General features: G+C 37.8%; 2 protein-coding genes and 2 long non-coding RNA genes across 6 annotated transcripts; 2 read left to right on the forward strand and 2 right to left on the reverse strand.

The window, feature by feature from the left end:
- Positions 1-7,418: 7,418 nt before the first annotated feature.
- LOC110864164 lies at positions 7,419-15,201 on the forward strand. The gene is made up of 3 exons (XR_004882111.1): positions 7,419-7,466; positions 14,159-14,225; positions 15,018-15,201. It is a non-coding gene; the product is annotated as an uncharacterized LOC110864164 (long non-coding RNA).
- A 10,344-nt stretch (positions 15,202-25,545) lies between these two features.
- Positions 25,546-28,675, reverse strand: LOC110865865. The gene is made up of 5 exons (XM_022115192.2): positions 28,515-28,675; positions 27,417-28,132; positions 26,974-27,342; positions 26,749-26,835; positions 25,546-26,332 (listed from the first exon to the last, which is right to left on the reverse strand). Exons 2-5 carry the CDS (start codon positions 28,098-28,100, stop codon positions 25,814-25,816), a joined length of 1,659 nt encoding a protein of 552 aa, XP_021970884.1. The 5' UTR covers positions 28,101-28,132; positions 28,515-28,675; the 3' UTR covers positions 25,546-25,813.
- Positions 28,676-30,763: 2,088 nt separating this feature from the next.
- On the reverse strand, positions 30,764-35,130 carry LOC110865864. 3 transcript variants are annotated; one of them, XR_002551034.2, is made up of 5 exons: positions 34,296-35,130; positions 33,162-33,331; positions 32,696-33,088; positions 31,914-32,032; positions 30,764-31,481 (listed from the first exon to the last, which is right to left on the reverse strand). It is a non-coding gene; the product is annotated as an uncharacterized LOC110865864 (long non-coding RNA). The 3 variants fall into 3 exon arrangements; XR_004882113.1 differs by having other exon boundaries at positions 32,696-32,808; positions 32,881-33,088; positions 33,162-35,130; XR_004882112.1 differs by having other exon boundaries at positions 33,162-35,130.
- Positions 35,131-60,308: 25,178 nt separating this feature from the next.
- LOC110945010 (glutathione transferase GST 23) lies at positions 60,309-61,292 on the forward strand. Its single transcript, XM_022186648.2, has 2 exons — positions 60,309-60,629; positions 60,728-61,292. The coding sequence occupies exons 1-2, from the start codon at positions 60,318-60,320 to the stop codon at positions 61,073-61,075; spliced, it is 660 nt and encodes a 219-aa protein (XP_022042340.1). The 5' UTR covers positions 60,309-60,317; the 3' UTR covers positions 61,076-61,292.
- Positions 61,293-72,089: the final 10,797 nt, after the last annotated feature.

Raw genomic sequence — 72,089 nt, forward strand, 5'->3', positions numbered from 1 at the left:
TATCTTTAATCAAACATTTTGATTAAAAGCATCTGAATACAATTATGTATTAAGACAAAGATACACTAACTTTATTATCTTTTCGTGTATTCTTAAAAATCACCCATCACAGCACATTGAATTTCTCATATCATAATTCAATATTTGACGAATCATTTCCATGTTTTCATTTCATTTTGAACCAGTCAATCTTAAGTCTTCCTTAGGTTCCAATCAAGGTAAGTTTTCCTCTGACAAAGAATTTTACTAATTCCAAAAAGTTCTTCACATTCATTTAAAGAAAAATCTATAGATCATATATCTTTTGGCTTAAACATGATTACCTTAGAAACTATATCATTTCATCGGAATATCTCATCTTTTGAAATAGCCAGATTCGCCTCCTTGGAACTCTCAAATTCGAAAAAGATGAATTTATTCGGCCATCATTGAATTCTTTCACTCCTTACAACCACTTTGTAGCATCCGAATAGATTTATTGCCTATGCTAAACCCTATTCATACGCCATTCGTTTGATTTGTCATATTCTTGGTACAATTATGTACTCAGATTACGATACACTAAATTCTATTGTCTAGTACCATTTAAGTAAACAATATTGATGTTCGGATAATCATTAACAAATCATTTTCCATACTTCCATTCACAAATAGATATTTATCAATTCAAAATCTCCCTCAATTGATCAAAGTAAGTTCATTTCGGATATTGAATCCAATTGTTTCTATAAATCATTTTTACCTTCAAAACGCATACCCCTCGAAATATCTTTTGATTCCATTCCACGATACATAACCCCAAGAAAATATCATAGTCCAAATCTCGAGGACGAGATTTTTATTAAGGTGGGGAGGATGTAACGACTTTCACTAAAATTAATAATTATTATGTTAATTTTATAAAAAGGAAACCCTAATTGAGACACCCAAGTAATTCTGCATAAACCCTAAAATTTTCAGAACAATCGAAATCAGGAACAGGGCCCCTAAAACTCAAGGGGGGCAAACCCTAGTTGGACGATTATCTAGATAAAACGTTGTTTAAATCTCATTGGTCAAATTAGTTGATTCAGCCAAGCTAGTCCCGAGCCTAGGCAGCCTATAATTAGACTGCTTAGCTTACGGACCGTAAGGGAAATGGCATACGGTCCGTAAGCGAGTCCCAAAAATTACTATAAATAGCCGACCTTGGGACTTGCCTGAGGAAGTTTAAACGACGCACAAACTCTCTGTGTACGTCGAGTTATATCAATAACAGTCCACACCACACACCAAATCTCGAAACGCTGCCGCAATCAGGGTATTAACTCGATCGTTGTTCAATTCTTTTCTTTCCGTCAGCTTTTATTTTTGTAAATAATAGCTCGGGATTTTACCCTCTAAATCCCTAAACTCTGCCCGTTATTAGGGTAATAACTCTAATCACTAGTACGATACTTTATCCGATCGATTATAACTATCCAACGATTGTCTGAGTGCGGCTCAAATTGAGTTATACTTTGTTATTCATCGTGATTCCGACTTGAATGTTTGAGTGCTGTCCGAACTCGGGCTATACTCTGTCATTCGTTGTGAATCCGTTGAATTGTTAAGTATTGCACTTGTAAATCGTTGTGAGGGTTTTATCTCGTGATTATCGTTAAAGTGGAATTGAGTTAATACACTAATACGAGTTCTTGTGTCTAGAAATTAGAACTCATAATCAGGAAGCTGTTAAACTAAGTATATTAAACTTAGCTATTAAGATAATTTAATGGGTTAGAAAACTTACTAGCTACGACAACTTAACAGGAAAGGAAACTTAAGTAAGCTAAGTAAGTTAATTAGTCAGCTAGTTATGTTATTTAATTAATCGGCTAAATAAATTACTTGATTAAACCATTAGGATTAATTAATCGGTCATGTAAGATTAATTAATCAGTTAATCAATATTAATTAAGCTAAGCAAGATTAATTAAGCTAAGTAAGTTATTTAGTTAAATAGTTAAGGAAACTTAATAGTTAAGGAAACTTAATAGTTAAGGGAACTTAATAGTTAAGGAAACTTAATACTTAAGGAAACTTAATGGTTAAGCAAACTTCCTAGCTAAGGAATAAATCTACCTATAAATAGGAAGCTTAGGATTCATTTTTCTTTGCTTATTTCTTTTCTTCTTCTCTCTATACGTTGGTGTTCTAACCAATAATCACCGATGCGATGTTCTGTCCGATCGATTCAGGAACCAACTAACGGATACCAAAGTGCTATACTTTGAGAGTTCGTTAAACGGATGCCAAAGTGCTATACTTTGAGAGTTCGTTAAACGGATGCCAAAGTACTATACTTTGTGATTTCGGTAAACGGAATCCAAAGTGTTACACTTTGTGAAATTCATTAAGGTTCGAATCTCGTGACTACCGTTAAGGTTTGATTTGGGTTTTACACAAATACGTATTCCATTCTGTTAAACTATATGTTTAACTACCAAAAATACTCCCAACTACACACTCACAATCAAACAAACTATTAAATCATCAGAAGATCCAGAATAATAAAGTGCATGCTTAATTATCGGAAGAAGTAAAATCAAGAAGCTTGTTAACTCAATCTTGCATGCTTATAAAGTGAGTCATCCTCTTTTTATCAACTGTTTTACAAAACTCCAAATTATTTTCAAAGTTATAATTACAGGGATTAAGTCTTTGTAATCACCAAGTTACAGCCGGTATGTGGGGTTTTGTATACATTACTTGATAATCTTCAACATTGGGGCAGCCAATGGGTGATATGACCATAATCACAGACACCACTGGACAGGTGGGCCAGTGGGTCGAGTGATAAAGTACCGTGGGTAGTTGGTTTGATATCAGAAACATTGTAATCGCTCTTAATAATGTGAATTATAACAAATCTGTTTTTGCATAAAACCTGAATGAACTCACTCAGTATTTCCCGCTGACAAAACCTTTTTAAAATGCGTTTCAGGTAATTACAGTAGATTGGAGTAAGGATTGGATCCAGCACTAAAGGACTTCAAGAAGTGGCTTATTTTATTAAATAAATCAACTTAAGAAATATTGTTTTGGGTTTATCCCGTATTAAAAGCTACCTTTGAAAAATATGGAATTTATTCCATCTATTTAAATAAAATCCGGTGTTTCTAAACTCTGATATTTTTCCTAACTCACGGTCCTGATGAAATTTCCGCTGCAATGTTTTTAAAAATAATCACCGGTACCACTGGACTGCTCGCGGCTTCCGATTCCGGCCAGGATGGTGTCGGGGGTCGTGACACAAGTAAACCCGAACCCTTAACCCCCATAGCTTGGTTGGGTCCCCACACTCCTATCCCTTTTTTAATATTTAAATGTGAATTTACATGCGAACCTACATCCACCACCGCCTCACTAATATTAGTATGTAGCCCACGTGTATGCATAACATCCATGCACCCACAAAATTTGAAATATGGCACATGTTCATGTGGTAACTCAATTTTTTATCATCTAGAACCTTTTCAATATATGAATACAAATCTTCACCAAATTGGTTACCAACAATATCTTCAGGAAATTCAACCTCTTCTTTGGCAATCAAATTATTAACTCTATTTGGAATTTTAGAAGAGATATTCAAAAGATTTGTAATATCCATCTTCTGCGGAACCACCGAACCAACTTCTTTAGCAATCAAGATTTTTGAATTACTCACCAAAGATGATGAATCTTTGGATCGGCCACCCTCTAACAAAATAGACTTTGAGTGATCATCCAGATTACTGATAGAAACCTGAGCGAAGTCCTACAATTTCATCAAACGCACACTTCCTGACGAGTCCTGAGCCGGACCACCACATGCAGCCACCCCATCACCACTATGGATGGTTTTTTTACCCATGTTTCTTACCACATCCACTCCAGTCTTCAACCCGTCATTCCTTTCTGCCTCTCCGTCACCACTTTCGTCATCTTCTGATCCGTTCAAGGCGTTTGTGACCCATAAATAATCTTCCCGGCTCACCTCTTCGTCCTCGTAATTATCAAAACAAGGAGGTGAGTGATAGATAAAGTCGCCATGGATAGGATGCTCCTCATCCCCAGTTAACTCGTCCCCGACGGGTTTTTTCGGTTCCGTTTCCTTCCACGACGATGAGTCCTCAAGATCTTGGATCCTTTGCTTGAGTTGTCGGATCTCGTGTTGTAACTCGAGGTCATGGACTCGTTGCCGGAGTCTCTTGATCTTAAGAATATCTCATGGATCACGGTTTCCATTCTCGTTGCCTCAGCCGGCGGATCTACGGTCACGGTTTAATCGATCTCCACGAACACGTGAATCACCAATGTTCTTGTCGATGCCTCGGTCGACGACTCTTCGAACAAGAAAACACTCGCCTTCACGTAGAGCCATTTGAAAACCAAAGCTCTGATACCAACTGATGCAATTTCGCGTGCGATCAAATGGCTCAAGAAACAATTGATAATCAAAGACGATAAATCGAACCAAAGGTTCCAAGAACAAAGTTCTTTATATTAATAATCAACTAAAAACTAACTAAACAATAACCCTAGACATCCTATTTATATGATAGGAATCATAATCCAAAAGGTAACTAAATAACAAAATATTAGGAAACTAAAATTTGAAATAAATATAAAATAATATTCGTATATATCCTGCATCATGGTTACTACCCATGAATTTTCCAGTAATAGGTCTTTCACAACGAGCTCTACCTATACAGTAACGATATTTAATTATGGGGGATTGGCTGGATAGCTGACCTTGTTAGTCTGTTCTTGCAAGAGAGATTTATTTTAGAGTAAATTACAAGTTTTGTCCTTTATGTTTGTATCAAATTGCAGGCAGTGTCATTTACCTTTAAAATTGATGGGTTTTGTGCTTTATGTTACAAAATCTTGCACGTTACGTCCTTTAGTCCTAACCTAGTTAAATTTTTCTGTTAAATCAGTTCATGTGTAAGGCACATGAGGGTATAATTGTCTTTGTACTCTATTATCTAAAAGATATATATCTTAAAAGAAAAAAATAATAGTACATATTAACTCTATCTCTCTCTAAAAACCCTCTTTCTCTATATGCACCAGTTTCACCACCACCTTCCACCAACCAACATCACCACCATAAATTCATAGGAAATACTGCGCAAAACACCAAATCCCCTATTTAGTCTCCCAAATAGGTAACAAGAGAATAAAGAAAAAGTTGGCAATGTACTGTAAAACTAAAAACAAAATGGAAACAAATTGTCTCCTCAACATGTGTTGCCCTAATTTCAGCATCGCCACCGCATCACTCAATCAGAAGACCTTCCCCTCTCTCTCCATCGACTTTCAGGTGGGTACTCCTCTAGTCTATCTCGAATTTTCGGTGACTACTTCTTTCATCTCCCCCCGATTTCCGGTGACTCCTCTCATTAACTACTAATAACTACTAAATCAATAAACTTAAAAACTTAATTATTCTCTCTCTCTAACTACACATCTGCTTGCTCAAATCTGATGGTGGTTATCATCAACAACAAGAATGTTTCAGAGGATAGAGATGGCGGCCCGGATTTATGGTTATCACGGCGGTGGTGGTTGTCACAGGCGACGACAGGCCAAATCTATAGTTATCCCGCTGTGGTGGTTGTCACAGTGGATGTTTGGATGGGGAAAAGTGGGTGTGTGATTAGGAATGTTTAAGAGGATAGATATGGCGACCCATATCTTCAGACTTTAGTTATCCCAGTGGTGCGGTGGTAGTGTTTGTCATAGGCGCCGACGACGGTCACAAGCGGTGGTGGTGGACAAGGTGTTGATTTTGGCTAATTACGGTTGAGGGTGTTGATTTTGGCTAAGTACGATTGATGGTGTTATTTTGTAACGATAATTGGTGTTGATTTAGTGATTGTGATAGTTGTTGAGGTGGTGGTTTGGGGTGACGGGTGGGGGCAGTGATGGTGACGAGGGGTTGTTAGTGGCGGTGGAGGACAGGTTGATGAGAGAGAGATAGGTGTAGAGAGAGGTTAAGAAAGAGAGAGAGAGGTGTGTATAATACATATATATTATTATTTTTTAAACTTTAATTTTGTTTTATTTATTAATTTTTTAAAAATAAATGAGTAAAAAGACGAAAATATCCTTATTCACTTGAATTAACAAGAAAATTTAACTAGATTAGGGCTAAAGGACGTAACGTGCAAGATTTTGTAACATAAAGTACATACCTATCAATTTTAAAGACAATGGATACCGTTTGCAATTTGGTACAAACACAAAGGACAAAACTTGTAATTTACTCTTTATTTTAACTAAGATGTCCTCCACTTAATGGATAACCATTTGCTACTAATGGAGAATTGCTTGTGAGAAATCAGGTGTTTTATCATTAACAAGTAACAATATTTACAACATTAGAAGTTACACTTAGGTTACTAGTTACGTGCTGGGATTGAATATTGAAGTCTTACAAATTAAATATGATGGTTATCTAACTTCTAATAATACCACATGTAACTTGGTTGTAACACCCCGAAAATGTAAAACTTTATATTAGAATTATAAAGTATAAATAAACAAGAATTCACTAACTAGGAATTTTTAACCTAGTTAACTACAAATGTAGAAGTAACTTATGATAGGGTTAAAAACAACCAAACATCAAATAGAAACGAAAGATGAGGGGCCTATGTTGCTAAACTTGAAAACTTAAATTCATAAAACAAAAATTAAAGCACACCAAACACACTTTGAGTGTGTCTGGTCGTACAAGAAGCAGGAGGGCGACAAGGGTTCTTCACCAAACCCTAACTCTCACAAAAATTGATCAATTGAAGGTTCAATTCAGCCCAAAAACAAAATCCGAACATAGATTAGTGATCCTCATCACAAGAGGGTTACAAGGTATGTAAAATTTGGTGTTAATTCCTTGTTTGAAATTTTCATGAAATTGGGAAAATCTGAAATTTGTGGTTGCATGTTTGTCTTATGATGAATTAAGAACAATATAGTGTCTAGGGACAAACCCTAGACAAATACAAGTTGTAATCATGTGAAATTTAGTGAAATCTATGAACACCATTGTAGGTGTGATTAGTGGGTTATGTATAAATTGATAAACACTAGGGAATTGAGTGTTGTTCTAGTGTAAATTGACAATTGTGAGGTGATTTCTGAATTTTAGAGGATAAAGTTCATGTAAAATGGTTGATTGATGTGAAACTAGAGCAAAGTGATAAGCTAGAGAATTGATATTTAATCATGTAAAAAGATCTGCCCATAAAGTGTTTGTGAAAATGCCTCAAAGAAGGCTTAAAACTGAAATTCAAAGCTAAAACGCATAATTATGATGTTTCGGTGTATTATGCGAATTATGATTTAAAGAGAGTTCTAAATATGTCATAAATGAACTCTATAGGAAAGGACGCAGGAGCGTAAAGCGGGCAAGCGAGTGGCGAACCACGTTTGAAGGGCCTACTTTGAAGGTATGTAACTTGATACGTTACATTGATGAATTGTTGTTAAACTATGCATTGTTGATAAAAATTGGGTTGGTTGTAGCGATTATGTACGTTACTTAAATCCGTAGGTTAAGAATTGGTTTGTAGTCGTTTGGTAGTCATCAAAATGGAGGATTTTCCGTAGATGGACCAAACGGGTCAAATAATGATACTTAGTAATATTAATATTGTAAGTAGAAAGAAGTGGCGGAAATGGTCACAAGAGCACGAAGCCATAGGTTTGGTAATGAAGTGCCAGTGATAATAAACCCCGGAGTTTGGGTAATAAGCGCCTTAGGTTTACTAGTTAAATGGTAGTAAAATGGCTAAGTTAGAATGGGTTGAATAAATGCATACGACATATAGTCATTCGGTCTGTAAATTAAAATTTCAGTATGATAATTGTAATAGGCACGTCAGTAATGAATTTACAGACGTATAGGAAAAAGAATCACTTAAAGCGGACTTACGAGTCAAAAGTTATGGTCAAATGAAGTTAAAAACTTGGATTTCCGGAGCTGGCAGCAAGTGCAGGATTCAGCACTGAACCTGCTAGAAAACCGTGTTCCCCGCTCCACGCAACAGGATCTTTTGATCCCTCCGCGACACGCGACGGCTGCCGCGGTACGCGACAGACTTATTAGAACCTGCTGCGACACGCGGCAGGTTAACTTTTGAAAAATTATTTTGTTTTCGAGTTGTGATGCTAGAACTTGATTGTATGATTAAATTCACTGTAGAAACTAATGTTTTTCAGTGGTTTTGACCCTAGGTGACAATGGGATATTACGGATGGCGGTCAAGCTAGATGATGAAGAACCGAACACTCACTTTTGAGCTTCCGCGTTATATTAACTTTGATAAACAATGTTTTGGAATGTAAACTCCTGTTAAACTACTTATGAACATCTGAATTAGTCGGAAATTGACAAATGTTTGGATGCTTTGAACTTGTTATGGAAATTATGTTTTAATTAGACACCTTTTTGTTTAAATCGATTCAATTTTTATTGAATTCAAATAGTAATTAGACGGGTGTTACAAGTTGGTAATCAGAGCTTAAGGTTGTCAACAAAGTGTTCGGTTCAAGCTTGATCGATCGTCCGGTAAGAATTAACTTATTATTTTAATAGATTATATTTATGTAAGAAATGAATGGATGTGCACAGGATGAGCGTGTTAATACACTCAAACCCGGAAAGTGCACCGAATGTGAACGGTTAAAGCAAGTTGAGAACTTGGCTAAACCGAAACAAATGAAGTAATGCCATAAATGAAATGTTTAACGTTTAAATGTAAACATTTCAGTTTCAAGATGTCTGATGGAAACGATGATAATCCGGTGCAAACAAGCACCGAACAAATGAAAGAAATAATTGCCGAAGAAGTAGGGAAGGCAATGGAAGGTAGTCTATCCGGGTTTATAGAGAAAATTCAAAACACGGTGTTGTCACTTGTTGAAGAGCGAGTTAAAAGGTTGGAGGATAGTGTCAACCTTATGAAGGAAAAAATGGGAGATCGTAAAGGGTGCTCATATAAAGAATTTATGGCGTGCAAACCGCCAATCTATAACGGGGAAGTTGACCTGATAATCTGCCAAAGATGGATAAGTGACGTCGAAGGAGTGTTTGAACGAACCCATTGTGACGTAGGTGACTTTGTTGCTTACGAAACGGGTCAATTGAGAAATCAAGCCAAGGATTGGTGGGATAATAAACAGAAGGAAATGGGAGCCGAGGCGGCAAGGGTTATGACTTGGGACGAGTTTAAGGTACCATTCCTTAAACACCACAGTCCCAAAGCGGTTATTAACAGGATCAAAGAAGAATTCATCCAGCTAAGACAAAAGGGTGAAACAATTGATAAGATCACGGGCATCTTCATGGATAAGCTGAGATTTTGTGACGAGTTAGTCACCACTGAAGAGCAAAAGATATACTACTATTACAACATGCTGAGTGCCGAGTACCGGGAGTTTATGACTCCGTCAAAATATGAAACCCTCACGGAGATTATCAACACCACCCGGGAGCGGGAAACCGAGTTAAAGAAACAAGTTGAAAGGGGTGAACGAAGGGCACAAGATGTGAATCCAAGCCCTACAAAGAAAGCTAGAACTGCTGAATCGGGGAAGAAGGTGGAGACTAAAGGCGGGTCGCCAAGCTGTAAAGTATGTGGAAAGGGGCACAAGGGTGAGTGCCGCTTCAAAGACAAGTCATGTCCGGTATGTGGGAAGACGGGGCACACTGCATCGCTATGTCCCGGAAAAGTTTTCGTTTGTTACAAGTGTTATCAACCCGGTCACAAGAAATCTGAATGCCCCGAGTTGGTGGGAAAGAGAGATACAAAAGAGTCTCCAACAGAAGCTCCCAAAGCGAAGGCTAGGTCCTTCCAACTTACCGCGGCTGAAGCGAAAACAGAACCCGATGTGGTTTCAGGTATATTCACAATTAACTCAATTCCAGCACGTGTATTGTTTGATACGGGTGCGAATAAATCCTTCATTTCGCATGGATTTATTCGACATCCTTCATTTGTATTGACGAAATTATCTATGCCCTTAGAAGTTGAAATAGGGGACAACAAAAGTTTTATAGTTTGTGATGTTTGTCGAGGCTGCAAATTAAGCATCGACGATGAAGAATACCTGATAGACCTAATCCCGATGTCAATGGGGGAATTTCAAGTAGTCGTTGGGATGGATTGGCTATCTCAGCACCACGCGAAGGTCGTGTGTTTTCGTAAGGAGATAAAGCTAATATCTCCGAGCGGGAAACACGTCACTATCTATGGCGAAAAAGGAGGCAACCCCATAGTATGCTCTATGTTGAAAGCTCACAAGATTATGAAGCGAGGATGCAAGGCATTCATGATATACGCAAATGAGCCCGAGAAAGAATCACTGAAAATTGAAGATGTACCGGTAGTACGAGACTATGAAGATGTATTTCCGGAGGATTTACCGGGGATACCGCCTGAACGGGAAGTAGAGTTCGGAATCGAATTGATTCCGGGTGCAAAACCTGTAGCAAGAGCACCGTACCGACTCGCACCGTCGGAATTACAAGAGTTGATGTCCCAGATTCAAGATCTGCTTGACAAAGGATTCATAAGGCCGAGTGTGTCTCCTTGGGGCGCACCGGTACTATTCGTGAAAAAGAAAGATGGAAGCATGCGCATGTGTATCGATTACCGGGAGTTAAACAAACTCACGGTGAAGAATCGATACCCGCTTCCGAGGATAGATGATTTATTTGACCAATTACAAGGTGCGAACTGGTTTTCAAAAATTGACCTTAGATCGGGGTATCACCAACTAAAGGTCAAGGAGGAAGATGTGCCAAAGACGGCTTTCCGCACGAGATACGGACATTACGAATTCCTCGTGATGTCATTTGGGATAACCAATGCACTCGCGGCTTTCATGGACCTCATGAACCGGGTTTGCAAGCCAATGTTGGATAAGTCAGTCATCGTGTTTATTGATGATATTTTGGTGTATTCAAAAAGTGAGGCTGAACATGCACACCACTTACAAGAGGTGTTAGAGACGCTTAGACGAGAGAAGTTGTATGCGAAATTCTCTAAGTGTGCCTTTTGGTTACGAGAGGTGCAATTTCTCGGCCACATCATAAGTGCCGATGGAGTGTTAGTAGACCCGTCAAAGATCGAGGCCGTGTCAAAATTGAATCCTCCGAAGAACCCTTCGGAAATTAGAAGCTTTTTGGGGCTTGCGGGATACTATAGGAGATTCATTCAAGATTTCTCCAAGATTGCGTCACCGCTCACAAAACTAACCCGAAAGGAAGAAAAGTTTATTTGGGGCATAGAACAAGAAAGAGCGTTTCAAACGCTAAAAGATAAGTTAATTCAAGCTCCGGTACTGACATTGTCGGACGGAGTCGAAGACAGGGTGGTTTATTCGGATGTTTCACTATCGGGGCTCGCGTGCGTTTTGATGCAACGGGGCAAAGTTATAGCTTATGCCTCGAGGCAATTGAAGATACACGAGAAGAAGTATCCCACGCACGATCTTGAGTTGGCTGCAGTGGTATTTGCATTAAAAATATGGAGGCACTACTTATACGGGGTAAAATGCATCATATTCACCGATCACAAGAGCTTGAAGTACTTCTTCGATCAGAAGGAGTTAAATATGCGACAAAGGCGATGGTTAGAAACGGTGAAAGATTTCGATTGCGAAATACACTATCACCCCGGAAGGGCAAACGTGGTGGCGGATGCCCTAAGCAGAAAGGCAGATTATGTCCCAATACGAGTAAGATCGATGCAGCTTGTGGTGACCTCGGGTATACTTGAACGTATCCGAGAGGCGCAATTAGAAGCAGTGAAGGAGGAGAATTGGAAGAAAGAAAGAATAATCGGCCAGTTGAAAGATTTGTCGGATGGAAATAATGGGTTGAAGACTCGATCCGGGAGGATATGGGTTCCAAATACTTGTGGGGTGAAGACGCTTCTATTTGATGAAGCTCATAAATCCCGATATTCAATTCATCCGGGTGCGACCAAGATGTATAATGATCTGAAACAAAACTATTGGTGGCCCGGGATGAAAAGACATATTGTGAAATATGTGGAGAAGTGTTTAACCTGCTTGCAAGTCAAAGCGGAGCACCAGAAGCCATATGGTAAATTGCAACCATTAGACATCCCAGTTTGGAAATGGGAACAAATCACCATGGATTTGCTGACCAAATTGCCCAAAACTAACCGCGGGTTTGATGCTATATGGGTAGTTGTGGATAGGTTGACGAAAAGTGCTCACTTCATTCCGATTCGTGAGACTTATACATCAGAGAAGATGTCGGAGGTGTACACCAATGAAATCATAGCACGTCATGGAGTACCGATATCCATTGTGTCGGACAGAGATACTCGGTTTACTTTGAATTTTTTGCACGAATTCCAAGAACAAATGGGAACTAAGCTGTTCATTAGCACTGCTTACCATCCACAAACGGATGGGCAGAGTGAAAGAACAATACAAACGTTGGAGGATATGCTGCGGGCTTGCATTATTGACTTTGGGGGTAGTTGGGATGTCTATCTACCCTTGGTCGAATTTTCATACAATAATAGCCATCACGCGAGCATTAAAATGGCACTGTATGAAATGTTATATGGTAGAAAGTGTCGAACTCCGGTATGTTGGGGAGAAGTGGGTCCACGAGGACTAGCGCCTACTGATATAATTCGAACCACTAATGAGAAAATTGAAGTGGTGCGAGCCCATTTGAAAGCGGCCCAAGATAGACAGAAGTCTTATGCCGATAAAAGACGAAGACCGATTGAGTTCCAGATAGGCGATATGGTTATGATAAAGGTTTCCCCATGGAAGGGCGTTATCAGATTTAGAAAAAAGGGGAAAACTAAGCCCGAGGTTCATTGGGCCATTTAAATTCATCGAACGGGTTGACAAGGTAGCTTACCGCCTTGAACTACCGGAAGAATTGAGTGGAATACACAGCAAGTTTCACGTGTCACAACTGCGAAAGTGTTTAGCAGACGAAACAGCTTATATCCATTACGATGATATCGAAGTGGAATATAGTCTGAATTATGCAGTGAGACCAGTGGAGATTTTAGATCGAAAGGTCAAGCGCTTGCGAAACAAACAAATCGATCAAGTCAAGGTCAAGTGGGAGCATCGGAAGGGTTCGAACACTACATGGGAGTCCGAAGAAGAAATGAGACGTCTCTACCCAACATTGTTCGGTACGTACTTCGGTTTCGGGGACGAAACCCTTTTAAGGGGGGTGGACTTGTAACACCCCGAAAAAGTAAAACTTTATATTAGAATTATAAAGTATAAATAAACAAGAATTCACTAACTAGGAATTTTTAACCTAGTTAACTACAAATCTAGAAGTAACTTATGATAGGGTTAAAAACAACCAAACATTAAATAGAAACGAAAGATGAGGGGCCTATGTTGCTAAACTTGAAAACTTAAATTCATAAAACAAAAATTAAAACACACCAAACACACTTTGAGTGTGTCTGGTCGTACAAGAAGCAGGAGGGCGACAAGGGTTCTTCACCAAACCCTAACTCTCACAAAAATTGATCAATTGAAGGTTCAATTCAGCCCAAAACCAAAATCCGAACATAGATTAGTGATCCTCATCACAAGAGGGTTACAAGGTATGTAAAATTTGGTGTTAATTCCTTGTTTGAAATTTTCATGAAATTGGGAAAATCTGAAATTTGTGGTTGCATGTTTGTCTTATGATGAATTAAGAACAATATAGTGTCTAGGGACAAACCCTAGACAAATACAAGTTGTAATCATGTGAAATTTAGTGAAATCTATGAACACCATTGTAGGTGTGATTAGTGGGTTATGTATAAATTGTTAAACACTAGGGAATTGAGCGTTGTTCTAGTGTAAATTGACAATTGTGAAGTGATTTCTGAATTTTAGAGGATAAAGTTCATGTAAAATGGTTGATTGATGTGAAACTAGGGCAAAGTGATAAGCTAGAGAATTGATATTTAATCATGTAAAAAAATCTGCCCATAAAGTGTTTGTGAAAATGCCTCAAAGAAGGCTTAAAACTGAAATTCAAAGCTAAAACGCATAATTATGATGTTTCGGTGTATTATGCGAATTATGATTTAAAGAGAGTTCTAAATGTCATAAATGAACTCTATAGGAAAGGACGCAGGAGCGTCAAGCGGGCAAGCGAGTGGCGAACCACGTTTGAAGGGCCTACTTTGAAGGTATGTAACTTGATACGTTACATTGATGAATTGTTGTTAAACTATGCATTGTTGATAAAAATTGGGTTGGTTGTAGCGATTATGTACGTTACGTAAATTCGTAGGTTAAGAATTGGTTTGTAGTCGTTTGGTAGTCATCAAAATGGAGGATTTTCCGTAGATGGACCAAACGGGTCGAATAATGATACTTAGTAATATTAATATTGTAAGTAGAAAGAAGTGGCGGAAATGGTCACAAGAGCACGAAGCCATAGGTTTGGTAATGAAGTGCCAGTTATAATAAACCCCGGAGTTTGGGTAATAAGCGCCTTAGGTTTACTAGTTAAATGGTAGTAAAATGGCTAAGTTAGAATGGGTTGAATAAATGCATACGACATATGGTCATTCGGTCCGTAAATTAAAATTTCGGTATGATAATTGTAATAGGCACGTCGGTAATGAATTTACAGACGTATAGGAAAAAGAATCACTTAAAACGGACTTACGAGTCAAAAGTTATGGTCAAATGAAGTTAAAAACTTGGATTTCCGGAGCTAGCAGCAAGTGCAGGATTCAGCACTGAACCTGCTGGAAAACCGTGTTCCCCGCGCCACGCGACAGGATCTTTTGATCCCTCCGCGACACGCGACGGCTACCGCGGTACACGACAGACTTATCAGAACCTGCCGCGACACGCGGCAGGTTAACTTTTGAAAAATTATTTTGTTTTCATGTTGTGATGCTAGAACTTGATTGTATGATTAAATTCACTGTAGAGTAGAAACTAATGTTTTTCAGTGGTTTTGACCCTAGGTGACAATGGGATATTACGGATGGCGGTCAAGCTAGATGATGAAGAACCGAACACTTACTTTTGAGCTTCCGCGTTATATTAACTTTGATAAACAATGTTTTGGAATGTAAACTCCTGTTAAACTACTTATGAACATCTGAATTAGTCGGAAATGGACAAATGTTTGGGTGCTTTGAACTTGTTATGGAAATTATGTTTTAATTAGACACCTTTTTGTTTAAATCGATTCAATTTTTATTGAATTCAAATAGTAATTAGACGGGTGTTACATTGGTAAGTTTTTTTAATGTCTATTTAAAAAAAATAAACCTATCTGTGTGGTAATTTCTCGTTTATTGTTTATTTATTTTTGTGATTTACTAAGCGGTCTCCATATTTGCTACCAATATTTAAATTTTAGTTTTAGATTATAATTACGTGTGCAACCGTCCTAACGATCACAACTTTTGCGACTGATTTGTGACCACTCTAAATTTTTTGTTTTTCCTTTTCTTTTTTATATATTTTTCACATGTTTGCTATCTATATCTATAGTTAAATTTTGATTAATTAGTTTTCATGATTTTTGTGACTGATTTGCGACCGCTTTTATTTTTTGTTATCCTCTTTATATATTTTCACATCTTTGCTACCGTTTTATGACCACAGTTTATAATTTATTGAGTAAAGTATAGTTTCAACCCCTGTGGTTTATACCTAATCACAGGTTCAGCCCTCGTTTAAAAAAATTCAACAATCTGGTACTACCTATGGTTGTTGATTGCTAGCAATCAAGCCCTTATTAGAAGTCACCGTTAGTTGACTGTTAAAGACTTTAACGTTGACAAGGGTAAAGTTATAAATTCACCTAAACTAATCCCAATGTGATCCATTTCACTCCTCTATCTTCTCTTATAAGCTACACTTCAATCCCTCTTTCCCCGAAACACCTCCGGCTCCCAATTACATGCTCCGATCACCCACAAGATACCTGCTTTCAAGTCCGATCAAGCACAACATGTTGTCGTACGCCGTGATTATGCGATTAAAGGAAGTAATAGGTACGACATTTCCTGAATTTCACTTAACAATCAAGTATCAAGTTGATACAGTTCAATGAAGATGTTAATCTTTGAACTTGTAGTTGGTTTAAGGGTCCAATGTTGGAACCGTCTGGTAAGGATCCAAGTTCGAGTGGTTGTCCAGGGTGTGGGAGTGCTAGTATCGAAGTGGTGGTGAACAAGGGCCGTGTCAGAATTAGGATCAAGCTTGTGTAGTATTGAAGTGTTGGTGTTCTTTAGGGAGACCAACACCCCTTATTTATGATGCATACTTAGAAACAATGTTTAAGTGTGATAATAGGTTTTTTAGTTTGATTGTTTTTTGGGTTTTAGGTGTTAACGATCATGCTCAACCAATTATGAAATCATGTGATTAATATGTAAGTTTTGAATGATTTGAAACTAGTAACCGCAGTTTTAACATTTAACTTTTGACTGCATTTAAACCAGTAAGTGAATGCAGGTTCTGTTAGTGATTCTTAATTAATATTGTAGTTATGCACAACAGGGATATTGTTGTACTGTGGGTGGTGTAGGTTTTGATTGTACAAGACATGTCACACCCTCAATTTTCACATGTGGAGTACTACCGCGAGGCGTGTGACTGACCAGGATCAAGCCACCAATCATATTGAACATTATAATAATAAAAAAGTTTTCATCACAACCTATATGATTAGTGACTACATTCCAAAGTTCGTAGTTTAAAAGTAATAATTAAAGTCATCAGCGGAAGTATAAGTTTGACAGTTTACAACAATAATTCAAATCCATAATTAATAATAAGAAACCCCATTAAGGGTTAATGCGACCACTACACTCCCCAGCTGCAAGCTCTTGAGCTATCACTGAGTACCTGCAAAGCATGCAGTAGGGTGTCAACATAAAGTTGGCGAATTCACAGTTTATCCAGTTTTAATTCCATAAAACTTGTGTTTGTTAAGTTACTCATTTATATCATGCCATGGGGAGCTACCCCATATGTAAGCTACTAAACTACGTATACCGAATACTGTTGCGACCTGTTACATCGTTGTTGCCCCGTTTGTCAATGTCTATCATCATTGACCGTTTTCCAAGGCCTCTTAGTTCACGACCGTTCCTCGCTAGGCACGGTGTGAGGTTGGTGAAACCTAAATAGCGCTATCAACTAATATCTCGTTTGCCAGGCACCAGCGACTAATCGGTATAGAAAGTGGAGGACTTCGTGATAGAGTTTCGTTTAGTACACTTGTTCATGAAATATAAATAGTAATTAACCGTATTCCAAACCAGGAATAGTAGGCAATCCCAAACCTGGGAAAGTGTTGTTCGTTCCGTTCCCAACCACCGGGAATACATGATTTTAGTAAAGTGTGTGAACTCACCTTTGTTTTGCTCGGCAGATTGTTTACTTGTTTTAATAGTCGGTCAACCACGTCCTATTATGGTTACCAATATTGGTCAGGTTTGTATGCAAGTATTTCACGTATTCGTACACACAACTAACAAGTACCATACCACGTATCACATATTTGTAACACAAGTCCAAACATATGACCAGTAACACATCAGTCCATTACACATATTGTAGTTGTGCGGCCCAAACAGGTTACCAGCCCATATGGAGTGTGCGGTCTGATTATCCGTGTGCGGCCTGATAACATTTGGTCCAGTAGGCGAGTATGTGGCCCAATGAGAGTGTGCTGCCCACTACCTAGTGTGCGGTCTCTAGGTAGTGTGCGGTCATGCAATTTGACGATTGTACAATGTGTTTTATATGTTTGTACAAGAGTTGTGCGGTCTACATTGCGACCCGCTTAACTCTCTTGTACCCTGTGAAATGACAACATGTACACCTGAGTGTATGGTCTCAGAGGTGTGCGGCCTAGCTTACTTGGGTGTACAAGGTGCATCATGAGTTGTACCTTACCAAGTGTGCGGTACACGTGGCGCATTCAGTGTGCGGATTTGTTGTGCCGTAGTGTACGGTATGCAGTTCAAGTTGTACCTCCCATGACTGTGTGGTTATCATTTTAACCAAACAGTAAACATCTCAAATAGATTAAACACATGTTTTAACATCAATCTTTTAACCTAACATCATATTTATCAACATTTCATCAATTGTGCACAGGTTTAAATAATAGATCTACACTCACCAATATTAATTGGAGGTCTAGATTTCTATTCTGACTATGAACATACATCACCCTTCATCAAACAATTGCTTCCTGGATTCATCATTTACTAACACCTCTTTATAACATATGCATTTCCAAAGATAGATCTATGGTTCTATTTCAACAACAACAAGCATCAAACATGAAATCAAATCCACGAATTTTATATCCATCTACCTTCATACTAACATTGAACAATCTAGCATTTTGTCTTAATCACATTATACAAACAGATTATCAAACCATTATTTTTTTTGGTAAAGGGTTACCCCGGTGATTCTATTAAAACAATCCCAAATAAGTACAAGTAGTGAGGATGTGTTCCACACTAGTTCATATACAGGACATGCCCCATATATGTAAGCCAGGTAAAAACAAAAACCACAATACCTATGACACCACATAACCTAGCCTACTACATATTATGGAAAAATATCTAGTAGACAAGACTAAACAAAACAAAACTAAAAGTCATCCTCCATCATCAAAAATGAAATTGCCACAGACCAGCAGCCCCTTGACACGAACCAACAACAATCTATCCATTGGAGAACTTCGTGGACGAGGTGCTTGCCCCTGCTTTCGATAAACCGGAGGTCATAAATTCATTAGTTTCATTATAGTTTCCAATAACCTCCTCATCATCCGAGTCCTACTGGTCATGTTGAACTTCACCAGTTTTAACCACATTCTTACCCTTATCCGTTAAGACATCAAATGGATTGTGCGTTTTGACACTAGATGGTGGACCCGAGGAAGTAGCCCCACCATGAGACCTGGATCCAATCGGCCGATATTCAAATTTCTGCTTCTGCTTATTAACAGGAAACCCTGCTTTCCTAGCCGCTTTCTTGCGATCCACATCCATAAAACCCTCTTTGTCTACAACCGGTTGTTTCACTTGATGCCGAGTATTGTTCCCTCTTGTTTTTTCTGAATCTTGGCCGGCCTAGTAGGAGTCCTCCTAACCTACCTCGGGCACGAATCATCTGAATGGCCATATACTTTACAATGAGCACACCTAAGAGGACTCCATTCATATTCCACCCTCATTTTTTCTTTGATGAAACCTTCACCCTCAAGCTATCAGACTCAGCTGAGATTTCTATAAGTGCTCTGGCATAACTGTTCCTACCCCACGTATCCATGCACGTTGACGTAGTATACGAGTCCAAGAGCTTCGGCTCACCAATAGCCGTAGCAATCATACTCAAACCATCCTCCGTATATGCAGCAATCGGAACATCATAGATTTTGACCCACACTTGCAACTTCTTTACCTCCTTCTTTTCTAGTTTTGAAGTTGGAGACCAAATGTTAAGAAATATAGGCTGAGCTCGGATAATCCAAGGACCGTCTTTAAGAACATTCATCATTCCAGCTTCATCAGCAAACTTAAAGAAGAAAAACCCATTAGCATTCATCATGGACTTTTGCAATCCAAACTTCTTCCAGTTATTCTTCACAAAATAATCCACAACTGGGTATGCCACTCGGTCCCCTAAGAAGTACCCAAACAGAGTATTTGCTAACTTATCCTGAACTACTCTTACAGAATCCCGAGGAAGCACCACATCACAACCTTCATGCATAACCGGACTTGCAAGAGTTCTGAAATTTACCTTGACTGACTTAGTTGCCAACACCGAATCTGCATAAGACAAAGGTTTTGAATTGTTTCCCGCATCACATCGATTACCCTGAGATCCCTCACAAGCATCCAATTTTTCCGAAACCCTGGAGTCTTGCCCCATCTTCTCTATAGGAACATTAACAGTATTCTTCAAGAGTTCATCCACTATGTTTATTTTCCTGGGTTCAGACTGAGATGTCTGAACTATTCCCCGACGCGGTAACAAGGTATTTCCTTCAACATCAATGACACGGTTAGCGAAAACGTCAAAAGAGAATGATGATTTGCCGCAATCATCTTGTGGAGAAACCCCAACTTTTGGACGATCATCCATTCTGAATACTACAACTCTCTCCAAAAACACACGAATCAACAGACCATGCAGCAAAAAACCAAAACAAACAAACGAACGCACAAAACATGTTATATGAGTATATCCTACACATTGTCATGTATTGAAAGAAGAGTATACTAACCGGTTACTAAAGATCAGGAGAATGTGAAAGAACAGAGAGAAATGGGGCTCTTAAAGTGGTGAACACCAGCTGTCGTTTAAGGATGATGATGTTGCCGTCAAGTCAAAAGAAGAAGAAAAGGATTTGGGGTGTTTTTAGGGTTTCTAGAAATAGAAGAATGTTGGTGGAAGAGAGAGAGAGAGAGAGAGAGAGAGATAGAGAGGGGGGAGAGAAGGTTTGCTGCAAAAGAAAGTTCAGCTATCACAATGATTGGAAAATCATTCTAGGGTTTGCAGCTTTGCACCCCTTTTATATTCTTGGAAGATCCCGCACACACTCAAAGGCGGTTTGAGTGTACGGCTTCTTAAGCTGGATCATGGGCTAGGGGTTTGGGCTTGATATAACTGGGTGTGCGGTCCACTAGTGAGAGCTGGAAGAGTGTACGAGATAAAGGGAGTGTGCGGCTGCACAAACCCGTCGCACACACCATTTTCAGGTGTGCGGTTGAATTTAACTACTTTATTCGCACTACATTCACAAATATTCATGCATATATATTTCTATAAATCAAACAATCATAATATAAGTCTCATTTCTTTAGTTCTCAAGATTACAACGTACGGTAGAATGTGAAGGGAACCCGAATTGTCACAGGACAACATGCATATTCAACCATGTTGTGATAATCAAAGCCTTAACTTGATTAGGGATTTGTAGGATTCAGGAGAGTTATGCATATTCAGACTTACTTATGAATAAAACAGGGATGGACATGTATTTGGTTTGTACAACAGGACTTATACTAAGGGCTGTGATAATCAAGGCCTTAGCTGATTAGGGATTTGCATGATTTAGGAGAGCTATGTATATTCTGACCTACTTATAAATAAAACAGGGATGAACATGTAGTGACACTAAGGGCTGTTTCTTTTGAATGAACATGTCAAAATAGAAGTTTTAGATTACCTGTGTTGAATGGTAATTGTATGTTTTGGTTTGAAAACTTGTTTGTTTAGTTTTAGATAACACATTTCTGTTGGATGAACATGTCAAAACAAATGTTACAAAGGTCAAAATAGCATTCTAGTTCTAGAAGTGAAACCCATTTGAATTTCAAAAAGCCAAACCCATTTGAAGTTCAAAAAGGCAATAGTATCACACTTTATGATTGTTTTGCGACCGAATCCAGCAATCTACCTAGTTAGTTGGTTGTAAGTGTTGGTGATTAATTTGACCAAAGATAAAACTCTGGATAACACACATATACGAATAAGATGAAACTTAAATGGGAAAAGCGACAAGAACACAAAGTTTACCTCGTTCAAACTAGGATTAATTTCATATATACCCTTACAAACTTGAAAAAAAAATCATATATACCCAACAAAAAGTATAAAGATCATATATGCCCTTACAAAATAGTTAAAACATCAAATATACCCAATTTATAAAGAATAATCTCATAAGTAATCATTTTTTTTTATTTTTTTAGCTTTGAGTTTTCATATATGCTCATTTTTTAACTTCTTATTTTTATATAACACATTTTAAGCTTAAATTTATTTTTACCTATTTTTATTATTTTTTCCCATGCTCGGTAGTATTCTTTATATATAATATTGAAGCTAAATAAATCAAACTAGAAATGAGTGAATATAATATTTGAAATTAAAGGTCATATATGAGGTTTCAAAGTTTTAGAAAAAAATAAGGTTAAAAGTGTCACTTATTATATTGTTTCTAATGAATTGGGTATATATGATATTTCAACTATTTAGTAAGGGTATATATGATATTTATAATTTTGCAAGAATATATGAAATTTTACAAGTTTGTTAGGGTATATATGAAATTGTCCCTTCAAACTATATAGTCTAATCAGTTACGTTCACAACCAAGTTAAATAGATTTTGAAACAAAACTAACAAGAATCAAAGAATATGTAACCAAATAATCGGTTACCATCGAAAAACCCTACCTTTCGTCTCAACGGAGAATGAAAGCGTGATGGGGCGATATTATGTTAGATTTTCGGGTCTTTTTATTTAAGGATAAATGTCATTTTAGTCCATGTCGTTTGGGCCATTTTACCAGTTTAATCCAAATGTTTCATTTTTCGCCTGTGAGTCCAAAAATGTTTCATCGTTGGCCATTTTAGTCCACTGGGTTAACTTCATCCATTAATTCTGTTAACGAGAATGGCAATTTGGTCACTTTATATGTAACTCTGTTAACTAGAATGGCAATTCGGCCATATAAAATGATCGAATTCTTCTCGTTAACAGAAAAAAAAATGGATGAAGTTAACCCAGTGGACTAAAATGGTAACGGTAAAACCTTTTTGGACCCACAGGCGAAAAAAGAAAACCTTTCGACTAAACTGACAAAATGGTCCAAAACACAAGGACTAAAATAGCATTTAACTCTTTATTTAATCTAGGGAACCCAACCCTAATCCGGAAGAATCCATAATCTAAAATAACCCGAAACCTGGCCCACCCAAATAAACCGAATGTGTGTGTGTGTATATATATATATATATATATATATATATATATATATATATATATATATTTGGAGAATTACATATTTCCCCTTTAATTATAGGAATAATGGAATTTAATAATCCCAACTTTCACCAGTTGGCCGGCAACGGACCCAACTTCAAAAATACCCACTGGCGGTCCCAACTTTTGACATTTTGTAAAACATTGGACCCTTGCTAACACCGTTATAACGGTGATGATGTGTCATAATTTTTAAATTGGGCTGGTTATGTGGCTTTGAACTTGAATATGTGGTTTTCTATTAAAAAATTGAAAAACAATCTAATTAATCATTTAAACATCTGCACCTGTTTAATAGAGCAATAGCGAGAGTAAGGAATCACCATTTATGTTCTTCAAACCTTCAATTACAATGATTAATAAGAAGATAAACAGCGATGAAGTGAAGAAGATTGAGAAACGAGTGAAGGTAGCTGCTATCGACGGTGCATCGGCGGTGACGCCGGAGAAACTGTCTGAACAGTGCTTCTAGCACAATCCAGAAACAGATGGTGGAGAACAAGTTAGGGGAGATAACAGATGGTGGAGAACAAGTTGGGGGAGAGAACAGATGGTAGGTAAGGTTGTGTTGTGGGTGGGTGGGGTTAATTGGGGGTGAGCTGGTGAAGGGGTGTCGACACAGAGGAGAGAGGAGAAGGTGGTTGGTGGAGGAGGGGAAAAAGAGGAGAGGGTGGTTTCGTGGTGGTTGGTGGCAGCTATAGAGGTTGGTGGCAGCGATGGAGATCCGTCCACCTCCTCATCGGATCTTATGCTGGTTTGTGGCAGCGCTGGGAGAGGAGGAGAGGGTGGTGCCGGGTGGTGGCGGGTGGAGTTGTGCTGGTGAAGAAGAAGATAAAATGTCTTTTGGGGTTTAAAAATTCAAGTTCAAAGCCACATAATCAGCCTAATTGCCACGTAACCAGCCCAGTTTAAAAATTATGACACGTCATCATGCCACGTCATCACCGTTAGAACGGTGTTAGCAAGGGTCCAATGTTTTACAAAATGTCAAAAGTTGGGACCGTCAGTAGCGATTTTTTAAGTTGGATCCGTTGCCGGCCAACTGATGAAAGTTAGGATTATTAAATTCCATTATTCCTTAATTATAAACATCCTTAATTGCATATTTACCCAATACAAAACTAGAATCGCATGTATCCCCTAAAGACAAAATAATATGTTTACCCAATCCAAAACTAGGTTGTTCAATTTAGCAGTCGACGATTCGATTATGTAGAAAAAAGTTGGTAATCTAAAAAATATATAGTATATGAAATTACCTTTCGTAATGGGTTTTTTGACATTGGCCAGTAAAATAATATGTGAACATGTTCGTAATGGGTTTTTTTCGTCTTCAGTGTAATAGTTGTTTGATTCTCACATTACTTATCGATTGATTGTAACCACATTATGGAAAATCAATTATTACACCACAAAAAATATTGTAAGAATGACAAAAAAAAAAAAAAATTAATATTGGGTAGATATAAAAATTTCGGAGACTTAAAGTTTTATAGGGGTAAAATAGTCATTCTATAATTTAGTTTTATTAAAAAAATCAAAATTGGTGAATTTGTAATCCTATTTAACAAGTAAGGGGATGTATGCAATTTTATCTTTGAGTGGGTAAATATGCAATAAATGAATTTTATAAGGGGATATATGCAATTTTATATTTGAGTTGGGTAGATGTAAAATTCATTTAGTAAAAGTTTCCAATTTAAACACTATATATTTAAGTTATAATAAATTAAAGTAGTTTATACGAGATACTAAATTAACATACAATTTGAAATATATAATAAAAATTTGTATTAGATTAGATTTTAGATTTGATTAAATATTATTAATAATAAGAATTTGTATTAATTTAGATTAAATATTATTATTATTATTAGTATTATTAATAATTTTAATCAATTAAATGAGAGAATGACAAGTGTCCCAAAACAAGTTTCTTTTATTATATAGTATAGAAGATATAGATTACAAAGCTTTTAGAAATTTCAAAGCGTTTATATATCAACATAAAAGAAAGTTGAGGGGTGAAATTCACAAAAAGAAAAAAAAATCAAATTAAAGTTGATGGGTGAAAAAAAATCAAATTACTATAGCTAAGAACTTGGTCTATTATATATATAATAATAATTAGGGAAAATCACGAGATTAGCCAAATAATGGTCAACTTTTCAAAAATAGCCATTGGAAACGTCTCAACCAGCCGTTTCAAGCAGCTGAAACGGCTTAAAAATCCTTTCAAGTCAACCAACCGATGATTGCCACGTGTCCGGTTGAGATATTTTTATTGTTCTCTTAGCCAAGCCTTTTCAACATGGCTTAAGCCTTTTCAGTGTAGCGGCTTGAGAACTTTCAACACGGTTTGAGAACTTTCAACACGGCTTGAAAACTTTCAATGTAGCGGCTTGAGATCTTTCAATGTATATATACATTTGTTTTTTCATAATTATTTACGATAGACGACTTTTTAAACTTTTGAGGATTTTTGGTTTCGGGTCTAAAACCAGTCCTTTAGGAGAAAAGTCATCCTTCGACGAACATGACAACATTGATCAGCATAAATTTCAATATTATCATGTTTCAGTCTCTCTGATGTTCAATTAATAATTTGTATCATTCTTATGACAAGTCATGTAATCAATATTGGCCAAAATTCCACAGTACAAATCAACATATTTAACTGTAGTGATTTAACTTTGTACTACAGTACTAGAAAGACCACTAAGGATGAGCCATAAATGCAACACATATTCATAATAAGGTTCGATACACATACCCTATGAACTACAAATATTCGCGCGCACTTGGGTTTAAACGTACAACCTCTTGGTTAATACTTAATGGCCCCTTTTTGACCAAATTTAACGGTTAGCCTAGACAACCTACTAATAATTAGTTAATTATACACCATAGAGAAGTCTAGTTAGCATAAACAACCGGATCATTTGCCCAGCTCAGATTCAGATTCATGGAGACGGTCAGTTAGATTCTTCTCAACAAGATGCATCGCTGCCACACGCCTTTCAGCCGCTTCAAGCCGTTCTTGTGCAGCCACAAGCTCTGCACGTCTGTCTCTCAGATCCTTCTGGGCAACTCTTTTAGCCATAACGATGCCTACTTTCATTTCCAAACACAAACCGTACCGTTTATTGGCCTCTTTTCTCTTGCGGACATCTTCAAATAGAGGTTCAAGCCATGACACATCAATATTGAGTGTCTTTGCATCTGAGACCCGCTTCTCTTCTTCTAACATTTCCACAATGCCATTGGTTTGAATCCGCCTGTAAATTTTACAAACAGACTCGAGGATGGATGATTTCAAATCCGAGGTCAAGACACATGCAGCTGCAATGTCCCCATGTTTCCTCATAATGTCTATGAGAGTTGGTGCAATATCTCGATTCACTTTGTATGTTTTTACATAAACCATCCCACTTTTACGAGCCGAGAGATTTTCCAGCTATACAATAAAAGAATACAAATTAGAGGTGACCAGAATGAGTGGGTCAGGTTGAGTAACGAGTCGAACGGGTTGGGTTGGGTTCACATGTTAGTTTTTCTATTTCTTCTGAATTACATGATAACTAATATTAGAAATTTCTACTTAATATTAGTAAACTGTAGCATCGGAGTACTACATTTGAATGCCATATTTAATATTCTAGTTATAAAAACTTTAAAAAACTAACAAAGGCTAACGCAACCAGACCCGAAGATTGTTAAGCACTTTCTTTATTCTAGCCTGTTCAGAAACATTATTTCACCCAAAAGACTATAACAAAAAAGCCAACTTTTGTCCATCTGAACCTAAATGGCCTTTTCTAATATAAATCATAGGAATATGTTAGTTATAACATAATTGAGGGAGATACATACAGAATCAGACGTACGAGACGCATCTTCATCCAACTCACATTCTTCCTGCTTGGGTTCTATCATTTGTATATCATCACCATCGAGTAACTACAAAGATAAACCAATACATGTTAAAAATAACTAACTGAGGATTTCAAGATTTCTTGGGTATGTGTTTAAGCATTTCAAACGTAGAAGATGTTAAAAAGAAATAGATGATAATATTAAATAGTGTGCATGGCTTACATTCTCGTCTCTAAGCGATTCAAGTTGGTTACAATGGGTGATGCGTCTTTCCGTGAAATTCCGAGTAGCATCACCGGCAGGTAACTTTAGATATGATAAAAGACCAGTTTGAACAGAAGTCACATCAGCATTGGTTGAATGAAACTGAATTTCATCTTCCTTGTCTCGAGACACATTAACATTTTGGTCAACAGCAGTTTGACCTTCATCCATTTGAACGTGAGCTTCAACGTTATCATTGGAAATCAGTCCTTTGCCATGTAAAGAACTTTCAAGATCAACTAAGTAATCATTTGTCACATATTTTATGGCCGGAGTTATTGCGTTTTCCGGATTACGTTTCAGTTGCAGTTCGTGTGCGTATAGTACCTGTTGTGTTATGAAAGTCATATTAATTATTTCATGATAAGAAACAACTTATCAAAACAGTAAACATTACGTACCGCAAGAAAAGTCAACGGGCCATAATACGGCTCTTTACCGTTCCATCCCTCTTTAGTTCTATTCAAGCAAGTGATCATATAACTACACCAATCCATTTTACAAATGTCGCCTTCATCCCTGATTGATGCAAGAAATTTTGGATTTACGTTTGCACGCTTCGTTGTCTCGCCCATGATAGAGTTAAAAAGAACAAGGAAGTTAAGCTTGAAAAGTTTTCCACCTTGCCTTTGTAATTTAAGCTTTTGAATTACATCGTTAATAGTTACACTCGTTTGAAAGAACTGGTTCTTCCATTCTTCTCTAAAAACGTCTGTCATTCTCTTCCTTTTATGTTCATATACAGGAATATCCCCCATAGGAACTCCGAAAACATCATGAACCTTTGACGTTGTTACTTTAATCACATGGCTGCCAACGTTTAATTCGTTCGTTTCATGAGAATAGTTGACCAACAACCAACGCCCCAATCCCACTGGTATCTTGTGTATGTTAAAAGCTGTTAGAGATGCAAATCCCATATCCTTTAAATCAGCCTTTTGAGCAGCACTCAACCCATTTAAGGCACAACACAAGTTGTTTGGCGTGCTTTTTGTTTCAAATTCCGTGTCTGTATGTAACATAAACGGTTGTGATGTTGGTAGGTCCTTTCTTGACCGGCTTCTAAACTGGCGTCCGGAACTCATTATCAATTGGGTGGCTGTGTTTGTGTGCAAAACTGCAAAAAGTTATACGCATGGTTATAAAAGTACACAACAAACATTTACTGATTTCTAATGGATTGTTGTTAAAGTTCATAGTACGGATCATTATAAAAACAAGAATGTAATGATTTAATAGTAAAGCAAGTGCCATGTGTCGCTTGTGTAGTCTAATTTTGAACTCACAGAATCATCAATTCATAAACACATGTTATTCCTAACTCCAAACTTTTTAGCAACACTTTTAAATAATAAACTTGAAGAATATTATAATGCAAGTGGCAACAATACGCCAAATTCCTCTATTTAAACAACTAATACAAACATTTTGTGAATTATATGCACGCAACATGCCTATTTGAAACAAAAAAACAGCAGATCTAGGATTAGGATCCGCACCAGATGTGTTGAGTGATGAAATTGGAGCTGCGGTGGTTAGGGTTTTAGTCGAACACAGCTACGTGAAACAGAGACGACGGTGGTGGTGCGGTGGTGGTGGTGGTGGTGGTGGTTTTAGGTGGCGTATTGCAACGGGAAGATGGAAGCCTTGTGTAGTAAAGTAAAAACAAGGGTTTCTGTAAATATTTCAAAAAGTTACCGTACACAGAAGTGATATTTACACTCTAGGCCCCTCAAGAAATACTGACTTTGACAAAAGATCAAATACAAATAACTTTAACGTACAAAACGTACGAACTGAAAAGAAAAGACAAAAACACGTGGTGGCATTTTCGTAATTATTAGTAACTATCAAAATTACACTCTAGGCCCCTCAAGAAGTACTGACTTTAATAGAGTACATTTCAAATAGTATGTTGTACTTTTGGTCGTTGATACTCACTAACGTTAAAAATTATATGAGTTTTTGGGAAATTATTATTAATGAGTAAATTTTCCCTGCGCATTGTTGCGGGACACAAATGAAATTCGTTTAGTTGGTCACAATACCGACATATGCTATAGCAAACGAAAAAAAACCAAAAAAATAAACTTGTAACATAACCAAAACGATATGTTGATGTGCATAGATATTCGTATACTTTTCTGATTCTCGATATTTACAACAAAAAAATGTTAAGTTATGAAATCCAAGTAATCGAAATCACTTTTTTTTATTTATGTTCCTTTACTTAAGGTTCATTTATTCATCATCTTCAAGGAGGTATATTTTATTATTGCAAAAGAACTAAAATTCATTAAGTACACGTGTTGTGTTATAACCCGCTAATCCTTAATAGCATTCAAATAAAAAGGATTATTATATATGTAGTATGTATCGGTTTGATGCAAATGACAACAAATGGAAAAGACAAACACCGATATAGAGTTTTTATAGTATGTATAATATACTAGTCTTTTTAAATTACAAAACAAAAGTAAAAGACACAATATCGTTTTCGGTGTCCCAACCCCACTTGAGCAACTTGAACGATCGATGAATGGGCATCTTTTTTCATTCTCGTTTATCCTCGCTGCATCATATCCCATTTAACAATCATCACTCATGTTAACTTTAAGCCACCATGGTTCAACCCGAAAAACTGCCTAGTGGTAAAAAGCACCAACTATTGAGTTATATAAGCTTTTAGAAACTTTTAGAACGTTACATTGCTTTTGATACTTTTGGTTTCCTGACGCTAGAGGTTGTGGACCTACTTACTGGAGTTCAAAGGGTCATGCATAGTAATGTTATGACCCCGGGATCTATGAACGTAGTTTTTAACAAACTTACTTTTGTTATTCAAAAAAAGGGTAGCGGCGCAGCTTGTTGCCCGTTTACAATCTATCTCGATTTAAATTCATAACACGTTTCAACTAATAAAGAAATGGACTTCATTCTTAAAAAAAATCTTCAAATAAGGCATTGGTGCAATCATATGAGGCGATTAGTAGGTTTGTCATTGACCACGGCTAACACTACACCTAGTCACCTTGTCCCAACCACTCTAGCTAATCATTACACACGCGCTACTTCTATCAACATCACTTCATGAATTTAAATATTCCACGTATTCTTAACATGCATCGTAAACTAATTAGGGTTGATTTATGTTTTAGTTCATTCAAACTGATACACTTAAGACACGATTGAAATAAAAATCAATAGAGAACAGTATACTACTATACTATATCTAGAAAACAAAAGTTACACAAATTAGTAATATGATGTGATTTGTAGGTCTATCGTGGACCATAGCTGACAATCTAGTCGATCACTAATCACTACTTCTATCCACATCACTTGATGGATTTAAACTTGTACATATTTACTAACCCTCACTTTAAAATCATGAACAAAAAGTTTAGTTCATAACATCTTTACTCAACATTCTCACTTCATCTTATGCAATTCATTGAAAATCAAAACCATTGAGGTATCCTGAGTAACAAAAATTAACATAGTTTAATATCATGTTTCACTGAGTGAAGAAGAAGAAGAAAGAGGCGTCATGTCGAGTTTACATGTTTAACCAATTTAATTAAAATCATCATGTTCGGGTTCACTTGTATGACAAATACATACATGATGAAGTGGTCATTACCGAAATCGAAATAGTTTTATGAATTCAGAAAGATGGATCTGCTGGTCCTTATGCCAGTGTGTGATTGCCTTGTGTGGTCAAACTAGTTATCTTGTGGTCTTTAAGTAGCATATCAAAAGGAGCATGTCAAAAAGCTAAGCCCAAGTATTTTCATGAAAGGCTATACAAAAACTAAACTATTGTGTTCCAAAAAGCGGGCCCCGACTCGTGCGACAAAACGTAAGGTTTTTCATAGCAGCGCTTATAATATTATGCCCGCTAACAACCTTCCATCTATTAAACGACTTGGTTATAAAAGGGGTTGCTTAACCCACACACCATTTTCATCTTTAGATTCCAAAATGTTATTATTTAGCTTCTTTTCAACAAGATGGAGTACTTGCATGCACCTATCAGCCTCTTCAAACTGTTTATAGGCAGCCGTAAGCTTTTCATATCTCATTACTAGATCCATATCCCATTACTAGATCCATCAGGGCGGCTTTCTTTACCAGTGTGATGTTTGTTTTTGTTTCCATAAGCATTTGGGCCTCCTTCCTTTTGTGAGCAGCCTCAAAGTGTGCTCGAATCCACGACGCATTAGCATTTGACAATTGGCGCTCTATATCTTCCCCTATTTCAATAACATCATCCGTTTGAATCCAACTGACAGCTTCACAAACAACCTCAAGGATCGATGATCTCACAGAATTTGTTTTGAATACACAATCAGCTGCAATGTCACCGTGTTTCTTGAAAATGGCTTTAAGAATTGTTGCAGTACTTTGGTTCACTTTGTGCCTTGGACACAAACTATGTCACTTTGATAAGTTGACTTTTCCAGCTATACAATAAAAGAATATAGATCAGTGGTGACCAAAATGAACGGGTCGGGTCAGATTGGGTAATGGGTCAAACGAGCTGGCTTGAGACGTTAGTTTTTTCCATAATCTTTAAAATTTCGTAATAACTAATATATAAAATGTAATTTAATAATTCCTACTTGATGTCAGTAAACTATAGCATCAAAAGAATAAACACTATTATATAAACTTTAAGAAAACAACAAAGGCTAACCAACCAGACTCGACCCAATTTAACCGGTAATGTATTGAGCACTTTCTTTATTCTAGCGTGTGTGGAAACACAATTTGACCCAAAAGAAGACTAATAAGAAGTCAAAATAACCAAGTTTTGTACATTTGCGCCTAAATTTCCTTGTCTAATATTAATCATCGGAATGTACAACATATATGAGAAGTAAGGAGATACATACAGAATTTGACATAGGAGACACATTTTCAGCCAACTCACATTGCGCCTAAATTTCTTTGGTAGGCAAGTGTTTGTGTTTCTCCAAGCACGTTTCTTTGTCTTGCCCATATTATTACCAATCTGCAATTAAGGAAACAACAGTTATGAGTAGCGTGAGCAAAAACCAATTCACCGAAACTGAAATAACCAACGAAACCACTGTGATACAACCGATCCAAACCATAGTAATTGTTACTGGCGAATAGCGACAAATAGCGATAAGGTACCTATATGGCTATATGCTACATAGCGATAAATAGCAGGCGGCTATTTTATAAATAGTGATACACTAGAAAAAAATTAATTTTATATGTATATTATATCAAAATACCCTTGTATATATGCTATTTTACATGTATATTTAACAAAAACAAAATATCCAGCTATTTTATAGCTATATTTAATTGCAATTTATGTTAAAAAAAAAACAAAAAAGAAAAATAAATAAATTGTCGCCATCATCGCTATCTCTCACTATGATCCAAACTAAGAACCGATGGTTTAGTATTGTTTCTTTTTTTCGAAAACCAAAAACTACAGTTTTGTTTCTCATTTGTTACCGTTTGGTTGCGATTATCTCCATCGTCAAATTCATTATTTTGAGCCAAAAGTTTTAGTTAGTATGAAAATTTAGACAGGTAGTTTATGCTCAAATATTATTTTTTAAACCAATTTCTTAGGCCCAACCATTTCAAACCCAAAGGAATTAGAATATATTAACGTTCAACAGTGTGCATGACTTACCTTCTTGTCTTTAGACGGTTCAAGCCGGTTTCAATGTCCTATATTAGCTGATAATCCAGACAGTGAGTGAGCACCTCGTGGACCAATGGGTACCTTTAGCTTCAATACCGAATCTGTTTGAACAGAAGTTACATCAGGTACCTTAACATTTTGGTCAATAGCAGTTTGATCTTCAACAGTTTGACCTTGAACTTCAGGACCTAGTGACTGAACGTGATCTTCAACATTTGGAGTTAACGGATCCTCCTTTTTAATGTCATCATTCGAACACGGTCCGTTGTCATATAAGGACCTCTCAAGATCAACCAACAAATCAGTGGTAACATATTGTAACGCTGGAGTTACTACATTTTCAGGACTACGTTTCAGTTGTCGTTCGTGTGCGTATAACACCTGTTGTGTAATGAAAATCATATTAATTTCTTCATGTTAATAAGCAACTTATGTAACCAATAAGCAAACGTACCTCGAGAACAGTCAACGGGCCGTTATAGGGCTATATACCAATCCATCCCTCTCTAGTTCTCTTCAAGCAAGCTATGATATAACTACACCAATCCATGTTCGGTATGTCGGCTTCATTATTGATTGACGTGAGAAACTTTTGATTAACGGTTGCACTCTTAGTTGTCTCACCTAGTGGTGCACAAATCGGGTTTTTTTAAAAACCGGGTTTCGGGTAGGATCGGGTTCGGGTAGGATCGGGTTTTACAAAATCGGGTTTTTTTTAAAACCGGGTCGGGTCCGGGTTCTCTACCAAAAATGTATACCCTATATACCCGGGTTCGGGTAGGGTTCGGGTCGGGTTTTATAAAACCCGGGTATTATAATACCCTATTCCCGGGTTCGGGTCCGGTTCGGGTATTCATCGAGTAGGGTTCGGGTATGCATCGGGTTGGGAAAAAACCCGCACCGGGTATTAAAAAAACCCGACCGGAACTATGCTTATAAAATGTATCAAACATAACTCTCACACATAGACATCAAATCTATTGATAAACAGAGGCACAATTTATAAACAGAGGCACAATTTATAGTTCTTCATGTGGTTATTCTTGAACTTTATAAACAGAGGCACAATTTATTAAATACAAAAACTAATAATGATATTAAACAAACAAAGAAAATAGAAGGGTCAACATATATTGGCATATTTGTTTCCACTTATAATGAAATATACTAAATAATTAAGTAGCGGTGGCAAATATCATTAGAAACCTAATAATTAAACAAGATTACATCAAAGTGCATACATAATTTTGTTAAATCATAAGAACTAGAAGTCTTAATGCATACATAATTAAACAAGATTACATCAAAATCGGGTTTTTTTAAAAACCGGTTCCGGGTATTTATAAAACCCGGTTCCGGGTTCGGGTTCGGGTATTTATAAAACCGGGTTTCGGGTATAAACCGGGTATAAAAAAACCCGGTTCCGGGTTTGGGTTTTAGATCAAATATGCATACCCGGTCCCTACCCTACGGGTAGGGTCGGGTTCGGGTTCGGGTATAAAAAACCCGGGTTTTATAATACCCGGTTCCGGGGTTTTTTTTCGGGTCCGGGTCCGGGTTCGGGTTTTTTGTGCACCACTAGTCTCACCCATAATAGAGTTGAAGATAACAAGGAAGTTAAGCTTAAAAAGTATTCCGCCTCGCGGATATAATTTAAGCTTTTCAGTCACATGTTTAACAGTTATACAAGCATTAACAAACTGGCTCTTCCATCGTTCTCTAATAGCGTCTCGTTTTGTCACCTTTGGCTTTTCAGAGACACTAATTTCCCCCGTAGGCACTCCAAGAACATCATGAACCTTTGAGGGTGTGATTTTAATTTTACGGTAATTAGTTTGTTTTATGATCATAGTTGAGCAACAACCAATACCCTAAACCTACCGGTATGTTGTGTATGTTAAAGCACTTGATAGTTTCAAATCCCATATCCCTTATATCAGAATTTTGAGCATGGGTTAACCCTTGTAACGCGCAACACAAACTGTTAGGCACGTTTCTCTTATCGTTTTTCATGTCTGTACAAAATACAAATCGTTGTGTTGTAGGTATATCCATTCTTAATTGGTGTCCGGGAGCCTAGCTACTATCAGAAAGAAAGCATACAAGTGTTGAACTTGCAGAATGCTTTCAAACAAGAAGATTCTTCAAGTGACAAGAAGACAAAAAAGCAATGCAGTAAGGGCTTAGAACTCCAACAATTTCTTAAATTCTAATTAGGGTAGGGTTTCTACAAAATTTGTGAGATATGCAATCTGATCACTTTCGCTCGTAATTTCATTTGATGCAAATCATAAAATTGTAACCTTTACAAATAACATTACAACTTAACAAATCATAATTCTACAAATACATACAATTATACAAACGAACGAAGCTGGAGTTAGGGTTTACCGTTTGCTGCTGGAGTCAAAGAGGGTTGAAAGGGCTTGAGTTTACTTTACAGGGTAAAATGTAAAACAATCTAGAGTAAGCTGCAATTTTACCCCCTGAGGTTAGGGGTCATTGGCATGTCTACCCCCCTAAGGAAATAATTGCAATTTTACCCTCCACTGTTTGGGGTTATGTCGCAACCTTACCCCCCGGAGTCAATTTTGCTTAACAGTCAACATAACAAGGGTTGAGTCAAAGGGTAAATAGGTAATTTTGCCAAACCATTATTATTATTATTTAAATAAAACAACCCTAACCCTAAAATAATGTTCAACAGTCGTCGTCTTCTTCTTCGTTTCACAAACAGAAACCAAAAGGATCCAAATCTGAACTCCATCTCCATCCCCATCGCTACTATACATAAACCCATCTCCATCCCCATCGCTGCCATACAAACCCCGGTCCAATTCAAATAAACCCAGATCCAAATCTGAACTCCGTCACTCAGTTCATGGCGGTCACCGACTTTAAACCCTAGATCCCTTCTTCTTGATGACCTGCAACTATCACGGGAGAGGACGCCTATTCAGAAACAAGATGAAAACATAACATATTCAGAAAATTCAGAGAAACTAACACCAGAAAGTGTTCCAGCCATGTTGCAGATGAAGCAATGGTGATGAATGGGGAATTTATTTATTAATTTAGTATGAGTTTGAGATGAGTTGAAAAAAGAAAGAGAGGTGGTTGTTGAATTATGAAAATGAGAATGATGGAAGAAGATGCAGGTAATAATAGTGTTGGGATTGTAAGTTGGTCCCAACGTTAATGGCGGGTTGAGACTGTGATTTGATTTGAGTCTGTTATATCAGGTATTAATTCCTGTTCAGGTCTGTTATATCATCGTCATCTTCTCCATGGATTTGTTGGATTTATTGGTGATTAGTTAGGGTTTTGAATGGAGAAGGAGGTGGTGGTGGTGATGAACTGATGATGATGATGATGATGAACCTGATGATGATGATGATGATGAACTTATTTCGTTGATTTTGTGATTTGTGTTGTGGATCTGGATTTGTTGTTGTTGTTAGGGCACTTAGGGTTTGATGATTTGTGTAAATTTGATGTTGAATGAATTATGAGAGTAATTGTTTGTAGGTGATTTGTGGATCTAGCTTCCAACACCCAGAACTGATGATGATGATGAAGAATGAACTGATGATGATGATGAACATGATTCTTGATTTTTTTTATAAAATTTTAATAAGACATGGGCAAAAACGACTTTTCACACATTATAACAGTCAAAACAAACATTGACTGACAGAATTGGGTGTCAGGGGGTAAGGTTGCGACATAACCCCAAACAGTGGTGGGTAAAATTGCAATTATTTCCTTAGGGGGGGTAGACATGCCAATGACCCCTAACCTCAGGGGGTAAAATTACAGTTTACTCAACAATCTAATTCTAAATAATGCTAAGGTTCAAAAGTTAAAAAAAAAAAAAAAAAAATCGTACTCCATGTATCCATGTATGCAAACTTTTCCATGGTATGTACTTTGGTCTTAACTTGGTTAAATTTTATACTTAAGTCTGATCAAATGAATCTTACATAGGAGTATTTTGCTCATTTTATTTTATTTACTCAAATTAATAAACATAAAAGGTAATAAATAAAATAATTAAAATATATTATATATAAATTTACATATATGGTTATATACACACACTTAAACCACTCACCTTTTCTCTTTCTCTCTAAACTCTCTCTCCCTCCCTCCCCTACTTTCTCTCTCTCTCTAAATTCTGGTGACACCACCACCCGGCCACCGCCATCTGCCACTATCTCCGACCTTCACCACCTGCCACCACCCCTACCCCACCCCAACTATCCAGTCACTACCGTCCACCACCTCCTCTTGCCACCACGAGCCACCACCACCTCTTGCCACCACGAGCCACCACCACCTCTTGTAGCCACCACCAAAACCACGAAGATTTGAGCTAGATCTGACCACAATCCACTAAGATCTGAGCAAGAACCACGGAGATCAGAACTAACCATCCACCTAGAATCTAAAACTAGATCTGACTAGCGCATGAAGTTGTGACGGAGTGGTGTTGTTGTGGTGCAGAAAATGTCGGTGAGCAACACCTAAATCCTGTCGTTGACGCGTAGAGTTGTGGTGAAGTGGAGGTGAGCACTGGCAAAATGAAATATTGTTAATATATTCTTATAAAAATGAAATCTTATTAATATAATAAATATAGTGTTTTTCCTATAAAAATGAAATGTTGTTCATATTTTCTTTTAAAAATGAAATCTTATTAATATATTAATAATTACTAATAATAACATTAAATTACTAATAATAACATTAAAACAGTTAATAAACCTTTTGTTTAGCTTGTCACACTTCCGTTTCTAAGATAACAACAATTTAAAAAAAATAATGTGTACATAAGAAATAAAATATATAACACTGTTGTAACTCAGATTTACATGCTCACTTATTTCACGTAGAATTTCTAAAGCAGTTGGACTTGACTCTGCATCACATTTTCTACAAAATCAATGTGCATCATTAGATATCACTTTTACAGGTTTTTACAAAATAAACATAAATTTTAAATATGTTTACTTACATGTGATTCGAGGTGTTGCAGCTCTTCGACTTCTTTGGTTTTTGGATCATACATTTCAACTCGGTAAGTCGGCTCCATCTTAAATAGAAAAGATAAAAAAACATTATAAAGTAGAAATGGTAGGTAAATGTCTAGAACTGAAAAAATTTACATTTAAATGTGTTTACTTATAGGTAATTCAAGGTGTTGCTGCTCCTTCACCTTGACTTCTGTGACCAACCAGTAAGTGGTATGTCTGGGCACTGACAACCCCAACGGGTCACGTGGCGGGTGTTTTTTCGTGCTATTGATACAGCAGAACACGTGGCGGCACCTCCACCGTGCGCCTGACACCTCTGTGACCTATGCTCCTGTCAGGTCTACGAAAAGCTGCAAGTTGCCAGTCAGGCCCAAGGCCCATCAAGCGGCCCATTGGGCCTTCTCCTTCACTCTTTGGCTATAGATACCCACTTCGAACCAGGTTTGAGGTAATGCTAATTTGCTCACTCACAATTACTACTTAACACTTATTTGCTTCCAAAGCAAATACTTATTCTCACGCCGGAGGGTGGTAACAAGGAGTAACCCCCACCCCATTCTCCCTGTTGCGAGTCACGATGTGTTTTCACGATGTGACATATTAGAGACGACCCGACCATTGATCGAGGAAAGAAGGGATTAACTTTAATTGACGAGACTCGACCCGTGGACTAACCTCCTGGTTAACCACTGTTTCTTCAAGTTTTCACATTTTTCAAAGATCTTAAGACTATGTGTTATGGATGGAGAACGAGGCGTTGAAGACCTGCCACGTATGCCATGTGGGCGTGGAACACCACTGTGGGTGTTGAACAACACTTCTCATCGTGAAAGGAAACTAGGTGGGGGAGATGTGAAGAAAACGACGAGCATGGGTTTTGTTGGTAATTGCCGCTCTAAACCTGGTCATTTTGGTCGGTAATTATTGCCGACCATTTTTTTAGTTTACCATCTCATTTTATTAGCTTTCACTGGATTCTGTTGGTAAAAACTAATGAGATACATCAATCATTAAATTTCTTTGGATGATACTCATTTGTATAATAATAATAATAATAGTAATATTCTCCTATATATTGAAAACTAAACCAAATGAACAGTAAATACAATAAAATATTATATTCAGTTTTTTTATAGTTTTGTTATCTTAGTATTATAATAATTGTTATCTCCTTTACTTTTTAAGTCTGATAAGTTTGGTGTTAAATAGTAGTTGTATCGAAAATACCGGTTCGTTATCGGTACATAAAGGTAAAAACCAGCACCAGCCTGGTACATAAAACGCCAAAAGTCGGTACCAGATTGAGTTTGATAATCTTTTAGTTCGATAAATTTGGTACTGCTACCCAGTACCATTTGCTCATCCCTGATCACGGGTACCGTACTGTCACACCCCGATTTCCACGTGTTTCACCGGTGGGCCCGGTGGGGGATTATCGTGATGTAGTTGGCAACAATATAGTCAAACCACACAATATATAAATGCACAGCGGAAGCATAAAGATAAATATATTTCAACTTTTGAATGTAATGTCCAAGTATCACAATCGTCGAAATATAATCCACAGGGGATCAAAATAAAAGATAAAATATTGTTCAACAGATGTTGGCATCCCAAGCTTGCGAGACTCTAACGATGCTAAGGAGTGGCCAGCCTATTACGAGTAGAACCTGCATTAATCTTTTTGGGGAAAATACGTCAGTTTACACTGGTAAATACATTCCACTGACACTTTTATAAAATGTTTAATAAAATTGATTTGAATGCACATGGCACAAACTCTTTATAACTTGGGATAATGTATAATTAAATCTTGTAAAAGAATTACATGTTTACTATGCGTTCGGTCGCCCGGGTCGTTCCGGGTTTAAGGTTAATAGACACGCCACAAAGTATAAAGCTGTGGCGGGAAAACCAACGGTTATACCTTTAATGATATAGACACATTACGGGTGTACGCCTACACCCGTGTGTCGGGGTCGTGGCCATTTCGTAAAATGATGCCAAGGATATCCGGGACATGGTCATTAAGCTCCCAAAGGCGTAAAGCCAACAAAACCAATTTTTAAACGGGTCACATTGAAATCACCCGACTACTAATGAGTTGGGGTCAATTGCCCGACCAAGCGGTATTTTAAATACCGTAACCCAAGCCCGTATAACGGAAAATAAGTTAAAAGTATTTACCTGAGTAAGTATTATCCTTAATAAACAAATGCAAGTTTCTTTTACTGGTCTCCTACTCTGGAACGAAGGTTTAAACAACCTATTAGAATCCTAACGGGTCTTTAATTTTTAGCCTTAGCTTAGACCGGTCAGTTTTAAGGGATAGTTACGGTTTAATCGCGTGAAAGGCGAAAACCGGGAATGGAATGTGATTCGGACCCAACAAGTTTGAAGACTTGTTTTATATGGGTAATATAACCACACTCTGGATTTTGAGGTCAAAACAATAAGGTTTGACCCGTTTCGGCTAGTTTATGTAAACTAGTTACATAAACCGTACCGTGCGTGCAAAAAGACGTAACGGGTAACCGTAAGAGTCCTACACAAGTTTCCTTAGTTAATATGCTTTAAAGAGGTTGTGGTATCAGTAGGATACCTTCCATAATGCCCGTAACGAGTTTAAATCCATTATATGCCCTGTAGGGGTATTTCGGTCATTTTAAAGATTATAAAAGAGGTTTCTGAGTTCTACAGGAAATCTGAGTTTTCCGAACAGTTTATAAAGTCCAAAACACTCTATTTATTACTTAAAATCAGTAGCAACTGGAATCGGGTCAAAATACCATGTAGAACTCAAGTTATGCTCGAAAAGGGTATATTCGGTATTTACCGAACCGATTAATCACGCTAGGGTCTTGGGATTTTTAATGAAGAAGTCGTTCAGAGGTATAAATTAACATGTCGACATGTCTAAAAATCCTACCACATATCTTTTAATTAGATCCGGGTTTATAATACTTTTGTCGAATGTGACACGTGTCATTTATTCATTGGACACAAAATTTCGAGGTGTTACATCCTCACCCCCTTAAAAGAAATCTCGACCTCGAGATTTATTGAAATAAATAAGGGTACTTTTCTTTCATTGTGGACTCTACCTACCACGTGTACTCGGGACCTCTACGGGCATCCCATTTTACCTTTACTATTGGTATATACTTCCTGCGAAGCTTCTTAACCTGTCGATCCTCGATCGACACAGGTTTCTCAACGGACTTTAAGCTCTCTTCGATGTGTACATCTGTATGAGGTATAACCAGTGATTCGTCAGCGAAACACTTCTTTAGATTACAGATGTGGAACACATTGTGGATACCACTGAGCTCTTCCGGTAAGTTTAATTTGTAGGCAACCGATCCGACACGTTCGATTACCTCGAAAGGTCCAATATATCTCGGGCTTAGTTTGCCTTTCTTATCGAATCGCATCACCCCCTTCCAGGGTGATACCTTAAGTAAAACCTTGTCACCTACTTCGAAATTGAAAGGATTACGCTTCAGATCTGCGTAGCTTTTCTGCCTGTCTCGGGCAGCTTTCAATCGATCGCGAATTTGGACAATCTTGTCCGTGGTTTCAAATATTATATCAGGTCCTGTCATTTGGACATCTCCAACTTCTGCCCAACAAACGGGCGTCCTACACTTTCTACCATATAGGGCTTCAAAAGGTGCAACCTTAATGCTTGTGTGGTAGCTATTGTTATAGGAAAATTCGACCAATGGTAGGTGGTTATCCCAACTGCCACCTAAGTCGATTGCACATGCACGAAGCATGTCTTCTAACGTTTGGATTGTACGCTCACTCTGTCCATCTGTCTGAGGGTGGTAAGCCGTACTGAAATTCAAACGTGAACCCAAAGACTGTTGGAAGCTTCTCCAAAAGTGTGATGTGTATCTGGTATCTCTATCAGAGATGATAGGCACAGGCACTCCATGAAGGGCTACAATCTTGTCTACAAACAACTGGGCTAATATATCGGAGCTATGAGTCTCCTTTATGGGTAGGAAATGTGCTGACTTAGTCAGTCTATCCACTATTACCCATATTGTATCGTTTCCCTTCTTGGTTTTTGGCAACTTGGTGATGAAATCCATCGTCACCATTTCCCATTTCCACTCGGGAAGTTCAGGCTGTTGTAGCAAGCCCGACGGCTTATGGTGTTCAGCTTTCACTTGCGCACAAGTCAAACACTTTGCTACGTAGGTGGCTATAGACTTCTTCAAGCCTATCCACCAAAAATTTGCCTTCAAGTCCTGGTACATCTTATCAGCACCAGGATGAACGGAATATCGGGAACTGTGGGCTTCCTGAAGGATAACGTCACGAAGACCTCCATAAACAGGAACCCATATCCTTCCATTCAATCTCAGAATTCCGTCTTTGCCATAAGATAACTGCTCCTCAGTTACCCCTAGCTTTTCGTTTGGATAGTTAGCTTCTAACACAGTTTCTTTCTGTGCAGCTAACAATCGTTCATTCAGACTGTTCTTAATTTCAATGCTCTTGGCATTGATCCTTATTGGCTTCACCCTTTCTTTCCTGCTCAAGGCATCTGCGACTACATTGGCCTTGCCTGGATGGTATCTTATTTCACAGTCATAGTCGTTCAGAGTTTCCATCCAGCGTCGCTGCCTCATATTCAGATCTTTCTGATTGAACAGGTGTTGGAGGCTTTTGTTATCAGAATAGATCACAAATTTAATGCCATAAAGGTAATGCCTCCAAAGTTTTAGTGCAAATACAATGGCACCCAATTCCAAGTCATGGGTGGTGTAGTTATTTTCATGCACTTTCAATTGTCGCGAAGCATAGGCAATCACCTTGCCCCTCTGCATAAGCACACAACCCATACCGGTATGCGATGCATCACAATATACGACAAATTCTTCCATTCCGTCTGGCAATGTCAACACTGGAGCATTGCTGTAACACCCTCACCCCGTAACCCGGGTGATTATGCACAATTGATACACTTACAGCGGAAACAAACTACTTTCATTAAAACTTATAATAGTCTGAGTACAATACTTTATTTATTTACAGGTTTTTGGCAACTAAGAACTCCTTGATCTTCTAAACTCCCCAACTGTCAAGTAGTTCTTATAGCTTTCCTCATGACTAACCTGAGATAAGTATACTCAAAACGACGTCAGATATATACTGGTGAGCTCATACTATATAATTTTTATAAAGACAGACCACAGTTTACATTATATGCATACACAATATGGGCATGTGACCACATTATAGTCAGGTTGGACCTCATTGAACCTTCTAGGTCACATTTGACTTGTCACAAACCACAAGAGACATACTGGTCCTCCAGCTGTGTCCCCCTACGGCCGTCACATAGGTATGAGTGTGTGTCGCTGGACCTTATAAGCACGAAGTGCCTGTGGGTACAACACCTTATTACCCTTCCCAGAGTGACACACCTCATTAAGCATAATAGGATCCCATATACCCCTACTGACATATGCATACTGCAGCATTCTCATTATTACCAGTTATGGACGAGTATACTATCACAGTTTAAAAGACAAGTATGATGACTCACCTGATTAGCAATTGCTTAACAGCCGCTAGTAATACTGGGTTATGTCTCAAGGTCCTGACACAATTACATAATCCTAGGTTAGGTAATGGTACACCTAACTAGTCATTATCATGGTTGGATATTGGTTAACACTGCCTTGTTTAAGCATGGGTGATCAGTCCATGCCTAACTAAGGCTAGGCTACCCAATACCCGCCCCTGACAATAACCCTAGTACCTAAAAATAATACTAACACTACTACTACTAATATATTATTAGTAATAATAGAACTAATATTAACTACTAAAAATAAATAATAAATAACTAAACATAAACTTAAACGAGAATATACCTCAAAACTATCTACGGCACGTTGATGTAGAGTTTCCCTACTCCTGCTCCTACTCGCGCTCCAAAAACGACTATTAACAACACCCAACGGGGTATCGTATACTCAAGATTCTCTATACTAGAGCATTCCCGTTAAAGAAACTGGTACCTAAACAAACTATTGAGACTCTTATTTAAAGCAAGCAAGCAGGCACCTCAAATCCTTTTCTGGTCTATGTGGATTCAATTGACGTGCCTACCTACCTGCTTGACCTGCTAGCTTGCTTGCTTATATATATTAATTCAGTTGCTTAACTCGTTTTTCTTGTATAACTTTTAAAATATGACGTTTTATAAAACGACGAATATGTCATTCGAACGAGCATATTTTTATCTACGTTTTAACCTAAGTTTCATTAAAAACGGAGTAAGATAAATAAAATAATATATTTAATTATTAATATTAACGGTCTCCTATATTAGCCAAGGTTTGTCAAGATATTTCACCTTTCACACAATCATCTTACTCGCTTAACAATATATGAAATATAAATTACATATTTCACACGTTTATCACCAGCACGTTAAGGTTCGGGGTATTACATCCTTCCCTCCTTACAAAAATTTCGTCTTCGAAATTTGTCATTACTTAAAAAAATGAGGGTACTTGTCTTTCATTATGTTTTCTAGTTCCCATGTAAAGTTGGGTCCATGACGTGCGTTCCACTTGACTTTGACTAACGGGATTTCCTTCTTGAGTAACTTTTTAACCTTCCTATCTTCGATTTGTAGTGGTTCTTCAATGAAGTTGAGTTTTTCGTCAACCTGTACGTCTTCCAGGGGTATTTGTTGGGCTTCGTCCACTAGACACTTCCTTAAATTTGATACATGGAAAGTATTATGTATTCCTGCCAGCTGTTCAGGAAGTTTTAGTCGATAAGCCACTGGTCCTACTTTGGTTGTTACTTCAAACGGCCCAATGTATCGGGGTTTCAACTTTCCCTTCCTTCCAAACCGAATCACTCCTTTCAGAGGTGATACCTCAAGCATTACTTTATCCCCTAGTTGGAACTCTAGGGGTTTACGCCTCTGATCTGCATAACTCTTTTGTCGATCTTGAGCACTTTTCATCCTTTCTTTTATTTGCTGGATCTTTTCTGTGGTCTCTACAATGATTTCTGGTCCTGATAGTTGACTTTCCCCTACTTCCATCCAACAGATAGGAGTCCGACACCTTCTTCCATATAAAGCTTCATAAGGTGCAGCTTTGATGCTGGCGTGATAGCTATTATTGTAGGCGAATTCAATGAGTGGTAGATGAGTGTCCCAACTTCCACCAAATTCAATTACACAAGCCCGAAGCATATCTTCTAATGTCTGAATAGTCCGTTCACTCTGCCCATCCGTCTGAGGATGATATGCAGTGCTTAGATTAAGCTTGGTTCCCAACTCTTGTTGGAAACTTTGCCAGAATTTAGATGTGAAACGACTATCTCTGTCTGATATGATCGATACAGGCACCCCATGTCGCGAGACTATTTCTTTGATGTAAATTTGAGCTAGCTTGTTCATCTTATAGTCCTCACGAATTGGCACAAAGTGTGCAGACTTGGTCAGTCTGTCCACTATTACCCAAATAGTATCATAACTGTGACTTGACCTTGGGAGCTTCGTGATAAAATCCATGGTGATTTTCTCCCATTTCCATTCTGGGATCTCTGGTTGTTGCAAGTATCCAGAGGGTTTTTGATGTTCTGCCTTCACCTTAAGGCATGTAAGGCACTTTTCCACATAATGGGCAATAGATCGTTTCATTCCTGGCCACCAATAATCTCTCCTTAAATCCTTATACATCTTGTCACTGCCAGGGTGAATGGAATACTTAGACTTATGAGCTTCCTCTAAGATTGTATCCTGCAGTCCTCCAAAATTAGGAACCCATATCCTATTGTTGAACCTAAGGATATTATCATTTCCCATTGTCAGTAGCTTCAGTCTCCTAATCATTCTTTCTTTTACAATATGATTCTCTTTTAAGGCTTCTTGTTGTATATTCTTAACTTGATCTAAGAGACTAGTTTTAACCTCTATTCTGGTTGCACAAATTCTTATTGCTTGAGGTTTCTCTTTTCTACTTAGAGCATCTGCTACTATGTTTGCCTTACCTGGATGGTATTGGATCTCACAGTCGTAATCACTTAATAACTCCATCCATCGTCTCTGACGCATATTGAGCTCCTTCTGCTCAAATATGTGTTTTAAACTTTTATGGTCACTATAAATAGTGCACTTTGTACCGTAAAGATAGTGCCTCCAAATTTTTAATGCGAACACTATGGCACCAAGTTCCAAATCATGGGTTATGTAGTTCCGTTCATGAATCTTCCACTGTCTAGAGGCGTAGGCAATCACTTTGCCTCTTTGCATGAGTACACATCCCATACCATAGTGAGATGCATCACAGTAGACGGTAAAATCTTCCGTTCCCTCAGGAAGTGACAGTATTGGGGCGCTACATAACTTATGCTTTAACGTGTTAAAGGCTTCCTCTTGTTTAGGTCCCCAATTAAACTTAGAGGCTTTCTGGGTTAGTGTGGTTAATGGTGTTGCAATCTTTGAGAAGTCTTGAATAAACCTTCTATAGTATCCTGCTAACCCCAGAAATCTTCTGATTTCAGTGGGATTCTTCGGCACTTCCCATTTCTTAATGGCCTCGATCTTTGCAGGGTCAACTTGTATTCCACATTCATTTATCACGTGACCTAGGAATTGCACCTCACGTATCCAAAATTCACACTTAGAGAACTTTGTATACAGTTTTTCTTTCTTGAGCAATTCAAGGACTGCTCTCAGGTGTTGTTCATGTTCTACCTCTTTCTTAGAGTAGATAAGGACATCGTCAATAAAAACGATCGCAAACTTATTGAGGTAAGGTTTACAAACCCTGTTCATGAGGTCCATGAACACTGCAGGTGCGTTGGTCAATCCAAATGGCATTACCAAAAATTCATAATGACCATACCTAGTCCTGAAGGCAGTCTTAGGTATATCTTCTAGTGCAACTTTCACTTGGTGGTATCCAGACCTCAAGTCTATTTTAGAGAAATAGCTTGCCCCTTATAATTGATCAAACAAGTCGTCAATCCTGGGCAAAGGGTATTTATTCTTTATAGTGGCTTTATTCAAGTCTCTATAATCGATGCACATGCGCATCGTCCCATCTTTCTTCTTGACAAACAAGATGGGTGCTCCCCATGGTGACGAACTAGGTTGGATAAACCCCTTGTCAAGCAACTCTTGTAGTTGCTTCTTGAGTTCTTGCATTTCTGTCGGGGCTAGTCTGTACGGCGACTTAGCAATCGGTGATGTACCGGGAACTAGGTCAATGCGAAACTCAACCTGTCTATCCGATGGTAGTCCCGAAGCTCGTCGGGAAACACTTCGGGGTATTCTCGTACTATTGGCACGTCCTCAACCTTCTGCTTTTCTGTAGTGTTTACGACATATGCTAAAAAGGCAACATACCCTTTCCTTAGGCATTTATGTGCTTGTGCTATCGTGATGAGGTTCTTAGTCTTGTCAGTGCGGTCTCCCGATACTGTTATCTGTTTGCCGTTGGGTAATCGGAGTCGGACGATCCTTTTGTCACATATAACTTCCGCATAATATGGTGTCAACCAGTCCATTCCTATGACTATGTTAAATTCTCCAAGTTCCATAGGCATTAGGTCCATAGGGATAACATGGTTGTTTAAGCTTATTTTACAATTCTTAACTATGTCAACTATCTCTCTTTGACTTCCATCAGCCATTTCTACTGTAAAGGTATGATCTAGGGTTTGGGACGCCTGGTTCAAGTAAGGTCTAAAGGTAGTCGACACTAGACTTCTATTTGCACCAGTATCAAATAACACACGCGCATATACATCATTTACGAGATACGTACCCGTGATAACGTCTGTATTGGTCTTGGCTTCTTCCGTGGTGAGTACAAATGCCCGCCCTTTTGGCTGATTTGGTTGTGTCCTATCATTTCTTTTAAGTTCGGGACATTCAGATCTCATGTGGTTAGGGTCTCCACATTTGAAACACTTCTTCTTTTCCTTGCATTCTTGAAAAGCATGACCCGTCTTTTTACAATTTGGACAAGGAAAACGACATTCCCCCGTATGAAAGCGTTTGCAAATTTGACATTGAGGAAATGTTTTAGGCCTTTTAAAGTTGTTATTCCGGGTGTCCCCCTTTCTTTCTTCCCACTTTCTTTTTGGTGCGGGAGATTCAGTCTGCCGCAGAATCATCTCGGCAGCCATGACGGCGCCAGCCTCAATAGTTTCTGCAAAAGTCTTGGGGGATTTGGATTTGATAAACACCCTCATTTCAGAGGGTAGACCCCAAATAAACCTATTGATCAGTTGTTCCTCGATCAATGCTAAATAAGAAACTAGTCGAGATATGTCATTGAAACGAGAAACATACTCTCGATAGGTTTTATTTCCCATTTTTAACTGAAAGAATTCCACTTCCAGTTGCTCAGTCTCACTGGGAGGACAATACTTAGCAAGAAACTTATGAATAAACTCCTCCCACTTCATCTCCTTAACCTTTTCTTTTCCCTCTGTTCGGACCACAATGTTCCACCAGTGAAGGGCTTCAGCTTCAAACATATGTACGGCGAACCGTACTTTGTTGCGGTCATCACACTCACATATGTCTAATACTGACTCCATTCTGTTGAGCCAGTCTTGAGCTTCTAGTGCTCCCTTTCTTCCGTCAAAGGACTGAGGTTTACAGGACATGAAGTGCTTATAAGTACATTCCTTTGATTTGGAATATTCACCTTTTCCTTCTAGTGGCATGGTTGCAATAGTGTTTTTCCTTTCGCCCATTCCTTCCCTTTGTACTGGCGTGGAGGCTGCTGAGTTTTCTTCATGTCGTTCTCCAGATTGGTTAACATTACCGGTTTGTGCATTCTTCATTACCTTAGCCACTTCCACAGCTATATTGTGGATATCCTCAGTATTTAGACGCATGCTTGTACTAGACCGGGACCTGACACTATGAGAGGGAGTTCGAGTCCTATAAGAACTTTCCTCTCCCCTTCTGTTATTCTGATTATTTCTAGACCCTTGTTCATCTCTATGTTCAGACATTGTCTCCTTCTTATAGGAATATGAGTATAAAGAGTTACTAGTATGTATGATACATCATTATAATATAACAACTATATACGTCACATAGATATATCTATATATACATATATATATAGCACATAAAAAGGCACAACATATTCTACTTCTTCTAGCGTCACTCAATTGACTATGCAAGTACTTTTCCTGAGAACATGTTATTTGGCCTAGTCTAAGTGTGCTATTAATCTTTAAAGAACTACTGGTTAAAGCTTAGGCATTCCTGCAATACCTAATTCGCTAAAACCTCGGGCTCTGATACCAACTGTAACACCCTCACCCCGTAACCCGGGTGATTATGCACAATTGATACACTTACAGCGGAAACAAACTACTTTCATTAAAACTTATAATAGTCTGAGTACAACACTTTATTTATTTACAGGTTTTTGGCAACTAAGAACTCCTTGATCTTCTAAAACTCCCCAACTGTCAAGTAGTTCTTATAGCTTTCCTCATGACTAACCTGAGATAAGTATACTTAAAACGACGTCAGATATATATTGGTGAGCTCATACTATACAATTTTTATAAAGACAGACCACAGTTTACATTATATGCATACACAATATGGGCATGTGACCACATTATAGTCAGGTTGGACCTCATTGAACCTTCTAGGTCACATTTGACTTGTCACAAACCACCGTACAAGAGACATACTGGTCCTCCAGCTGTGTCCCCCTACGGCCGTCACATAGGTATGAGTGTGTGTCGCTGGACCTTATAAGCACGAAGTGCCTGTGGGTACAACACCTTATTACCCTTCCCAGAGTGACACACCTCATTAAGCATAATAGGATCCCATATACCCCTACTGACACATGCATACTGCAGCATTCTCATTATTACCAGTTATGGACGAGTATACTATCACAGTTTAAAAGACAAGTATGATGACTCACCTGATTAGCAATTGCTTAACAGCCGCTAGTAATACTGGGTTATGTCTCAAGGTCCTGACACAATTACATAATCCTAGGTTAGGTAATGGTACACGTAACTAGTCATTATCATGGTTGGATATTGGTTAACACTGCCTTGTTTAAGCATGGGTGATCAGTCCATGCCTAACTAAGGCTAGGCTACCCAATACCCGCCCCTGACAATAACCCTAGTACCTAAAAATAATACTAACACTACTACTACTAATATATTATTAGTAATAATAAAACTAATATTAACTACTAAAAATAAATAATAAATAACTAAACATAAACTTAAACGAGAGTATACCTCAAAACTATCTACGGCACGTTGATGTAGAGTTTCCCTACTCCTGCTCCTACTCGCGCTCCAAAAACGACTATTAACAACACCCAACGGGGTATCGTATACTCAGGATTCTCTATACTAGAGCATTCCCGTTAAAGAAACTGGTACCTAAACAAACTATTGAGACTCTTATTTAAAGCAAGCAAGCAGGCACCTCAAATCCGGTCGATGTGGGATTCAATTGACGTGCCTACCTACCTGCTTGACCTGCTAGCTTGCTTGCTTATATATATTAATTCAGCTGCTTAACTCGTTTTTCTTGTATAACTTTTAAAATATGACGTTTTATAAAACGACGAATATGTCATTCGAACGAGCATATTTTTATCTACGTTTTAACCTAAGTTTCATTAAAAACGGAGTAAGGTAAATAAAATAATATATTTAATTATTAATATTAACGGTCTCCTATATTAGCCAAGGTTTGTCAAGATATTTCACCTTTCACACAATCATCTTACTCGTTTAACAATATATGAAATATAAATTACATATTTCACACGTTTATCACCAGCACGTTAAGGTTCGGGGTATTACAATTGTTCAGCTTTTGTTTGAGGATATCAAAAGCTTCTTGCTGCTTAGGGCCCCAATTGAACTTTATTTTCTTTCTAGTTAAAGAAGTTAGGGGTGCAGCAATTCTTGAGAAGTTTTCGATGAAGCGTCTGTAGTATCCTGCTAGACCTAGGAAACTGCGAATTTCCGTAGGTGTCTTCGGCTCCTGCCAATTCATGACGGCTTCAACTTTAGCGGGATCCACCTGGATACCACGCTCGCTGACTACATGCCCAAGGAACTGGACTTCTCGTAGCCAAAAGTCACATTTAGAGAACTTGGCATAAAGCTTTTCTTGATGAAGCAGTTTGAGAATACATCGAAGATGCTTTTCGTGGTTAGCTTGACTTTTCGAGTAGATAAGGATATCATCGATGAAGACAATGACATATTTATCCAAATAAGGCTTGCAAACGCGATGCATGAGATCCATGAATGCGGTAGGTGCATTGGTGAGCCCAAAAGGCATCACTAGGAACTCGAAATGACCATATCGAGTCCTAAATGCAGTTTTATGCACGTCTTCATCCTTGACCTTCAATTGATGGTACCCTGACCTTAGGTCAATCTTGGAAAAGTAGCTCGCTCCTTGCAACTGATCGAACAGATCGTCAATCCTGGGCAAAGGATACCTATTCTTGATCGTAACTTTATTCAGCTCACGGTAATCGATGCATAGACGCATCGAACCGTCTTTCTTCTTGACGAACAGGATTGGCGCTCCCCAAGGAGACGAACTTGGTCTAACAAAACCTTTGGCCAGCAGATCATCTAGCTGCGTCCTTAATTCTTTCATTTCAGTGGGTGCCAATCTATAAGGTGCTCTCGCGATAGGTGCGGCTCCTGGAATGTTGTCGATACTGAATTCCACTTGTCTGTCTGGTGGCAAACCAGGCAGTTCTTCTGGGAAAACTTCAGGATAGTCGGAGATGACTGGAATGTCTTCAATTCTTGGTTTCTCCTCACCGATGGTTACCTGTGCCATATAAATGACACATCCTTTCTTCAAACATCTGGATGCCTTTAGCATAGATACATGTGCAGGCAATCCATGTCGAGTATCTCCTTGGATGGTAAGTGGTTCTCCAGACGGAGTCTTGATTACCACTTGTTTCTTGTTGCACACGATTTGGGCTTGGTTATGCGATAACCAATCCATACCCAACACTACGTCGAAACCAGCGAGTTTAAAGGGTAACAGGGATAAAGGAAATGAGTGATTCCTAATGGATATAACACATCCATCTAAAACAGTTGAAACTGTCCCCATAGTCCCATCGGCTAGTTCTACTTCATATTTTACATTCAAGGTTTTAACAGGCAATTTTAACAACTCGCAGAACTTATCATCCACAAAGGATTTATCTGCTCCAGAATCAAACAATACTCTTGCGAATACATCATTGATAAGAAACGTACCGGTTATAACGTTGTCGTTCTGGATAGCCTCCTTAACATCCATCTGAAAGACCCTCGCATTGGTCTTCTTCCCATCTTCAGCCTTTTTCACTATCTTCGGGCAGTTCGTCTTGGTATGCCCCTTCTCATTGCAACTGTAACAAGTTGCATCCTTGAGTTTCTTGCACTCAAGAGTCCTATGCTCAGAGGACTTGCATATCCCACACGCCTTCGGTGGGGATTTCTTTTCAAACCTGCACCTTCCAAAGTGGTGCTTCTGACAAACCTTGCACAAGGGCTTATCGCTCGACCGTCTATCATTCTTCTTGTTCTCTGACCCCCTCTTGTGATCATGATTGCCCCGATGCTTCTTGCTGGATCTACGTGAATCATCATCCTCACGTTTCCTCTTCTCACTATCAGCATTCCTCAACGATCTCTGCCTCACTGCATCAAGCGTGAGAGACAGAGATCTATCTGCCACGGATCTGAAGGTAGCAGGCCTAGAAGCCTTTACGCTAGCTTTTATTTCTGGGGCCAAACCCCCAATGAAGCGCGCAATCCGTTTGGGTTCCGGTGTTACAAGATACGGAACCAATCTCGACAGAGTGTTGAAAGTCGTGAGGTATGCCTGGCAATCCAGGTTCTTCATGACTAACGATAAGAAGTCAGACTCTATCTTCTCAACCTCGTGCTGAGGGCAGTAATTTTCCTTGATGAGAGCCATAAATTCCTCCCATGTCATGCTATACAAAACAGCCTTCCCAGAGGCTTGAACCAGAGATCTCCACCATACTAGGGCTTCACCCTTGAACGACTGTGAAACAAACTTCACCAAGTCTCTCTCAACACAACCACTGATGTCCACAACAGTGTCCATCTCGTCTAACCAGGTCATACAATCCACAGCGCCCTTTTCCCCAGTAAAATCTCGAGGTTTGCAGGAAACGAAATACTTATACGTGCAACCCCTGGCGCGAGGTGTATCATCGACCACTTTCTTCTTAGGGTGGACACTATTCTCATTGGATGAGTGCCTATCGTCGTCCTTCTTAGGCTTAGACGGAGTCGAGGGTGGTTTGCTGTGAGATTTAGAGTGGGTTTTTGGCTTTGAGTGTGGTGTAGATAGGGTTCTGCTTCGGGACTTGGTGTATTCTTCATACTGCCGATCCAAGGCTGCCTTAACATCGCCGTCTACTAGAGCTTTTAATTCAGCGCCTGTTAAATGAATCTGAGCGTTATCATTGTCATCCTCCTTCGAATGATTATTAACTCCACTTGGTTCAGCCATTGTAACTCGAATCTGCTACAGAAGATAATGACAAAGTTTTATTTAGGAGTTTACTATGGAATTGTCTGTTATAGCAATTCATTAACCATGGTAACCATAGACCATATCTGGTTAATTTGTTACTCACTGATATTTAGGATTGAATATAACTTATCCTATTTACAAATTTATATAGTTAGTGGCACAAAAGCCTAGTCACAAGGACGTTTTTATAATATAAGCTGGGATTACAGAGAATCAGGGCATGGAGGTTTGAACCGTAGTCCTTTTACCTTTTCTGACAGGGAGTCATAGACTTCAACTGTCTTTTGTCTTATATGACAATAAGTATGGCCCGTGGGCACTACATCACTAATGGATGTTTGATAAATGATCATCTTTATTGATGATTTAGCCCATGATTTGTAAATCATTAATTTGGGTCTTGGAATCCTTTGAAGGATTCTTATATAAGAATGACGTGTGTGATTTTAGCGAATCACATCTGTCAAGGATGTTAACGTGTTTACAGAGGTTAACTGGAATCTGAATCTTTTAATTAAGTCTTACCATCTTGGCCGGGTCTTATAATGACACCAGGCTATGTTTCACTATTAAGATTCTTTATTTAGGCAGATTAATTTAAGAGGAATGATCTTTGATTCATTTCATATAACAATGTATATAAATAAAATGAAATTTTATTACATATATTCCATTAATCATAACAATGATTACATACTGCCCTAAACGGGACTTTTAAATAAATAAGTACCTACGCAGAGGTTTACAGAAAAACAAGTCCACGCAGGGACCAAATACATAGATAGATGTCCACACAGGGACTAAAAGATAAGTCCACGCAGGGACTGAAATGCAATTGTCCACGTAGGGACTAAACACGATAAATGTCCACGTAGGGACTAAAATACTCAAAACAAATGTCCTCGCAGGGACTTGATTGTAATAGTAAATACTATAGTACATAAAGAGACTAATGATCTCGTTTCTTCCTCCCTTTTAGTAGGTTTTCTAGGCCCTTAAGGAATCCACGATTACTTTTACGTTCTTGCTCAAAGTCTCGTTCCACTCGGTTTAGACGGTGGAGGATTTCTTCTTGCTCCGGTGGAGAAAAATATGGCTGCTGCGACGGTTGCTGAACCGGAGGTCTAGGAGGTGTCGGATACCCATGAGCTGAGTAATCTACTCCCCAAAGGTTTCCATAAGCTATGTCGGGATGGAGGGCATTGTAATTAGCCGCTACCACGTATGGGTCGGCATCATAATTATAGTTGTAGTGCGTGTGAGTCGGCTGCTCAAACGGGTTGTAAGCGGTGGAACCGGCGTACGCCGGTATCGGATTGTCATATCCGAATAGTGGCGGAGGTGGTGCAACTGGTGCAGAATTCACCTCTGCAGGGTGACCGGAAGGTTCCCCTAACTGTGGTTCTTCAGGCACTGGTGGAAAGTGACTTGCACTCGAGTGGCGAGGGGTGCTAAAGTGGAATTCCCCTCCTCGGGTAGACATCCGTGCGCCTGATCTCCTACGCTGGCGGATCAGGAGGTGCTTGCTGAACTGGTGGCGGAGGAGGCGGTGGCGTAACTGCCACGAAACGCGAATCCTCGGAAGGATCCTGTTGCTGTTGCTGCTCATGAGGCGAGAAGTGATGAGAAGGTGTGAAGTACCAATCACACTGGTTAAACCTCGCCTGGTAACTGTCGGGACCTTGACAGGGTGTTCCATGGGAGGATGACCCATCAGAGATCTCGATTGGATGGTTGGGAGTACCTCTTGCAGGTTCTATGGGATCCGTGTCTTCATCCATATCTACCGTATTATCTTCGGAGAAATGGTCTTCAGGTCCTAAAGGGTTATAACCTATTGGTTCTTGGACGTAATTAGCCGGGTTAAATCCTCCCTGGAAGAAAGGAGTAGGATCGCCATAGGAACGGTGCGAAGCAGATCGCTGGAGAGGTATAAATGAAGGTTGAGGGTTACTGGGATTGTTCTCTGAATCTGGTCCGAAAGAGTGACGGTATGAAGGTGTCGAACTGTGTGAGGTAGACCGCCTTGCTGGCTCAAAGAGGTTTCTTCTACGTCTCTGAGGTTCTTCGCTCCTCGTGCTGGAAAGAGCTCGCATGTTTGAAGGTCCGGCCTCGTGATCATTGTGAGTAGTGATCGGCCCTTTGCCTCTTCCACATCTTCTAATTGCTGGTGGCATATTTCCTGCTTAACAAATCTTTAAATCACAATAAACAATAAAAGACAAACTGGAATAACAATTCGAATTTGTCCTGTGTTCTTGTCTAGACTCAAGTATGTGCAATTGTGTCATTGAGATTAAACACATAAGGATAGTGTTTAATTCACTCAACGTTGGCTCTGATACCAACCTGTCACACCCCGATTTCCACGTGTTTCACCGGTGGGCTCGGTGGGGGATTACCGTGACGTAGTTGGCAACAATATAGTCAAACCACACAATATATAAATGCACAGCGGAAGCATAAAGATAAATATATTTCAACTTTTGAATGTAATATCCAAGTATCACAATCGTCGAAATATAATCCACAGGGGATCAAAATAAAAGATAAAATATTGTTCAACAGATATTGGCATCCCAAGCTTGCGGGACTCTAACGATGCTAAGGAGTGGCCAGCCTATTACGAGTAGAACCTGCATTAATCTTTTTGGAGAAAATACGTCAGTTTACACTGGTAAATACATTCCACCGACACTTTTATAAAATGTTTAATAAAATTGATTTGAATGCACATGGCACAAACTCTTTATAACTTGGGATAATTTATAATTAAATCTTGTAAAAGAATTACATGTTTACTATGTGTTCGATCGCCCGGGTCGTGCCGGGTTTAAGGTTAATAGACACGCCACAAAGTATAAAGCCGTGGCGGGAAAACCAACGGTTATACCTTTAATGATATAGACATATTACGGGTGTACGCCTACACCCGTGTGTCGGGGTCGTGGCCATTTCGTAAAATGATGCCAAGGATATCCGGGACATGGTCATTAAGCTCCCAAAGGCGTAAAGCCAACAAAACCAATTTTTAAACGGGTCACATTGAAATCACCCGACTACTAATGAGTTGGGGTCAATTGCCCGACCAAGCGGTATTTTAAATACCGTAACCCAAGCCCGTATAACGGAAAATAAGTTAAAAGTATTTACCTGAGCAAGTATTATCCTTAATAAACAAATGCAAGTTTCTTTTACTGTTCTCCTACTCTGGAACGAAGGTTTAAACAACCTATTAGAATCCTAACAGGTCTTTAATTTTTAGCCTTAGCTTAGACCGGTCAGTTTTAAGGGATAGTTACGGTTTAATCGCGTGAAAGGAGAAAACCGGGAATGGAATGTGATTTGGACCCAACAAGTTTGAAGACTTGTTTTATATGGGTAATATAACCACACTCTGGATTTTGAGGTCAAAACAATAAGGTTTGACCCGTTTCGGCTAGTTTATGTAAACTAGTTACATAAACCGTACCGTGCGCGCAAAAAGGCGTAACGGGTAACCGTAAGAGTCCTACACAAGTTTCCTTAGTTAATATGCTTTAAAGAGGTTGTGGTATCAGTAGGATACCTTCCATAATGCCCGTAACGAGTTTAAATCCATTATATGCCCTGTAGGGGTATTTCGGTCATTTTAAAGATTATAAAAGAGGTTTCTGAGTTCTACAGGAAATCTGAGTTTTCCGAACAGTTTATAAAGTCCAAAACACTCTATTTATTACTTAAAATCAGTAGCAACTGGAATCGGGTCAAAATACCATGTAGAACTCAAGTTATGCTCGAAAAGGGTATATTCGGTATTTACCGAACCGATGCCATAACCGCAGGTTATGAGCAGGTTAAAAATAATTAAAAATATTTAAAAATTCCAAAATATTATTTTACATCAGTGTGTAAAAGGTTTGGTGTTGAAATCTGGGTTTAGATAGGCGTTATGCTAATTGCGCCGTTTAATTACTAAAGTTTCCGTAATTGCGCTATTTAGCATAACTCCTATTCTAGACGTCGGATTGACGTGAATTTTTAAGGACATGCTTAGAAATCAGTAACTAAGGTTATTGTCCTTTCACATATTCAAAATTCTCGTTTTAAAGTAATAAGGGCGTTACGGTCAACTTTTAAGCATTTAACGGAAATGTGCTAAAGACTCGGACAAACAACGAACCGGTCACAGAGGGTTATACCATCATGTAACCTGTCCTAAGAGAGTCCTAACGCATATCTAGACCATACCATAACGGGTCAGAACTGAAGTCAAAGCAAAAGTCAAAGTTTTGCGACTTTCGGTTCCGAACCAGGTCAAAACAGTAAATGGTCGGATCAAACAAGCTTAGACTAGTTAATATACTTATTGTCATGTTATATGAGTGTTAAAACAGATTACACACCATCTACATTACTGATTATGCATAAAATCGCAAAATAGCATTCTGTTGACTTTTTCTAAGCAAGTTTGACTCAACATTCGGACTAGTTAGAGTGGGAATCAGAGGGTGCCCTTTTAGGGGTTTAATGCCCACATGATTACCAACATATAACTACCTTTGTTTCGATTAATCACTGGACCATTTGTGATTAACCGTTAAGTCAATCGTTAGTTACGACAGATTGACTTTTAAGCTATAACTAAGCAAAAACTAAACCACAAAGGATTAAACATACTTACAAGAGTCCTATGCACGACTTGTGAAGCCTAGAGAGAATGCTTGAGTTCCAGAAATGAGCAGAAATGTTGAATGAAGGTGTGAACAATTGTTACAACATGAATGGCCTTTTATAGTGTTCAACATCCTCCAAGATGGTGACAACTAGGCCTATGGGGTGATCCAGATCATTTACAAGTGTATCCTAGTGCCTAGGAAGTGTTAGGAGTCGCTCATGTCCCCAAAAATATCTTGGTAAGTCGGTTTAACCGTTATAACAGCCAACAGCCAACTTACTGTCGTTGGGCACCTCTTACGGACCGTAAGGCAGGGCCCTTGCGGTCCGTAAGCCTTTGACAGAGAACACGTTTTACCCTTTCGCACCTTACGGACCGTAAGATAGGACTCTTGCGGTCCGTAAGCCCTTGTCAGAGGCAAAAAAATTTAACCTTTCATGCATTGAACAGACAACTGTCAATGCATGATTTCTGGCCATGAATTATCAGTACCATGGCTTTAACCCATGCTTGAACAGTTGTCTACCCCATTATGCAATGTAAATGAATTGAACAATGATAGGATTTATGAATGGAGATTTAACGTGCATTATCTTCATAGGATCCATTCTTGCAATTTGGCATCCATCATTTTTAGTAATCACCGGATTAAGGTATATTAGATGTTTATTAATCACGCTAGGGTCTTAGGATTTATAATGAAGAAGTCGTTCAGAGGTATAAATTAACATGTCGACATGTCTAAAAATCCTACCACATATCTTTTAATTAGATCCGGGTTTATAATACTTTTGTCGAATGTGACACGTGTCATTTATTCATTGGACACAAAATTTCGAGGTGTTACACATGCTAACACCAACGGTATAGTACAACTTTTTTTTAGTTTCAGGGGTAGGGATGAGCTCGGTGCCAACTGATACCGAATCGGTATTGGTACCGAAAATACCGGTTACGGTATCGGTATATGAAGGTAAAAACCGGTAGCGAACCGGTACTAGGAACGCCAAACGTCAGTACCGAACTGGTACTTAGGATCTTTCAGTTCAGGAAATTCGGTACCGGTACCCATTACTATTTGCTCATCTGTGACTACGGGCTTCTACTGAACAACATCATTACCATACAACTTTTTTAGTTGATTTTCTTTCGGTTATTTTTTAATGTTTTTTTCTACATTTTCTTTTTATTCTTGTTAGCGATTCCGTGTGCAACGCGCTCGTAGTGATTTCAAACACATACAAACACAGACTAAATAACAAAAGAAGTTTGCCGCAACGTGACGGTTTTTATAACTAATAACCTGAATTTGATGTAAATATAAAAGATTGTGTTTCCCAACACTACATGCAATCTTCATTAAGTACTCCCTTTTGACTTTTTCTATTACACTAAACAACTTAAGATTATCAATAATATAAATTCTGGACATATAGCACCCAACAAATTCTCCTTGGAAACTTGTAATAGCCGGCTTTAACTAAGCAACAAGGGGCCGGTTTTGGGCATCTTTCATCGTTTTGTCAACATCTACATCCACATGATTGGTCAGCTTTGAATAGGGGTGTAAACGAGCCGGGCCGAGCCCGAGCTTGACTAGGCTTGAGCTCGGCTCGTCATGTTTTCATGAATCTCGAGCTCGGCTCGGTTCGAGCCTACTTATTTGAGCTAGAGCCCGGCTCGAGCTGTTTTGAGAACCACCTCAAATGATAAGTTAAAAGCTCGGCTCGAGCTCGCTTTAGTATCGCTTAAACAAGCCAAAACTCAGCTTGAGCTCGGCTCTCCAATGTTATTATCATTATTATTAAACTATATATATATATATAAACTAAAGTTTTGTATGGGCTCGTTTAGGCTCGCGAGCCTAGACGAGCTTTGTATTTCAGGCTCGAACTCAGGCTCGATAACTAAATGGGCTCTATTTCAGGCTCGAGCTTGGGCTCATTAAGGCTTGGCCCGCTCGAGTTTTACCGAGCCGATAACGAGTAGCTCTCGATCCTCTAGGCTTGTTTACACCCATAGTTTTGATCTAACTGATTTGTGCGTAGTAATGTTGGGAAAAATTTTCTAGTTGGCTATAACTTCAAATCCATAGGTACAAAATCATTACTCATGGGTGTAGGTGTCAAAAAGTTATTCTTGTTTTAACTGGTGAGATATTACTTGTCCAACAACATTAAAGAAATCGATAAAATGTTGTGGAATATACAATGCAGGAGCTGTAGGTTTAGATAGTAACAAGGTAATACTCCCAAAAACTCTCTGGTATAAAAGAAAGAAGCCCATCCCATGTTTTAAAAAACCGTAAACAAAGGTATGGAAAAGGTGAAGCTATTCGCAACATGGTCAAGCCCGTTCGTTAAAAGGATCATTTGGGCATTGAAATTGAAAAACATTGAGCATGAAATCATATACGAAGATCTTGCCAATAAGAGTCCCGAACTCTTAAAGTACAACCCTATTCACAAGAAGGTACCTGTACTAGTGCATAATGAAATTCCCATATGTGAATCGCTTGTTATTCTTGAGTATATCGACGAGACATGGAAGGATGCTCGTCCCTTGTTACCTAAAGATCCTCTCGATAAAGCCAACCAACGTTTCTGGGCCAAATTCAGTGATGACCAGGTATGTATGTAGCCAGCTTGTGTTATTTATTTATTAGCAAAAACATACACAATTAACGTATGTTTTGTAATGAAATATATTTTTTGTTGAAAACGTAGGTTTTGCCATCATTCTATGGTTATATTATGAAGCAAGGGAACGAGAAAGAGGAAGCGAAAGAAACAACATTGGCCCATCTAAAACGAGTAGAACAACTGGTAAGTGAAAAGAAATTCTTAAGTGGGGAAAGCGTTGGATTCTTAGATCTGGCTTTCGGGTGGCTGGCTGAAAATTCGCGTCCCTTAGAAGTGATAACCGGTCTCAAACTGTTTGATGAAGATACATTTCCAAACTTATGTGCATGGAGGGATAAGTTCCTTGAGGTCCCTGCAATTAAAGAAAGCTGGCCTGATCAAGAAACTCTTATAGCCAAGTATCAAGAAATCAACTTAAGTAAAGGCAAATAAGTTCTACAACACATGTTTCATGAGAGGGTCACTGTGACATGTTTTATTTTGGTTTTGAATTATATAATAAGTCCTTGTTGAATTTTCTAAAATGTTTTTAGAGGGTACGGCCACATTAAATATTGAATTTGCTATGTTGTTTGGTTAAAAAATATTCGATTACACTAACACTTTAGGGGTAGTCGAATCAGAAGAGTATGTTGATCACATTGATTAATTGTGCTACATTAAATATTGTGTTTGTGTGATTGTTTTTGTATTACCCTGGACGCAAAGAGGTCACAAAATGGAATTACACACGCAAAGGTTTTGCAAAAGGCTATTTGCGACCAAAAATGCAGTTGCAAATACCCAATTCTCTAGTAAGGAGTTACTTGTCAGTTCACGTCTCTTCTAACTACCGCCCCGTCTCCTTTCTATCACGAGTCACAAATTCAAATTAAGTGGTCTAGTTTGATCATAATTTTAAAGGGGCGAACCTTGGAGCAACGATAAGGTTGTTAATGGAGGTCGCGGGTTCGAGTCGTGAAAATAAACTTTTAGAGAAATGAAGGTTATAATGATCCAACACCCTGGTCTCCACGCATGCGGGAGCCTTGTGCATCGGGAATGCCGGTCACTATGACTAGGAATTGAAGAACGTTCAGTTGATGCTTGATTTGAGCATGGGAGCTTTTTGGAAATTTTTTTTATTATTCCATAATTTACTGAGATTTTACGATTCACTAGACAAAAGGTGAACACTAATTAGAAGTATTGATATTTTTTTTAGTTCGATCATAAATAGAGTGAGGGGGATAAAGTAGTTACATAAAGACTTCAATCTATATATATTAATAAATGAGATGATTTGGGCTATGTGTCCTTAAATGGTGGAGCCATTTTGCTGATGTGGCATCCATTGGTTTAGTGAACCTTGATTTTGGGAGAGAAGTTGTCTAATTCTCAATACACAAACGACATTTGACAATACACAAACCAAAAAGTTGATTTGGACGCGGGATCCGTTTTTGAATCGGGTCTGAAACTGGATTTGGGTCGCATATTAAACACGCTTCTTCTCTTAAACCTTGGAAACCCTAATTTTGTTATCTATTGTTCTGATCGTTTCACTCCTTCATCACTGCAAACCCTAATCGCATCAATAATCATTTAGCATGAGCTTAATCTGGTGTAAATCATTGATTCTTCTTTCTTCCAGTTTCTGATTTTCGGTATTGAACATCTCATCAACTTCATCATTCGTCCATCTGGTGATGATGGGGAGCACAGACTCGCTGCCGCCACCATTGTATTGTTCTGTGTCCGTCTTCTAACTCTTTAGGGTTTCTGGACGGTGGTTGACGATGATGGCTCTGGTTTCAATTGGTAGTGGTCTGTGGCTTGGTTATGATGACTTATAAATGTTTACACACAATTCATGACGATGGCGTGGCAAGAATGGTGGAATGCAAGTTTAAACCTGCAACCCTTCTTGCAGCCATAGTTTTCGAAAGTTCTGAACCACAGAAAGCACAAACCTCAAATCTATGATAAAAAAAAATTATTGTTTTTATGTTGATTTTTGTTAACTACATTTAAGGTTAGGTGTTTATTTTACGTTGCTTTATTCGATATGGAACATCTCATCAACTTCATCATTCGTCCATCCAGATGATTGATTTACATTATCCCCTTTTGAGTTTCAGTATGATGGTACATTGTTCTTTAGTACCTTGTACAGGTCTATGTGATTATATATGTTGTTTTGAATTATTGAAAAGTGTTCATGTTTATTGTTTGCAGATGGTGAAAGATGGAAACAAATTGATTTTAATAAGCATCTTACACAACTAATTTGAGTTCCTGTTCTTTTCATCCCTGGCAATGGAGGTAGCTACAAGCACGTGAACTTTGTGTTTATTCTGAGTGAAGTAGATACAGTTTCAAATCAACTTTAATCTTCTTCGCTACCGATGAAAGTTCTGCTTCTGGTAATATTAATTTATTCAGTTGCAAATTACATTTGATGATGATTTACGTATTAGTGTAATTGTTTTTGCAGCTTTTGTCCATGATGCCCATTTTTTTTAAAACAATAATAATGATGATGAATCAATCTGTATTATAAGTTTTGAATCTTTATTAAATTGAAACAAAGTTTAAACCATAGATGCTTATTATTAGTAACTTATAAAATATTGTGGTCATAAGTCATAATGCCTAATTTTGGATATATATGGGTTGCTTGCCATAAACTAAACTACATTTATGGAAAGTAACCTTTCAAATTTTTTAAATTGTAAACCTATATTCTAATAATTATCAAACTGTTATTCAATATTTATATATAATTAATATTTTTTAACTGCCATTTAATAACTTCCTTATATATTTGAAAGTCCAAAAGTTACATTTTATATTAACTTAATTAATGTCCAAATTTACATTTTATATTATTGGTAAAATCTAATCATATATTTAAATAATAATAATAAGATGCTATAATTAATTGGCATTCATTTATTTCTAAATATAGTCCATATTTATCTGAATTTTGAATAGATTGTTTGACCTTTATTGTATAATTGATTAAAAGATTTAATTGGTTGATTATGTTCAAAAATAGAATGTTTGACTAATATTGTATATTTTTTTGAACGACCAATGAAGGTTTGTAAGCTAAAGATATCGATACTGATTTGGCCTTTTTTTGTTCTATAGTTAGTCGATACTCAAATTTGAATACGCTAAAAGGTTCGTAACCTAATTTTGGATATATATGGGTTGCTTGCCATAAATTAAACTAAATTTATGGCACTGGAATTGAGGGTTGGCACACATACAAAACTACTTCGAAAGATTACCTTAAATTGATTGGAATGTTCTATTTTGTAATGATTTAATGTGTTAAGAAACAATCCATGTCAATATTGTTTAGTAAACTAATTTCATTTTCAAACAAAGTTGCTGCAAATTCACATTAAGAAATAGATAGAAACGGTTATGTCATCTTATCCACTTAACGGTTTGTCGGAGTGCAAGTGGGTTTTATGACATAAATTATAGGCGTTTGGGTTAAGAGTTGCGTGTATTCCCGTATTCGAGAACTTGAAAAGGATATTTGGGGTGTGATGGAATCACTATGTTCATCGTAAGGCTTCTCTTTGCTTCTTTCTTCATATTATCTACTTATCAACTATAAGTAATCTGATTATGTAATCTCTTTTTCCGTTCATAGATCTAATGTAGTGTGGAGGAAGATTGGATTTGAAGATTGAAATCTAAAATTTAGGATTCTGGATGTAATTTTGTCTACACAATCGATCATCTGTAGTAAATGCCCGTTACTTTTGTTGTATCATTCGCCATGAAAATATTGTTTTGATAAGAGTTCACACGTTGTTGTGAACATTTGTTCGTTGATTTTATGTACCTGAAAATGTGATTTGAAATTTATTTGACAAAAATGTGTTGTTTCTTTTAATGATTTTGTTATCATTTTTTTGGCCAAATTAATAGCTGCGATACTGTACCGGAGAGTCCAGCCGCTCAGCATCTGATTCGGATCGTTCAACGGAATATAACCGGAGATGGGAACCAAAATCTCTGAATCTCTGGTGAGTTTTTCTGTCAAAATGATTTTTTATCATTTTCTTTACGATTTGAATTAATGATTTTTATGTGATTTTTTTTTGCATATAATCAACGCCGATTCTTTGTCGTTTTATTTCCATGAGGCAATCAAGTTATTATTCTTTTGATTTTATCCTATTTGTCACTGTTGTGACCAGCTCTCTTTTAGTATCAATACTGAGTCTAAATCAAGTCTTACACGTTGCATCATTTGGGTATTAGGATGACTATTAAGGGGAAAAGTTGTAATAAGGAGAAAAAAAGCTTATGGGACTCCAAATCTTAGTACCACAATATAATTTGTTATTCCATATTCCACTAAAATTAGGAATTTTATCTTCTTTTCAAGTTATGGGAAGCCAAGTACCGTCGTTTATCATGTACCGTCTTAACCACTTGAGAGGAATTTTGCTTCTTTCTGTTCATATCAACAAGTAAGATCTCATTCAACATTCATCAAATTCTTTGCATGTAATTATATTGCTAATTTGTTTCCGTTAGATATTATAATGTTCGCAATCGATTTTCTTCATATTTTTGTGTTTACTGTGAAATCGTTAGGTTTATACGCCATTTATCGCTTGAATCGTTAACGATAGTTATGTTCATCTTCTTCAATGTCGTATGATTCTTGATTAGCGAGTTGTTATAGCTTATAAATGTAGGTAATCGCACTGTCTCTTCATTTTCCTATTCGTTGATTTGATTTTGGTATATATGTAATGTTTGCAATCGATTTTGTTCATATTTGTGTGTTTACGCAACTAATTTATTTGATTCTTCAGTGTTTTCGTCTAAATCTCTTTGGAAAACATTAAGTTTGTTGCATTTGTCGCTGAAATCGTTAGTGATAGTTATTGTTTGTTAATCAGAACTCTATTTAGGTGACTGATCCCGTTCTTCTTCTTGAATGACCTATGATTCTTGATGAGCAAGTTGTTATAAGTTTTCTTTTCGCGTTCGTTAGTTAGATTCTGTTTATATATGTGTGTTTGAGTTATGCATATGATTTATTCAGAAATTGTTACCTGTGTATGACTTATAACATTTATCGCTTGAATTCTTAATGATAGTTATTATTTATTAGTCAGAACTCAATTTAGGTAACTAATCTCATTTATCTTCGATTCATGATGAGCAAGTTGTTATAAAGTTTGTTTTCCTTTTTGTTAGTTTGATTCTGATTTCTGGTAGGTATGATAATGCTTGCAATCGATTTTTTTCGTAATTGTGTGTATGAATTATGCAACTAATTTGGTTGGAAATGGTTAAGTGTATACGTCGTTTATAGCTTGATACGTTTACGGTAGTTATTATTTTTTTAATCAGAACTTGATTTAGGAAATTAATATTGTTCATCTACTTCAATGCCATGTGATTCATGATTAGCGAGTTGAAAGTTATAAATGCTGAAACATTCAATTTGGAGATCTGTACCTTTGTTTGTATAGAGAATCTTATTGTAGAGAGTGTTTTTACTTTTCAAGGTCTGTTGAAGGTTGAAACTGGTTTTGTGTTTATCTGTTCGTTCTGTTGAGGGTTACAGGTAAATATATGATAATTTTTTTTGGTGATTTAAGTTTACTGCAAGTGTGTGAGGTAATTATTTGATAATTTTTTTGTGATTTAAAGTTTTGAATGTGTGATCGTTTAGTTTCAAATTCAAATTGAATTATTACTCATCATTATTGTGAGAGTAATGATTTTTAGCTGATTTTAGGCATAAATGGGTCCCAAAGTCTCTAATGCACCTCAAGATTTTTGGAAGCCCTCATGTGGTGGCAGTTCTCCGGCTTCTAACGATGCAAACAGATGTTATGATCCATTGACAAAGTATGTACAAATATATTCTTATACTTATTGTATTATTTAAAATGTCTTGAATAATTTTTGGTGATAAGTTAAAGGTATTTATTATTATTTAGTAGGCAAGCTGATGTGTCTTCCAATCCTTTGCCAACTGGTCTTCCTGCATATCATGCAAGGTATCTAATAGCTTTTTGTAATTTAGTTTAGAGTAAACTGCCATTTTGGTCCCTGTGGTTTGGTCAATTTTGCCACTTTAGTCCAAAACTCAAACTTTTTGCATCTGGGTCCCTGTGGTTTCAGTTTTATTGCCATTTTGGTCCAAAAATGAATTCAGATCATATTTGTCTTATAAAATCCTGTATTGTCATTTTCCGTAGGGGCAAAATGATTATTTATTTTTTATAAATAAATACCATATTTTATAAGATAAATCTGACCTGATTTGCCCCTGAGGAAAATGACAAAATTGCAGGATTTTATAAGACAAGCATGACCTGATTTCATTTTTGGACCTAAATGGCAATAAAACTGAAACCACAGGGACCCAGATGCAAAAGGTTTGAGTTTTGGACTACAGTGGCAAAAGTAACCAAACCTTAGGGACCAAAATGGCAGTTTACTCTTCAGTTTATGATAGAAAATTACTTGCCACTTTCCTCTGGTTAATATTTATACAACTGTTATATATATATGCTGTGAACTGATTGCAGTGAGCAAGGACCATGGTGTACTGTAAACTCCTATTAGCATTTGAGGCTACCGAAATAAGCATTAGTATCTTTTTATAACTAATTTCTTTCTCCAACTTTTTTTTTTGTAATTTAAATTACTTTCTAAGAAAAGAAATCGTACTATTTAGGTTATCGCGACTGCGGTTTCCACTTGGTTTGCATTGCTTTCACTCCGGCTTTGTTTATGCTCTTCATCAGTGAGTTTAAATTAAAGTGTTTAGGGTTTAGTTTTTCTTAAAATTGTTCGTTCTTTTGGTTCACTTTCTTTTTTGTTGCAACTTTAACTTAATTGGTGAAAAGGACAAATCCAGTTGTTTTCTTTACTTTTACTTGGTATGTGTTAAAAAGATCACGTGGTTCATTTTAGTTATAATGGAAGGATTAGAATTTCTGATCTTGGTTTATTTTGAATATGTCAAGGCACTGATAGGAAATGCGGTTTTGTCAAGATATACAAAGTTAAAGAACACGATGGAAAAGAATTTACACGAGATTCAAAATGTGGTCCTTGTGATGCTTGCATCAAAGGTTAGTTCATTTATATGGTATTACAAAAAGCCAAAAACTATATAATTATACGATGAAATTAATGTTGGATACTTTGAATTATCAACCAATAAAGTTTATAATAGTACATTGAGATCATGGCAAACGTTTTATGGTTTAGAAGTTAGCCCAATATCCATTTGATTTAGTGAGCCCAATACATTTAAATAATAATAATAATAATAATAATAATAATAATAATAATAATAATAATAATACATTACGGAAGTGCACATTTTTTCGAGCTCGAACATGGTATATGAATTCAAAGAGACGCCCCTGAATCTAAATAACCATTTTGCACAAGTCATATGGTATTAATAATTCCAATCTCATACTCAGGTTTAATATATAAATGTTATTTTTCTTACTTTTGTTATCATGGTAGTATATAATGATTGAGGTTAGATAATGTTCTAAAACCATTGTATCGAATAAGAAGCTTTGTGTGATAACCTATATATTTGTGTCGTGTGGTTTTGCTCACAACAGTTAGATTTAGAGTGTAGAGTGACAGTGAGGTATTCTCTATACGTGTATACAAATTTTTAAAAAATAAGCCGTTATACTAAAAACATATACATGATTTCTTGCTTTTGTATGTTTTTATGACTCTTTACAACAAGAAAAAGTTTAAGAAACCGAATTAAAATTTTATGGTGGAGAAAAGGGAAAGAGGATACTTTAGATGTTAAAAGTGTTATTTTTTATACTTTTATTTGTTGTAAATTAAATTTTCCTACCCGGAAAATTTCCGGGTTATAACCTAGTACCTTATATAATGATAGTCACCGAGGGGCATCACAAGAGTTTGTGTAGGACTCAAAATCATATGGTTGAAAGTTTTTTTTTAATGATAAAGGAATATAATAATGTCTATATCTTAGTATCCATGAAAACATTATGAGATAACTAAGCATGTGTTTTACTCCAATTAATATCATATACTGTCTCCTTGTCTAAGCTTCCATGCACCCCTCAATCTAAGTTCAACTTCATTCTTGTTTATTATTAGAGTAAACTTCCGTTTTCCTCCCTGTAGTTTGGTCGCTTTAATGGTTTTGCCCCAAACCTTTAAAAATAGCCATTTTCCTCCAATAGTTTGCTATGGTTTTTTCCATTTTGCTCCCCGCCTCTAACTCCATCCAAATTGTTTGTTTTTCTATTTTGCTCCCCGCAGAGAGCAAAATGGAAAAACCATAGCAAACTATTGGAGGAAAATGGCTCTTTTTAAAGGTTTGAGACAAAACCGTTAAAGAGACCAAACTATAGGGAGCAAAACGGAAGTTTACTCTTATTATTAAGACTTTACAATAGAGCTTTTACAAAATGGTTTTGAGTAAGGTAATTATGTAAAGATATATAAAAGGGGTAACTTTGTTAAATAGTAACCAAATTTTAGAATTGTTCTAATCAAGTAACTCATAATTTTTTTTTGTTTCAATCAGATCACTCAAGTTTACTTTGATGTTCCAATCCTAGATGTTTGACCTAAATAAAAGATCATCCATCCTACCTATGGCATTTTTTTTTTTTTGAAAGTTAAACTTCATTAAAAAAAACACAACAGCCCCTGACTAAGTTTCGAGGAGAAACACAACCGGACGAGCAGAGACGATTACATCATAAAACGAAAATTACACCAATCATTCCAGTCCACTACCACTCTTTTTTGTCTATGTTTGAACCAAAGAAAACTCGTTGTCTTGATACTCGCTAGAATATCCGCCACATTGAATCTCTTATGCTCGAATAGAAAAAGATTCCTTGTGCGCCAAATCCACCAACACGCTATAAAAAAACTCCTCGAATCACTTCCTTCCTCGTGCTTGAATCCGCGGATGTATTGTGGAACTCGAGCAAATCTGCAACTGTAAAAGCGAACACCGTCGGGATTTTACACCACGCCGAAATCCCTTGCCAAACTCCTGTCGCCACGCTGCAGCCTATGAACAGATGTTCTACATTCTCCTCCCATTCACCACATAACGCACATTCCGTATTCCTCACATCAATATTTCGATTCAATAGCGTCGTTTTCGTCGGGATTCTATCTAAAGATAAACGCCAAACGAAAATATTACACTTACTTGGAACCCACCTACACCACTTGAGAGTATAATTACGGCTCGCCTCCTCGGGTAAACCTTTCAAAATCATCTTCTTCAGCGATTTTACTGGGAAAAAACCGGTGTTATCGCCAAGCCATTTCCACGAGTCCTGCGACTGAGAAAGCACCACGTTCTGAACCATAATGCTGCACTGGTTAAGCTCTGAAAGCACTTCAGAATCGACCAACTCGGCAGCCCAGTTCCACTCCAAACAACCCGTGGTCTGCAGCCGATTACACCTGTCCCAAACACTGCAATCCTTCTTTTTTTTAAGCCTGAACAGCCTCGGAAACAACATCTGCATCGGCTTGTCCGCAATCCACGCATCCAACCAGAAAAGAATATTGTTTCCATTACCAACAACCCCTTTAATATAACTGCTGACCCGGTTACCTGAAACACGCCACACATTTTCCCATCGAACCAGAGTATTCCAAGGACTAGCCAACGTCGATTTAGAAGGAAACTGCTTGCATTTTCTTGAAGTTTCATGAATCGCCTTAGTAACTTTTCGCCACAAACCTTGTTGATCCTTTTTGAACCTCCAAAACCATTTTGCTAAAGCGAGTTATTGCACCATTCAAGACGATTCAACCCCAAACCTCCTTTTTTAATTGGTCGCTTAACCGTCTCCCATGCCATTCAATACAGCTTCTTATTCCCCTCCGAACCACCCCATAAGAACTTTTATATCAAAGACTCTAAAATCTGAATGATATTGACAGGAGCTTTAAACAACGAAAAGTAATATGTCGGAAGACTTTGAAGAACCGATTTGATTAGCACAACTCGGCCTCCAATAGATAAAGATGACGCTTTCCATTTTGACAGCCTTCTTCGGAAAACTTCGACCGCCGGATCCCAACTTCGAATCCTATTCATATTAGCGCCCACTTTTATATCCAAATACACGAAAGGGATGCAACCAATCTTACAACCCAAAACATCCGCCATAACCTTCACTTCCCCACTATCAACCCCAATCCCAAACAGATTCGACTTGTGCAAATTTATTTTCAATCCGTAGCAAACATAGAAAACCCTCAGCAATCTCGCTACGCTCTTAATATTTGAATGCAACCACTCACCCACCAATAGAGCATCATCCGCATACAACATATTAGTCATTTCTGGACCTCCGTTAGGAAGTTTAATACCTTCAAAAATCCCGATAGCCGAAGCTTTATTAAAAATACCTGCAAACACCTCCATGACAAGTAAAAATAAAAACGGAGACATAGGATCTCCTTGACGAAGCCCCTTTGTACAGTCGAACTCAAACGTTGGGGATCCATTAACGAGAACCGAAGATCTAGCCGACTGTAACACCCCTTTGATCCACATACACCATCTCTGAGGAAATTTCATTTGCGTCATAACCTCCAACAGAAAACTCCACGACACATTATCATAAGCCTTCTCAAAGTCGATTTTCAACCAAAGCATTTTCCTGTGATTTTTTCTTGCCCATGCCAGAATTTCATTGAGCATGAATGTGTCACACCCCGATTTCCACGTGTATCACCGGTGGGCCCGATGGGGGAATACCGTGACGTAGTTGGCAACAATATAGTCAAACCACACAATATATAAATGCACAGCGGAAGCATAAAGATAAATATATTTCAACTATTGAGTGTAATATCCAAGTATCACAATCGTCGAAATATAATCCACAGGGGATCAAAATAAGATAGAAAAATAATTGTTCAACAGATATGGCATCCCAAGCTTGCGAGACTCTAACGATGCCTATTACGCGTAGAACCTGCATTAATCTTTTTGGGGAAAATACGTCAGTTTACACTGGTAAATACATTCAACTGACACTTTTGTAAAATGTTTAATAAAATTGATTTGAATGCACATGGCACAAACTCTTTATAACTTGGGATAATTTATAATTAAATCTTGTAAAAGAATTACATGTTAACTATGCGTTCAGTCGCCCGGGTCGTGCCGGGTTTAAGGTTAATAGACACGCCACAAAGCATAAAGTCGTGGCGGGAAAACCAACGGTTATACCTTTAATTAATATAGACACATTGCCGGGTGTACGCCTACAACCGCGTGTCGGGGTCGTGGCCATTTCGTAAAATGATGCCAAGGATATCCGGGACATGGTCATTAAGCTCCCAAAGGCGTAAAGCCAACAAAACGTATTTAAACGAGCCGATTAAATTATTCAATTAACCACCATAC

Source organism: Helianthus annuus, chromosome 15 (genome assembly GCF_002127325.2).
Source record: "Helianthus annuus cultivar XRQ/B chromosome 15, HanXRQr2.0-SUNRISE, whole genome shotgun sequence".
NCBI lineage: Eukaryota > Viridiplantae > Streptophyta > Magnoliopsida > Asterales > Asteraceae > Helianthus > Helianthus annuus.

Excerpts from the sequence above, each read along its gene's own strand:
- LOC110865865 (XM_022115192.2), bottom strand. The coding sequence starts at position 28,100 with ATGAGTTCCGGACGCCAGTTTAGAAGCCGGTCAAGAAAGGACCTACCA. Across the intron at positions 27,343-27,416 it reads GCCCGTTGACTTTTCTTGCG|GTACTATACGCACACGAACT; the intron begins GTACGTAATGTT and ends ATAACACAACAG. Across the intron at positions 26,333-26,748 it reads CGTCTCGTACGTCTGATTCT|CTGGAAAATCTCTCGGCTCG; the intron begins GTATGTATCTCC and ends TTTATTGTATAG.
- LOC110945010 (XM_022186648.2), top strand. The coding sequence starts at position 60,318 with ATGGAAAAGGTGAAGCTATTCGCAACATGGTCAAGCCCGTTCGTTAAA. Across the intron at positions 60,630-60,727 it reads CCAAATTCAGTGATGACCAG|GTTTTGCCATCATTCTATGG; the intron begins GTATGTATGTAG and ends TTGAAAACGTAG.